The sequence below is a fragment of the Schistocerca nitens genome, chromosome 2 (assembly GCF_023898315.1).
Source record: "Schistocerca nitens isolate TAMUIC-IGC-003100 chromosome 2, iqSchNite1.1, whole genome shotgun sequence".
NCBI lineage: Eukaryota > Metazoa > Arthropoda > Insecta > Orthoptera > Acrididae > Schistocerca > Schistocerca nitens.
In genome coordinates, this window is record NC_064615.1 from 884,503,741 (window position 1) to 884,575,829 (window position 72,089).

Genomic DNA, 72,089 nt, shown 5'->3' on the forward strand with positions numbered 1-72,089 from the left:
GCCTATAGGCACACGATAATCCCCTTGCGATCATGGAAGCAAGATATCAGCTTCGCTTTAGTATCAATGTGTGTACAGTAATTGTGGGTAGTAGTCTTATAGGATCGTAAACTTCACAGACTAAATTCACAATTTCTGTTCGACAAATTACACATCTTGCCTTTGCAGAAAGAGAAGTTGCGAGGTATGTGCACGACTGGGTAGCACCTCAATTAATACGCCTCGTAGACGGTACCCACAATAAACAGTTAATGAATTACAGATAGGTCCATAATGTCCAGTAGCATGACTTTCCGACACATCCTACCTTAACCAGAATTAGGGCTAACGCTTTAATATCACTGACGTATTCCATTCTCAGCGATAACTTGTACACGTTACCGGAGAGTGGTGTTCCATGTGTGTTGGAGAGAATCTGAGAGCAGCCAGGATGTAAGCTTTGTATTTACTTTATGTATAATTGAAGTACTGAATATTCTTTTCCAAAAACTTTCTCCTCGTGTACCGCGTCCTTGAGATATCGTATTCAAATGCTGAGCAACAGTGACTGTTGTTTTTCCCTGTTCTGCGCTTGTGAACTGGCTCGTGAAACAAAACTTTAATTGTAATGACATGATGAATCTGAAATAATGAAAACGAATGTAATTAAGTGTCAAAAGAAACTATCTGTGTGCTCAGTGAAAACTATTTAACTGAAACTTAATACTGAAGTACATTATGGATAAAAGAAGTGCAGTGTCTAACTTGAAATATACTCAAAATAAAATACTGCTCAACTCTGAAGAAAATAACTCTTCAAGATCATCTTCGTTGTTCAGTGTAAATTAATCTGCTTACTTAGCACAACATCTGAAAATTCTGACTACGTACTGTTTCCTCACAAGAGTGCAAAGGGAGATCTACCCAGAAAAAAAAGTGACATGCCTCATGTTCAGTTTGCTGTTTTGTATCTGGTGTACTGACGTTCTCGAAAGCAAACTGAAATCAGAATATGCAGCAGGTAAAGAAAAATAATCTACTCATTAGTAAAAGTTTCTTTGCTTGACAGAAACAACCTATGCTGCGTGTAAAGCAAGGTGCAAAGCACACACTACAAGATATTGAAAGCTTTACTGAGAATGAGAAGTAGGGTTTTCCTTTAAAGGAAGCGTCGTGAAAAATAAAACACTGATTATTGTCAGAAATGTCTGCGGAACATAAGAAGACTAACAATTACGAAAGTAACTCATTACAAAAATTACAGACAATCAAACAGTTCACACGTTTCTCCCTTATTCACAGATCTCAGATATTTTTTTCTAAAACTCAGCTTCTTGGCACTATGCCTCTAATACGTTAGGTCTAACGCTGTACAACTGACTTACGACCAAGTGCACCACAGAGTACATCAAACGCAGAGACAAGGATCTTATCCACTACCCGTGCAGCGCGCTCATGCATGTTTGTCCCAGTACCGTAAAGGGGAAATATTTACAATGGCAGAAAACATATGAAAGCCTCAAAAGGTGTTTTCATGCGAATTCGAGGTTCTTAGTAGCACTTGCAACCAAAGTCATCAATTCCTTTCTTCCCAATTTTTCTTTTGACAGAGAAATTTCCGACATTTGACTATTAGTTGTTCACTTATTTTACGCAGTCATGATTTGTAGACATTCTCAAATGCATATTGAACAGTTAAAATATGTCTGCTCTGTTTGTTGGATGTATTCCAATTGCTATCTTCCATTATAGTTTTTCCACTTTACAGCCTCCTGTACTACCTTGAAAGGTATCCCCTCATGTTTTAACACATGTTCTACAATACTGACCCATTTTCTTCTTACCAGTATTTACGATATGTTCCTTTCTTCACCGAATCTGCGGAGAATCTCCTCATCCCATTTCTCATCAGTCCACCTAATTTTCAATATTGTTGTGTAGCACCCCTTCTGAAACGCATCGGTTCTCTTCTTTTGCGGTGTCCCCGCCAGGATAGTTTAGAATGTGGCCACCTGAAGGGAGTTTTTTTTTTTCAATAAAAAGAAACCAGATCAAAAAATTCTCCGATTCGGAATAATACATTTGGGTGCACCATCGTCAACGTGAGAGGTCGTTAGCTCCGAGGTGGTGATAGAAAGACGTAATTTTGCTGTCGTAATCAAGTCAGCACAAACATGGGGGAGAGGAGACGGTTCAAGTCATAGCCAGCTGAAAGATGGAAGCAGAGAGAGCGTCCAGTCACTCTCCGGCGCTGCGGCAACGGCTGGCAGACGACACGGCCTGCCCTCTCCGTCGCTCCCTGTTGGCAGCTGACAGCGGTGCAGAGTAGCCTGCTGATCAGCACGTTCCACGGGAGCAAACAGCCTCTGCTGGAGCGGCACTCCTGTTCGTCGTATTGACCACAACGAATTATATTCGAACATTACATTAAGTGAGAAAACGTTTAGAAAGAACAACAAAGCTCGTAACACCCCCTAGATTGGTTAGGCAACCTCCACACTACCATACAATCCTGCACTCAAATAGTAAACGCACACTTTCAGACATTTCTTCCTCAAATTAAGGCCTATCTTTGATACTGGCAGACTTATTTAGACATGAATGCCCCCTTTTCCTGTGCCAGTCTGCTTTTCTCCTCGATTAGTCCTTCATGTGTTTCTTATAAGGTACGAGAATATCCTCAGTCTCTCACAGCGTAGTCCACAATTTTGATGTTTATAGCTTACCTCACTTCTACTACACCTCACTACTTCCGCCATTCTTACTATCGTGTATCAGATACAGGATGAAACCGAACTCAGCTGAAAAAACGTTAGAGGTTGTTCAGGAATATTTATCTTGAGAAACGATGGCCTCTGGCGGTTCCTTACAGAGTAACCGCAATTCGTTTGATTTCTTGTAGTCGTCTATTTATATTGTACTGAAAGTACACTTCTGGCAATTAAAATTGCTACACCACGAAGATGACGTGTTACAGACGCGAAATTTAACCGACAGGAAGAAGATGCTGTGATATGCAAATGATAAGCTTTTCTGAGCATTCAAACAAGGTTGGCGCCGGTGGCGACACCTACAACGTGCTGACATGAGGAAAGTTTCCAACCGATTTCTCATACACAAACAGCAGTTGACCGGCGTTGTCTGGTGAAATGTTGTTGTGATGCCTCGTGTAAGGAGGAGAAATGCGTACCATCACGTTTCCGCCTTTGATAAAGGTCGGATTGTAGCCTATCGCGATTGCGGTTGTAAGGTGTCAGGCAAATCCAACACCTTCCATGAAAACCCTGACATGATAAGCAAATCCAATAGTATGTCACATAGCTCCGAATAAATCGTGACATTAAATTAACCAAAGTAATACGAGTAACGAGTGAGCAAATGGAATACCACAGACTAACACAAGAATGCCTAAATGCACGTCATACCTTCCCACCGTGAGACAGATGCAGTTCCGAGGGGAGAAACGAGAAGCCGAGAGCAGAACCATGTTAAGTTAGAAGGCCCTACGATAAGAGACGGACACCCACGTCGCCAGCTAACCGTTAGGACCACCCCCCAGCCCATGTTAAAAGCTAGAGCCTTAGCGTGAGACTTTTTCGCGTCTCTGTTACATCAGGACCACCCCCCAGCCCATGTTAAAAGCTAGAGCCCTCTAGAAGAACAGTATAGATCTTAACGATAACACAAAAAGGGCCACCCCAGCCGCATGTTTTAGCGTGAGACTTTTTCGCGTCTCTGTTACGTTGCAAACTTTAAAAACATTGCCCCACCACGAAAAGTATAACGTTTCTCATTGGATGGAGAGAATTTTTGTAGGCGGAGCTTAAGGTTAACATTGAGACCCTGATTGGTCAGATGAAAACACAGCCAGATAGTTTTTTTAAACCAACTTCGGTAAATTATAGTAGGGAGAAGTTAGGAGAGAGTTGCTTCCGACACGGCGAGGTGAGCGGAGCTGTGCTGCCCACCGCCCCCTGACGAACACCGACAAGGTAATGAACGCACGCGATGCCGCATAACAGCGCATAAAGCTTCTCTCAGAACTGCAGAAGTCTCATCTGTTAACCCCCTTTTTGCGTAATACTAGTGTCGATCGTCAATTAAAGCTCATGGTGTTCAAATTTGTCACTTGAGCTAAAAATCTGAAACGCAATGATTTTTCTGTTACATAGTTAATGAGAAGCCACATCAGCCACTGTAATTTACGACAAGTTAGATAAGTAATTAAAGATAATTGAGGGTCACTGTAGACCATTTTGATAGTTTTCTCTTTTGTGAAACTTAATTAAAACCTAGATTATAGATGTGATATGGCATAGGTCATCCTTCGAACCATTGTAGAACTTGGAAACCCATTCAGGGAATATTCGTTCACATTTTTGTTGAACGCAGTTGGTTTTTACCATCCTGTATTAAAACATTTCCTTCTTTCAATAGTGCAATTTATAAACAATGTTTTGTGAGTAGAATAAAATTTCCAATGGTAAACTTAACTGCTTTTTCGACGTTATTTTACCAGCTAACTAAAAATAGGAAAGCCTTGAACCCCTTCCACTAAATTTAGTTAGTATTAAGATTCTTTTACAGGGAGTGCAGTGGAGCTGACGCTGAAATCATTAAGTTTTTGATTATATCATCGCTAGTCTCACTGACCTCTTCTGAATTCTACATATCATGTGTGGTCTGACGTCTCCTTACCAGCAACAGGTCCCAGGTTCAAACTAGTCAATCCCCTAAAAAACACGCACAGAGCGTCGTTGCGCGAAAGTGGTAGGGAGACACGACTTAGAACAAACAGACACCACGCAGAATGTTAGACGGTTTATCGTATCGCGACATTGCTGCTCGCGTTGGTCGAAATCCAATGACTTAACAGAATATAGAATCGCTGGGTGCAGGAGGGTAATACGGAACGCCGTGCTGGATCACAACGGCCTCGTATCGCTAGCAGTCGAGGTGACAGGCATCTTATCCGCATGGCTGTAGCGGATCGTGCAGCCACGTCTCGATCCCTCAGTCACCAGATGGGAACGTCTGCAAGACAACAACCATCTGTACTAACAGTTCGACGGCGTTTGCACCAGCATGGACTATCAGCTCGGAGACCATGGCTGCGGTTACCCTTGACGCTGCATCACAGACAGGAGCGCCCGCGATGGTGTACTCAACGACGAACCTGGGTGCACGATTGGCAAAACGTCATTTTTTTCGGATGAATCCAAGTTCTGTTTAAACCATCATGATGGTCGCATCCGTGTTTGGCGACATCGCGGTTAACGCACATTGGAAGCGTATATTCGTCATCGCCACACTGGCGTATCACCCGGCGTGATGGTATGGGGTGCCATTGGTTACACGTCTCGATCACGGCACTTTGAACAGTGGACGTTACATATCAGATGTGTTACGACCCGTGGCTCTACCCTTCATTCGATCCCTGCGAAACCCCACATTTCAGCAGGATAATGCACGACCGCATGTTGCAGGTCCTGTACGGGCCTTTCTGGATACAGAAAATGTTTGACTGCTGCACTGGCCAGGACATTCTCCAGATCTCTCACCAATTGAGAACGTCTGGTCAATAGTGGCAGAGCAACTCGCTCGTCACAATACGCCAGTCACCACTCTTGATGAACTGTGGTATCGTGTTGAAGCTGCATGGGCAGCTGTACCTGTACACGCCATCCAAGCTCTGCTCGACTCAATGACCAGGCGTACGAAGGCCGTTATTACGGCCAGAGGTGGTGGTTCTGGGTACTGATTTCTCAGGATCTATGCACTCAAATTCCGTGAAAATGTAATCACTTGTCAGTTCTAGTATAATATATTTGTCCAATGAATACTCGTTTATCATCTGCATTTCTTCTTGGTGTAGCAATTTTAATGGCCAGTAGCGTATATTCTAACATTACAAACGTTTAGAAATAACAAGAAAAATTCGTACATTCGTGAAGCGACCTGCGCACTACCATACCATCCTGCACTCAAATAGTAATCGCAAAGTCTCAGAAATTTCTTCCTCGAATTAAGGCCTGTCTTTGGTACTAGTAGACTTACTTAGGCATGAATGCCCCGTTTTCTTGTGCCAGTCTGCTTTTATGTCCTCCTCGATTAGTGCTTCATGTGTTTCTTCCAAGGAACGAGAATAGCCTCAGTCTTTCACGGCGTAGTCCACAATTTTGATGTTTACAGCTTACCCCACTTCTACTACTACTCACTACTTCCGTCTTTCTTTTCCTAGGAGCAACGTACGAGATACAGGATGAAACCGAACTCAGCTGACAAAATGTTAGAGGTTGTTCAGGAATATTTATCTTGAGAAAAGGTGGCCTCTGGCGATTCGTTACAGAGGAACCACAATTCGTTTGATTTCTTGTCGTCCCCTATCTGTTCAAATGGCTCTAGCCACTATGGGACTTAACATCTGAGGTCATCAGTTCCCCAGACTTAGAACTACTTGAACTTAACTCACCTAAGGACATCACACGCATCCATGCCCGAGGCAGGATTCGAACCTGCAACCGTAGCAGCAGCGCTGTTCCGGACTGAAGCACCTAAAACCTCTCGGCCACAGAGGTCGGCGTCTATCTGTATTGTACTGAAAGTATGTGCGTAACACTGGAAGTGCCTTATAGATATATCCAACACGTACGACAGAACGGACACAGTTCGTGTCCATAACTCTATTGGTGCGACGGCTGTTTGATGAAAAAGCTTGAGTTGGGATGCACAACCAACGTCCGAACGTCTACGGAAGTGAGAAATCTGTGAGTGGAGGTGGGGGGGGAGGGATGTTAATGGGCGGGGTCGATGCGGTGCGGCGAGCGGGAAACTGGGAATTTGGGTGTGACGGATGGCCGAGGCATTTAAGACAGTGATTCAAGAGAATCAGAGCATCCGGTTTCGAGTCCCGGTCGGGCACAAACGTCATTCTCGCTGTTGCATTGCCCTGATGCCCTGTGCGGCTAGAAATCATTATTTCCTTCCTATCTCTTGACCAGCCCGTCTTCTTTCCATTCATTTCACCATAATTATTCAAGTGCACATGTCGGCGGCATGCACTGTGTGTCTTTCCTAGGTACAAACTTGTACCATTCACTCGTCGTATTTGCTCTTGATAACCGTAATTCGCTTTTTACTCTTCGCTCTCAAGCGTGCGTTCAGTACGGTTTTGTCTCGTGTTTGTTTTTCCGATATGTTAGCTACATGTTAACAGTTATGCACAGATGTATGGATAGGGTTACTGATGAGGAGTTACCGTATAAACACTTCGTGTAGGAATTAACTAACTGCAGTGGAAGAGCGGCACAACGGATATGCTATTAACCGCAGCGACGACAACCACATCATATTTCTTTTTCATCTGAGAGCTTTTACAATACTCTTGTGTTGTACGTTAGGTGATGGTGTTTTTCAGGCATTTTCACGCTAAATATAATTTCACACAAACGAAGGCAGTTTCGCTAACAATTCAAACAAATCATGACAACGTTAGGCCGACCGGTGCGGCCGTGCGTTTCTAGCGGCTTCAGTGTGGAACCGCGTGACCGCTACGGTCGCAGGTTCGAATCCTGCCTTGGGCATGGATGTGTGTGATGTCCTTAGGTTAGTTAGGTTTAAGTAGTTCTAACTTCTAGGGGACTGAAGACCCTAGATGTCAAGTCCCATAGTGCTCAGAGCCATTTGAACCATAACAACGTTACCTCTCTGTAATGTGCCACAGGAGACTATGGCATCGCATGCACCAAATTACTAAAAAAATTTGGTGATTTGGAAATGAGAGGATGATTATCTGTCGAAATATCGGAAGTTGTCCAAGACGTCACATGGCTGTATCCCCGTAAGTTGACATTTTATACGCCGGGACGAATCATATTTGACAGTAGGCACTTACGCTTTTGTTAGAACGGAAGGGTTCCTCTTACGACTATAGTCAGTAACATTGGTGCTCCGACATCTCATACAGCAAAACATCTTGCTACTCTGTTGAGCACATTAGTAGCTCAGCGTTTACGTTTCATCAGTAACTCAACGGATTTCGTACCTCGATTACAGGGCTGCGTCCTGAATCCTTTTTAGTAGTTGACAGATGAAGGGATGGTAACTGGATAGTTTACTGGCCGATGTACAGTAGGTACGCTCGTTCGATGGGCAGGCATCGTCCACGAGCGTGCCGCTATCGTCATCCGGTATGGTGGTTGGGAAAGGGGGGGGGGGGGGGGGCTGTTCCATTCGGTCGCGCATGTTGTCAGCCATGAAAATAGTCATGGCGGAAAGGGGTCCCTGACTTAAACCCCATCGAGCACGTCTGGGATGCGTTGGGGAGACGTATTTTGCAGCACGTCCACACACTCAAACGACCGTCTAGCAGTTGTTCACCGCGCTCGTAGAAGAATAGAACGACCAACCACAAGAAAGGCGTAACAGCCTTGTGCCCAGTATGGGAGACTTTGCAGAGCGTGCGTTGCCTTCCCTGGTGATCACGCGTGCCTTTAAGAACCATGTCCTGCCTTCTGTAATGCCCAGGGGGCCATAATAAATTGAGGTGGATGCAGCTCATTAGTGTCTCACTCAAAGTTCCATCCAGCTATGTTAGTTGGTGGTAACATGTCATGGGAAAGCCACTTCCGTCCTTAAGTTTTTCACACCACTGTACTTGGAAACTAAACATGTTGAAGGTCTGATGAAAAATAATAACTCATTGCAGAGTAATCTATAAATATTATAAAAATGCATGCATGTATGTTTGTCTATGCGTGTGTTATGTTCTACATTACCTGCTAAACCACTGGACCGATTTGAACCAAACTTGGTACAAGTACCACTTACTGTCAGGTAACAATTGCTGTGGAGTTGAGAACCGCCTACCTAATGTAGTTCATAAGATATGATATACAAAATGAGATACGTCAGAAGCTACCGCATTGTGCATCACGTTTAACATTATTACTTATTTGCTGCTTGCAATGTTCACAACATATCTGGCAGACAGTATCCACATATGCCGTTCAACGTTATAAAAACTGAGTTGTGCGATAGAAATGGAGCAGCCTGCATGAAGTCCTAACAAATTTATTCTCTACTTTTAAAGACGCTGCTACAGTCGATCCAACTTAACGAAATGCTAGACACATGGCAGCGGTTTTGACAACTTTCAACTACGGAGCGCAACGGTTGTAGGCGACAACCATAGCTGCGTATAGAGCTATGAAGAGATGTTGCTATAGAGACGTTTACAAAATCGCATTGAAGACACGCGAAGTTGCTGTGCACAAGGGACAGAAAGTGTCCGGGATCATCCCACGCCGAGTCCACCGCACAATTTCAAAGATGTTTTCACGAATACATGGAAATGGAATTTTTTCGATACTACACTACAAACACTGTTCATTTCTTGTTTTCGTTTCTAATATAAAATTGGCAAAATCAATACTAGAGCAATGTCGGGTTTGTCAGTTTGTGTGATACGTAGATTTAGCACAGATTTAATTTATGAAGTAACTATTCATCCCACGCAAGTAGCTTGCTGACTTGTGCAACTAAGTAAACATCGTAACACGTTTAGTTCTAGAGAGCAATTACTTTTTCGATAAACAGAGTGACGCATAACAGAAATCATTAAGTTCAGCTCTTCTGTCAGGCAGCGGTATGAATGGATTTCGCGCTTGTCTTATCTAACGACGTTCTCACGTGCCGCTGGCTGCGTAGTCTGCTGTAGTGTAGCCGTAGTATTGCGTAACGTCTGCGGCCCGCCGTCGGCACTACAAATATCTGGCGGAGAGTTTGAGCAGTAGGCAGTAGCAGCAGCAGCAGCAGCAACAGCAACAGTCATGGGAATCGAGAAGTACGCGGGACGCGTGGCCGCGATCACTGGCGCCAGTTCCGGCATAGGCGCAGGTATCGCTCAGGAACTGCTCAAGCACGGCATCAACGTGGTCGGCCTCGCCAGGAGGGTGGAACAAGTCAAGGTCAGTTTGTGGAACATTCTTTACTACATTTAGGTAGTTCCTGAAGAATACAAGCGATACTTCAGCAATTCCTTTCGGAAGGCACTCTTACATATTTCTAAGCAAGAGGGGCTATTACTATATACATATATTTCCTTAGCCGGCCGGTGTGGCCGAGCGGTTCTAGGCGCTTCAGTCCGGAACCGCGCGGTCGCTACGGTCGCAGGTTCGAATCCTGCCTCCGGCATGGATGTGTGTGATGTCCTTAGGTTAGTTAAGTTTAAGTAGTTCTAGGTTCTAAGGGACTGATGACCTCAGATGTTAAGTCCCATAGTGCTCAGAGCCATTTGAACCATTTTTTGAACATATTTCCGTGTATTGTCACGACAATTCCATACATAACACATTAGCTATTCAGCAAGAGACGCAACAGTTCATCATTCCCGAAAAGTGTGTACCAAACTCTTCACACAGAGTCGGCGGTAATGGACGATCACCCGCCGCAAACTTTGTTATAGGTTTTGACATGCTGCATGTCGTAGTTTTCAAGATCCTCCAGAGAGGCCCAGTTAGTGTTTACCCGTGGTCTAGGGGACGCTAGCACAGCAGCTCAGCGTGTTCGGTCAGAGGGTTAGCTGCCCTCTGTAATAAAAAAAAAAAAAAAAAAAACTGAGTGAACGGATCAGCGATGCACCAGAACAGGTGTCATGGGACGTCCGCCCCGGACAAATGCAACAAATATTAACGAACAAAATGAGATCATCAAAAAAAGTGTAGCGTCTTGTCTTTGATTAGTAATAAAAATTTTGTCGGTCCAGGATTCCAATCCCGACACCTTTTAAAAATAGCTCTGAGCACTATGGGACTCAACTGCTGAGGTCATTAGTCCCGTAGAACTTAGAACTAGTTACACCTAACTAACCTAAGGACATCACACACATCCATGCCCGAGGCAGGATTCGAACCTGCGACCGTGGCGGTCTCGCGGTTCCAGACTGCAGCGCCTAGAACCGCACGGCCACTTCGGCCGGCCGACACCTTTTAAATTTTCATTTGTAACCAGCATTGGCGGCCGTACACTTCCAACCTAAAAAGTCATCATCATTCTGCCAACGGCCTTGTCAAAGGGGCGGAAGAGAGGACGAGGTTCAGGGCACTCTCTTGTCCTTGGAGTGGGAAACTGCCCCTAAAGGCGGAGGAATCAGCAGTGATCAACGACATGAGGATGCAGAAGGCAATGGAAACCACTGTATTAAAGACACATAATGTGTAACCACACGACATGTGGCCTGTAATTTTAAAGTGTCATGATGATCTCTCCATTGGCAAAAGATTCGTGAATAGTCCCCCATTCGGATCTGCGGGAGGGGACTGCCAAAGAGGAGGTGACCATGAGAAAAAGATTGAAAAACCAACGAAAGCATAACGTTCTACGAGTCTGGGCGTGGAATGTCACAAGCTTGAATGTGCTAGGGAAGCTAGAAAATCTGAAAAGGGAAATGAAAAGGCTCAATCAAATCTAGTAGTGTCCAGTAAACTGAAATGGAAAGAAGACAAGAATTTACTGTCAGACGAGTATAGGATAACATCAACGGCAGCAGAAAATGGTATGCCGGCAGTACGATTCGCTATGAATAGGAAGGTAGGGCAGAGAGTGTCTTACCATGAATAGTTCAGTGGTAGGGTTGTTCTTACCAAAATCGACAGCAAACCCACACCGACAACGATAGTTCAGGTATACATGCCGACTTGACACACTGAAGTTGAAGAGATACAGAAAGTATATGAGGATCTTGAAAGGGTAATACAGTACATAAAGCAAGATGAAAATCTAATAGTCACTGGGGAATGGAATGCAGTTGTAGGGGAAGGAGTAGATGAAACGGTTACCGGAGAATATGGGCTTGGGTCAAGAAATGAGAGAGGAGAAAGGCTAATTGAGTTCTGCCACGAATTTCAGCGAATACTCTATTCAAGATCCACAAGACGAGGAGATACTTGGAAAAGATCGGATGATACACCAAAATTTCATTTAGATTATGTAGTGGTCAGACAGAGATTCCCAAAATCAGATAGAGGATTGTAAGGATTAGCCAGGAACAGACCACAATTTAGTAGCGACGAAGAGTGTGCTGAAGTTTAAAAATAATCAATACGCAAAGAATTGGGATACGGAAATACTAAGGAATGACGAGATACGCTTGGAATTCGCTAAGGCTGTAGATACAGCAATAAGGAATACCTCAGTACGTAGTACAGTTGAAGAGCACTGGACATCTCTGAAAAGGGAATCGCAGAAGTTTGCAAGAAAAGCATAGGTGCAAAGAAGGTAACAGCGAAGAAACCATGGGTAACAGAAGAAATACTATAGTTGATCGATGAAAAGAGGAAGTACAAAAGTGTTCAGGGAAATTCAGGAATACAGAAACACAAGTCACTGAAGAATGAAATAAATAGGAAATTCTGAAAATGTAAGACGAAACGGCTGCATGAAAAATGTGAAGATATCGCAAAAGAAATGTTTGTTGGAAGAACTGACTCAGCACATAGGAAAGTCAAAACAACCTTTGGTGAAATTATGAAGGGAAAGATCTCTCTGATGTGTAGAAGAAGAAACAATAATTCATTTAGAAGAGATGGAGGATCCAGAATTAGACTCAGAAATTAACAGAGCTTTGAAGGACTTAAGATCAAGTAAGGCGGAAGGGATAGATAACATTCCTTCAGAATTTCTAAACTCATTGTGGGAAGTAGCAACAAAACGACTATTCACGTTGGAGCATAGAATGTGTGAGTCTAGTGACATATCATCTGACTATCGGAAAAATATCCTCCACATTGTTTCGAAGAATACAAGAGCTGAGAAGTGTGAGAATTATTGCACTATCAGCTTAACGATGCATGCATTAAATTGCTAACAAGAATAATATACAGAAGGGTGGAAAAGAAAATTGAGGCTGTGTTAGATGACGATCAGTTTGCCTTTAGGAAAGGTAAAGGCACCATAGAGGCAATTCTGACGTTGCGGTTGATAATGCAAGCAAGAATAAAGAAAAATCAAAAAACGTTTATAGAATCTGTCGACCTGGAAAAAGCGTTCGACAATGTAAAGTGGTGCAAGATGTTCGAAATTCTGAGGAAATTAATGGTGAGCAATAGGGAGAGACGTGTAATGTACAATATGTACAAGAGCCAAGAGAGAATAATAAGAATGGACGACCAAGAACGAAGAGCTCGCATTGAAAAGCGTGTAAAACAGGGATGTAGTCTTTCGCCTGTACTGTTCAATCTCTACATCGAAGAAGCAGTGATGGAAATAAAAGAAAGGTTCAAGAGTGGAATTAAAATTCAAGGTGAAACGATATGAGGGATACGATTCGTTGATGAGATTGCTAGCGTGAGTGAAAGAGAAGAAGAATTATATGATCTGCTGAACGGTACGAACAGTATTCTGAATACAGAATGTGAACTGAAAGTAAATCGAAGAAAGATGAAAGTAGTGAGGAGTAGCGGAAATAAGAATAGCGAGAAATTTACCATCAGGATTGATGGTCACGAAGTAGATGAAGTTTAGGAATCCTACTACCTAGGCAGCAAAATAACCAATGACGGACGGAGACAGAAGGACATCAAAAACAGACTAGCAATGGCAAAAGTGGTGTTCCTGGCCAAGAGAAATATACTAGTGTCAAACGAAGACCTTAATTTGAGAAAGAAGTTTCTGAGAATGTTCGCTTGGAGCACAACATTATATGGTAATTAAACATGGACTGTGTGAAAACTGGAACAGAAGAGAACTGATGCATTTGAGATGTCGTGCTACAGACGAATGTTCAATATTGGGTGGACTGATAAGGTAAGGAATGAGGAGGTTCTTCACAGAATAGCAGAGGGCAACACTGCCAAGGAGAAGGGGCAGAATGATAGGGAATCTGTTACGACATGAGGGAATGACTTCCATGGTACTGGAGGGAGATGTGGGGGGCAAAAACTGTAGAGTAAGACAGAGATTGGAATACATCCAACAAATAATTGAGGACGTAGGTTGCAAGTGATACTCTGAGGTGAAGAGGTTGGCGCAGGAGAGGAATCCGTGGCGGGCCGCATCAAACGGGTCAGAAGATTGATGACTCAAGAAAATAAAAAGATAGCTACCTCAAGTTACCAGGAGGAAGGCTTCACTTGTAGAATACACTCTCCCACAATTCCGTTATAGAAGATATTGTTATAGGTAACCCTGAGACATTCACATACGTTATGACCACAAATCGGTATTTATTCCTTTAGCTATTCAGCAAGAGACTCGACAACTCATCATTCCTGATTTTTGTGTGGTCAGTACGAACACATTGTCATCGGCACTGAACGATAGCCGTATATCGCCTGTGTTGTCATGTTGCATCTGTCTTTTGTTTTAGTTCCTCGAGAGATGCACATTTACCAAAATGTTTGTGTTAACATTACCTGACGTTGCTCCTAGGAAAAGAAATAAAATTTATCTATGCTGTGTGGTCAAAGAAATTAAACTAAAACTTTTGTAAAGTCACTGTAACATTAATTTAAGTTGCTTGTAAATAACTTTTTTAGTTTCCATCTAGAAGCAAGATTAAATAAGTGCTTGTATACACCCACCCTTGAACGAAAAACTTTACATTGGCTAAGATGGTAACATGGAGATCCCTAACGACTCTTTTTGGGCATCCAAAATGTACATCAAATACTAAAAAAATCATGCCACCAACTCTTGTAATCGATTTCGATTGTTTTTATGGGTACCATGTTCCTTCCCAAACCTGTCCTAGATGTTTTTCTTTAATCACAGTATTGTTTTCATATAGGAAGTCAGATGTGACGTGCCATAGTTTTATAGGAACACACACACACACACACACACACATACACTCACTGTAAAACTACAGCTCTCACACTCGCGTCCATTCATGTAAATTTGTACAAATTACATTATTATAACGATATTATTCTCCTTTTCACTGGATCATATTTTAGAGATTGAGTCTCTTGTCACCTTCCATAATCAGGACTGCTGAACTTCCTTCCCAGGCTATTCTCAATGTGCAGTTCACCGACTGCAGTATATGATTCCCCCTGGTCTAATGACTCATTTTTTGGGAAATTTTTTCGTGGCACAATTTTTTACTCGTCTCCGTATGCAAGGTGGTATTGAGTTGTAACTGTTTCATTAAGTTCCATAAATTTTATGTCGAAGTACTCTTGGAGGTCTCATTTCAGTGCCACATAAAAAAAAATATAGCTCCATTAAAAAAAGTAGCCGGTGTCATAATTCAGAAGCTGTAAACATTAAAAATTACTTTCGTCTGTTACAAATTCGGTCTATTTTTAGTGTGAAATCCAACATATTTTTCGAGCGCACTATTAAAATTTCTGTTTAAAAGGTCCCACTTCTAGAGCTCTGAGTGCATTAATTTTTTTTCTCAGTCCCACGCATTTCATTACCTGACCCAGTTAACAGGCTGATTGATATTTCTGATTTTTGACAGAGGGAAGCAAAAAAGTCAAATTTGCAGATATGTAAGACAATTAACCTTCTGATGTAGTATCATTGAGCAAGTACTGAGGAATTTCAGTCCAAGAAGAGTCATCCTTATTCAGTTCATGAATCATCGATTGAAAATTTTCAAAATTGTTTGCATCGTACACTGCCGCTTCCAACCATATCCCGCAAAGATTAACTATGGGTCTAGGCAAGTGGCTCCCAACCTGGGGGTAATTACCCAATGATTGGTAAAATGCAATTTTCTGAGCGTAAAAACTAAACGATTCGATTCTGTTTCAGTCACAAAATTAAATTATTTTCAAAAGATCATTACTATTATCATAATTTTGTAAGACTGTAGTATTGATTGTATAGGTCATCAGTAATTACTGTCTCTCAATTAGTAGCATTATTGCGGTGGAAGTCAAAGGCTCCTGACATAGTCTACCTACTACACACACATGTTGTGATTTGTCCTGTACGTCACTGATGATAAATGTGAGACACGTAACAACTGCTAAATATCTCAATAAAATGTCTTCTCCAAGTTGTAGATAGTCCCTTTGGTAGACCGGAAAATGCTTAATTAATCGCTTCGAAACAGATGAATGAATTACACAGCAGTAACTGTGTTGTGGATAGCATTTGTGATGCACCACGAATTCTTTCGTCATTCATTCTGAAACATACATACACACACACACACACACACACACACACACACACACACACACACACACACGAAGGAAACATCACAAACGTCAACAACACTTCAAATCCGCGTGCCACGTCTGAAACAAACACGCCACCGTCGTAACAGCACGCAATGGCGACGGACACTCTATGGTTGGAGAATAAATATTAACAAATGCATGTGTAGCGACCGTAGCGAAAGAAATAAATGTGTTACCTCGACACAAAGAAAGGGGAAACACCACAAAAGCAAAAGCTCTAAATAAAACGCTAAATAACACGATACATGGCGATTCTCGGTCGGAAATGCATCAAAAACGCAGAAATAAAAATGTATTGCTTTTTGCAGGTGACAAACTGTAGATTGAGTACTAGATCTAAGTCTCCCAAATTAATAACCGATAGCGTCACGTGAGGTATGCAAGGAAATGTATACGAGTACATCCACTTTATTTCCAAATTTGCTATAAAACCAGAACCTTCAGTCACATCGTAAATGAACAACATAGAGTACTTCAGCTTAGTGATAGACGTCTCAACTCTGTGCGGTATGGAATGTAATGTAAAATATTTGACAATAATCGCTCATTTTATGGATGTAAATACTTTGTACCAGAAGTCTCTTTAGAGGTTAACATGTAACAACTGCCGGCCGGTGTAGCCGAGCGGTTATAGGCGCTTCGGTCTGGAACCGCGCGACCGCTACGGTCGCAGGTTCGAATCCTGCCTCGGGCATGGATGTGTGGGATGTCCCTAGGTTAGTTAGGTTTAAGGAGTTCTAAGTTCTAGGGGACTGATGACCTCAGATGTTAAGTTGCATAGTACTCAGAGCCATTTGAGCCATGTAACAACTTTGTAGAAAGAAAATAAAGAAATGAACCCATTGAAGATAGCACAAAAAGTGCTGAAGCATATTTGGGTGAAAACAAAACTACAAAGTTGTCTTGCATAAGGCAGAATTCCTGTCCAAGATAAGAGAGATTAGGGTATGCCATTTTTTCTTCCATATGCGAATGAAAGGATAGAAAATCTATAGCTCTGGTACGATGCAGTCTTCGCTTTGAATGTATAATTGAGAGCTGTTCAGAGAGTAATAGAGAGAAGCATGGGGCTTACTAAGAGCGAGAAAGAGAGAGACAAAGCAAAGAGAGCGAGAGAGAGAGAGAGAGAGAGAGAGAGAGAGAGAGAGAAAGAGATAGGAAAACAACTAAATTGATCAGAGCACATCGAGGTAGAACTTGAAATTCCGAAGATAATGAAGATGAAAGCGATTTGGTGGAGCACTAGCGAGGCGAATGGCTGAATAATGGACAAAGGAAGTTTTGTTTCGGGTTACAAGGAATGAAAAAAAAGTGAAACCAAGTAGAAGGTATTAGAAAAAAGTTGGCCAGGTGCGAATAGCACTCGCGCACTGAGGGTTCGGTACAATGTTAATTATGCACGAGTGTATAGACAGACCATGAACTCCGGGAGTGGAGGATTTGGACCGTTTTTGCCTGTTACAGACATTGATACTAGCAAGATATCGGTCTCAGACATTCCCAGATTTTCGAGAATGTTTTAATTTCAATAATATAAACGTGATCTACAGTCAGGCAGGAGGCAGGTGACCATTATTAGTTCTCCATTGGGGCTGACTGGATCGGAAAGATAAAAGTCAGGCAACAGGCCAGGAATGACTTTATTGCCCATATGATGCATTTCGGAGTTTACCCATCATCAGATATCGAGGAGCTATTGCTGCACGTAGATATGACGTTTCAAGTTGTACGTGAAATAAACTTTCACATACGACTGGGGTTCAGTCAGTATGCAATCAGAACTACTGACTGTTTTACTTTCAGATAGTCCATGAACCATGGACCTTGCCGTTGGTGGGGAGGCTTGCGTGCCTCAGCGATACAGATGGCCATACCGTAGGTGCAACCACAACGGAGGGGCATCTGTTGAGAGGCCAGACAAACATGTGGTTCCTGAAGAGGGGCAGCAGCCTTTTCAGTAGTTGCAGGGGCAACAGTCTGGATGATTGACTGATCTGGCCTTGTAACATTAACCAAAACGGCCTTGCTGTGCTGGTACTGCGAACGGCTGAAAGCAAGGGGAAACTACAGCCGTAATTTTTCCCGAGAACATGCAGCTCTACTGTATGATTAAATGATGATGGCGTCCTCTTGGGTAAAATATTCCGGAGGTAAAATAGTCCCCCATTCGGATCTCCGGGCGGGGACTACTCAAGAGTACGTCGTTATCAGGAGAAAGAGAACTGGCGTTCTACGGATCGGAGCGTGGAATGTCAGATCACTTAATCGGGCAGGTAGGTTAGAAAATTTAAAAAGGGAAATGGATAGGTTAAAGTTAGATATAGTGGGAATTAGTGAATTTCGGTGGCAGGAGGAACAAGACTTTTGGTCAGGTGATTACAGGGTTATAAATACAAAATCAAATAGGGGTAATGCAGGAGTAGGTTTAATAATGAATAAAAGAATAGGAGTGCGGGTTAGCTACTACAAACAGCATAGTGAACGCATTATTGTGGCCAAGATAGACACAAAGCCCATGCCTACTACAGTAGTACAAGTTTATATGCCAACTAGCTCTGCAGATGATGAAGAAATAGATGAAATGTATGACGAGATAAAAGAAATTATTCAGGTAGTGAAGGGAGACGAAAATTTAATAGTCATGGGTGACTGGAATTCGTCAGTAGGAAAAGGGAGAGAAGGAAACATAGTAGGTGAATATGGATTGGGGGGAAGGAATGAAAGAGGAAGCCGCCTTGTAGAATTTTGCACAGAGCATAACTTAATCATAGCTAACACTTGGTTCAAGAATCATGAAAGGAGGCTGTATACATGGAAGAAGCCTGGAGATACTGACAGGTTTCAGATAGATTATATAATGGTAAGACAGAGATTTAGGAACCAGGTTTTAAATTGTAAGACATTTCCAGGGGCAGATGTGGATTCTGACCACAATCTATTGGTTATGAACTGCAGATTGAAACTGAAGAAACTGCAAAAAGGTGGGAATTTAAGGAGATGGGATCTGGATAAACTGAAAGAACCAGAGGTTGTAGAGAGTTTCAGGGAGAGCATAAGGGAACAATTGACAGGAATGGGGGAAAGAAATACAGTAGAAGAAGAATGGGTAGCTCTGAGTGATGAAGTGGTGAAGGCAGCAGACGATCAAGTAGGTAAAAAGACGAGGGCTAATAGAAATCCTTGGGTAACAGAAGAAATATTGAATTTAATTGATGAAAGGAGAAAATATAAAAATGCAGTAAATGAAGCAGGCAAAAAGGAATACAAACGTCTCAAAAATGAAATCGACAGGAAGTGCAAAATGGCTAAGCAGAGATGGCTAGAGGACAAATGTAAGGATGTAGAGGCTTGTCTCACTAGGGGTAAGATAGATACTGCCTACAGGAAAATTAAAGAGACCTTTGGAGAGAAGAGAACCACTTGTATGAATATCAAGAGCTCAGATGGAAACCCAGTTCTAAGCAAAGAAGGGAAGGCAGAAAGGTGGAAGGAGTATATAGAGTGTTTATACAAGGGAGATGTACTTGAGGAAAATATTATGGAAATGGAAGAGGATGTAGATGAAGATGAAATGGGAGATAAGCTACTGCGTGAAGAGTTTGACAGAGCACTGAAAGACCTGAGTCGAAACAAGGCCCCGGGAGTAGACAACATTCCATTAGAACTACTGACAGCCTTGGGAGAGCCAGTCCTGACAAAACTCTACCATCTGGTGAGCGAGATGTATGAGACAGGCGAAATACCCTCAGACTTCAAGAAGAATATAATAATTCCAATCCCAAAGAAAGCAGGTGTTGACAGATGTGAAAATTACCGAACTATCAGTTTAATAAGTCACAGCTGCAAAATATTAACGCGAATTCTTTACAGACGAATGGAAAAACTGGTAGAAGCTGACCTCGGGGAAGATCAGTTTGGATTCCGTAGAAATGTTGGAACACGCGAGGCAATACTGACCTTACGACTTATCTTGGAAGAAAGATTAAGAAAAGGCAAACCTACGTTTCTAGCATTTGTAGACTTAGAGAAAGCTTTTGACAACGTTGACTGGAATACTCTCTTTCAAATTCTGAAGGTGGCAGGGGTAAAATACAGGGAGCGAAAGGCTATTTACAATTTGTACAGAAACCAGATGGCAGTTATAAGAGTCGAGGGGCATGAAAGGGAAGCAGTGGTTGGGAAGGGAGTGAGACAGGGTTGTAGCCTCTCCCCGATGTTATTCAATCTGTATATTGAGCAAGCAGTAAAGGAAACAAAAGAAAAATTCGGAGTAGGTATTAAAATTCATGGAGAAGAAGTAAAAACTTTGAGGTTCGCCGATGACATTGTAATTCTGTCAGAGACAGCAAAGGACTTGGAAGAGCAGTTGAACGGAATGGACAGTGTCTTGAAAGGAGGATATAAGATGAACATCAACAAAAGCAAAACGAGGATAATGGAATGTAGTCAAATTAAGTCGGGTGATGCTGAGGGAATTAGATTAGGAAATGAGACACTTAAAGTAGTAAAGGAGTTTTGCTATTTAGGGAGTAAAATAACCGATGATGGTCGAAGTAGAGAGGATATAAAATGTAGACTGGCAATGGCAAGGAAAGCGTTTCTCAAGAAGAGAAATTTGTTAACATCGAGTATAGATTTAGGTGTCAGGAAGTCGTTTCTGAAAGTATTTGTATGGAGTGTAGCCATGTATGGAAGTGAAACATGGACGATAACCAGTTTGGACAAGAATCGAATAGAAGCTTTCGAAATGTGGTGCTACAGAAGAATGCTGAAGATAAGGTGGGTAGATCACATAACTAATGAGGAGGTATTGAATAGGATTGGGGAGAAGAGAAGTTTGTGGCACAACTTGACCAGAAGAAGGGATCGGTTGGTAGGACATGTTTTGCGGCATCAAGGGATCACAAATTTAGCATTGGAGGGCAGCGTGGAGTGTAAAAATCGTAGAGGGAGACCAAGAGACCAATACACTAAGCAGATTCAGAAGGATGTAGGTTGCAGTAGGTACTGGGAGATGAAGAAGCTTGCACAGGATAGAGTAGCATGGAGAGCTGCATCAAACCAGTCTCAGGACTGAAGACCACAACAACAACAACAGTCATCAGATAACAAATGACAAAGAAAATATATTTTTCGTGCGATGTAATTACAGACTGGCAATTTTAGGATTTTTCCTTTACCTTTACTGATAAACCTTTCTTCTTGTCATGTTTCATGACTCCATGACAACGGGAATTATCTTATAGGTTTTGATGTGTGAGTTTGCGAGTATTAACGTATGTAACCGATATGGTTGGGAGCAGGATATAGGGGCTGCTGGAGTGGAAGGCTGAGCAACAAATTGAGGATAGAATATAAAATTTAATTTATTACGCAAGAAAATTCATGTAAGGCACATGTTGACATATAACTTGTTCAATTTAAATGTACATCAGCTGATTTAACATGAATCATCAACAAGTTATCTAACATCAAACAATCTGCAAATATGAGATTTAAACTTTTCCCAAAATTTTAAATTTTAATGCTTGCAAATGTTATTACGAAACACAGAAAATTACCAAACTGGTCACTGTATTTAAGACTTACATAATCTAATTGGCACAATGGCTTATAGCAGATAATATCACAGACGTATAGCAATATATGCCCACTACAGCACTGTCTTACATGACCTTGTGTGTCACAATGATTCACAGAGCCAACTCATATAGTTAAATGGTAAATATAACCCACAATGGCGCTTGCGTTATAATCTTACGTAGCACACCGATTTACCAAGACAATGCAATTAATGCCAAGTACAGTCTGGTCCAGAATAACGAGTGCCCTACCACTGATTAAACTATTCAGAATCAGTAATGAACTGTTTTACAAGGCAAGCACATTCAGTTCAGACAAGTTAACAAGACAGTGCCTCCACTTGAATTTTACCACGGAAGTCCATCAATAGTCGTAGGCCAGACGATGATTCGAAAAGGATTGATAACAGCGGTGTACCGTAGGTCTCTAGAAGAGCGTAGCGTTCCAAAGGATTGGAAAAGGGCACAGGTCATCCCCGTTTTCAGGAAGGGACGTCGAACAGATGTGCAGAAATATAGACCTATATCTCTAACGTCGATCAGTTGTAGAATTTTGGAACACGTATTATGTTCGAGTATAATGACTTTTCTGGAGACTAGAAATCTACTCTGTAGGAATCAGCATGGGTTTCGAAAAAGACGGTCGTGTGAAACCCAGCTCGCGCTATTCGTCCACGAGACTCAGAGGGCCATAGACACGGGTTCACAGGTAGATGCCGTGTTTCTTGACTTCCGCAAGGCGTTCGATACAGTTCCCCACAGTCGTTTAATGAACAAAGTAAGAGCATAAGGACTATCAGAACAATTGTGTGATTGGATTGAAGAGTTCCTACATAACAGAACGCAGCATGTCATTCTCAATGGAGAGAAGTCTTCCGAAGTAAGAGTGATTTCAGTTGTGCCGCAGGGGAGTGTCATAGGACCGTTGCTATTCACAATATACATAAATGACCTTGTGGATGACATCGGAAGTTCACTGAGGCTTTTTGCGGATGATGCTGTGGTATATCGAGAGGTTTTAACAATGGAAAATTCTACTGAAATGCAGGAGGATCTGCAGCGAATTGACGCATGGTGCAGGGAATGGCATTTGAATCTCAATGTAGACAAGTGTAATGTGCTGCGAATACATAGAAAGAAAGATCCCATATCATTTAGCTACAAAATAGCAGGTCAGCAACTGGAAGCAGTTAATTCCATAAATTATCTGGGAGTACGCATTAGGAGTGATTTAAAATGGAATGATCATATAAAGTTGATCGTCGGTAAAGCAGATGCCAGACTGAGATTCATTGGAAGAATCCTAAGGAAATGCAATCCGAAAACAAAGGAAGTAGGTTACAGTACGCTTGTTCGCCCACTGCTTGAATACTGCTGAGCAGTGTGGGATCCGTGCCAGATAGGGTTGATAGAAGAGATAGAGAAGATCCAACGGAGAGCAGCGCGCTTCGTTACATGATCATTTAGTAATCGCGAAAGCGTTACGGAGATGATAGATAAACTCCAGAGGAAGACTCTGCAGGAGAGACGCTCAGTAGCTCGGTACGGGCTTTTGTTAAAGTTTCGCTAACATACCTTCACCGAAGAGTCAAGCAGTATATTGCTCCCTCCCACGTATATCTCGCGAAGAGAGCATGAGGATAAAATCAGAGAGATTGGAGCCCACACAGAAGCATACAGACAATCCTTCTTTCCACGAACAATACGAGACTGGAATAGAAGGGAGAACCGATAGAGGTACTCAGGGTACCCTCCGCCACACACCGTCAGGTGGCTTGCGGAGTATGGATGTAGCTGGAGATGTAGAAGTTACCTCACTGCTGGCGGTTGGCAATAAACCCTTGGCGTGCCATAGATGTGTGGGCCAGAAACTCCGTTGCAACAGGAGCTGTTAACATCAGTACGCACAGAACTCTTTCTAAAACCACACCTTGATATGACGTCAAAGGGGTTTCCAAAACAGTTTAACACTCAACAGTAGTGAGTAAGAGAAAAGGACGAAAAACAAACACACGCGGCACTTACAATTAGCCTTAAATTATTCCTAGCTGTGGTTAAGATAGAATTAATTTTAATCCAACAGGTAAACAGTGGTGTCACAGTAGACTTAAACTTTACTTGACTAGCGTGACAATTTGGGCGTCCCTTAACTGACATAAGTTCAGTAACAAACTGAAATGCAATTTAAAGACACTTAAGTAAGAGTATTGTGAAACACTTCGTCAACAATTTAAGAAAACACGCCCACATAGGCACTCCAGTTCATACGTAAATCAACCAGGACACAAGTCAGTATTTCGACACGCGACGTGGGAACACTCACTGCTCAGCAGCGCAAGCCAGAATACGACAGAAAGAAGTCTCGCTGTAACTCCACCAGATGAAGATGCACCAAACTAACAGCTCACCGTTAACACTATTAATCCAAATGCCGCTAATAAGGTAATGGTCAGAAGAACACCAGCCCGTAGCCACAGCGTGAGGATGGTTGAACTCGTAAACAGAACGAACGACAGTGAGCCACTGCAGCACCTCCAGTTCGGCTGCTCGGCCGGCCCCAATGCAACTGCCACACTCACACCACTTGCCGACGCGACTTCCGCGATCTTCTGGCGTCGCTCCGCCCAAGCCCGCTCGTCTCTCTCTGCCCGAGACTCCCTCTCGGCTTCCCGCACGGAATCCCAGAGGGCGCACCAACCCGCGCACCGCAAAGCGAATCGAAAGAGATCGAACACACTATACCGGAACAATCAAATCGCAGGAGCACACGGAACAGTAACATAAATAATGGTATCTTTTGATTGTACGCCGGCCGAAGTGGTCGTGCGGTTAAAGGCGCTGCAGTCTGGAACCGCAAGACCGCTACGGTCGCAGGTTCGAATCCTGCCTCGGGCATGGATGTTTGTGATGTCCTTAGGTTAGTTAGGTTTAACTAGTTCTAAGTTCTAGGGGACTAATGACCTCAGCAGTTGAGTCCCATAGTGCTCAGAGCCATTTGAACCATTTGAATCCTATGATGCATTTTTATTCTGTGAACTGCAACGCATAAGTTGCTTTGCGCTCGGTAATCCTGTCCACTGCTTTATGTTGTATAATTAAGATACCCTTCTTCAACTTTTTCTTCTTTTATCCTCAGTCTTTCCTTCTATTACCAACTGTAGCAGCATACATTTGCTGTTCCATAAAATACGTCGGAAGTATCATTGTGAAATGACTCTAACTGATGAGCATGTGCACTTGATTTACAGATCTTGTACTGATAAAGTGTAATGACTTGTAGCTTCCCGTTCGCCATCTTTTCAGAGCATACATTACTGCAAGTGATATATTATTAAAAATTCAAAGGACCTTTTGAAATGGTAGCGATACTGATATTGCCATCAATTACAAGTAAATGCGGGTTATTGAATGACTTCACGGCCGCGATCATAAGCCGACGGAGTCCGCAAGGCTTGTCAATAGCGTCAGGCGTTATACGAAAGAAAAACGAATTACTAGCCAGCATTGCTGGCCCACAGTTGGAACTTTGTATGTTTTAATCATCCATTTAGCGAAAACTCCAAATATGTACTTGGCGGCAACTGTTTAAACTGCACAATCACCTGCTATGGTCTTACTGCACCTCACATTTTACACTATAAAAGGCAAGCAATTTATTCTTCTCCATACTCTACAATTAAACGTAATGTATGTTTTGTATTTAAAACCAGAAGTGGAGCATATTCCGTGAATAAATTAATGTAAGATGATACTTCGCTACGCATGGGACATGATAAAAGTTTGTGACGTTCTGTTTAATTGCTTTCGATTTGGAGCTGAAAAACAACGACCATACAAGGTCGAGATAACACAGTTTCAGCCAAAACTTGTTTACCATCGTATAGTCTGAACCTCCTTACAGGACAATGACTTCATTGTTTTATTTGTATTATTTCGACAGCGTAGTTACTTAGCGAGTTTTGAAACGCAGAGAAAATAGGTTGTTACGGACCCATCCATGAAGATCGACTGAAATGAAAAGAACTCTCTTAGAGTTCTTATCCTTTCATGAACAATTAAAAAATTTCCCTGAAAACTTTCATTCGGACAACAGAATGAATGATAATGTTTCAGTGGTTACTAAGGAATACTAAATAACAAATTTCAAAACAGAACATTTTCGAAATGTGTTGACTTTAATGATAAGATAACGAATTAGTGCATAACCGCTGTTGTGAAGGAGACCTTTATACGAAACTCATCGTCCAAATTCATGAAAGACTGGGATGTATAGTGAGAATCTTATGGGAACCGCGCTACAGCTACGGTCGCACGTTCGAATCCTGCCTCGGGCATGGATGTGTGTGATGTCTTTAGGTTAGTTAGGTTTAAGTAGTTCTAAGTTCTAGGGAACTGATGACCTCAGAAGTTAAGTCCCATAGTGCTCAGCCATTTTTTGAGAATCTTACGGAAATGTAGCTCATCCACAAAGGAAGTGGCTTATAAGGCACTTCTTCGAACGATCCATACAGGTTCCTTACCAGGTAGGACTGGTAGAAGAGACAGAGATGACCCAACGAAGAGGTGCGCGTTTCGTCTTTGGATCGTTCAGTCGGCGTGAGAAGCTTACCGGGATGCTCAACAATTTTAATTACGACTATACCTATTTGTGGCACATCATGATCCGCATGTAAGTCGTAAAAAGTCTTCTGAAGACTTCTGAAACCTAGGTCAAGAGCTTTTGATCGCTACCTTCCGCAACTGGTGGCTGTTTTTGTTCCCTGCATTACGTGGGCACAGTTGCTGCTGCAGCCACGCTTGAGATTCCATTGGAAAACGTTGCAAGAGAGGCGTTGTGCATCACGGAGAGGTTTACGATCGAAATTTCGAGAAAGCATCATCCAGGAAGAGTCGGACGACAAATATATCTCACGTGATGACCACGACGGGAAAATTCGAGAAATTAGAGCCAATGCAGAGGCGTACCTGTAACCATCCTTCCTTCGCGCCATTCGCGGTAGCAGTATGTGAGTTGGTCAACGGACAGCCACAGCAGTATGACGATTCGAACAACCCAACGATTTTCCCTATCTTCTTTCCGAGGCCGCTCCTATCTCGTCTATTTGATTCTCAGATGAAACCGGTTGAAACCGGTACGCCACCTGAAACAGTGTCCACACAAAGGGCCGAAGCTGCAGACTGTCTACAGTGGTACTCATTCCCACACAACAGCGTGCGTGAAACAACCTGTCTAACCATTCCATGGTAGAGGAACGTACCAGTGCCGTGTTGCACATAGCTGTTGACATCATCATCTTATGAAGCACTTAAAAGCATTCTTTCTGTTTTTCCTTAGGCTCTTGAAGTGAAGGGGTTGCCGGGCAAACTGTACGCTCTTCAGTGTGACGTGGGAAAAGAAGAAAGCATCCTGTCAGCTTTCAAATGGATTAGGGAGAACCTCAAAGGAGTCGACATCCTGATCAACAGCGCCGGTGTCGATCACGAAACTGATTTCATATGTACGTATGCAAACGGAAAATCAGATATTTCAAATTTTAATGTATTTATGTTGAATTAATATATATTTGACTTGATATGTGAAGGAATGCATTATCAAACTTCCTGGCAAATTAAAATCGTGTGCTGGACCGACACTCGAACTCGAGGCCTTTGCCTTTTGTGGGCAAGTACGCTACCAGCTGAGCTACCGAAGTGCGACCAGCAACCTGCGACTCGTTGGGTAGCGCAGTTGGAAGAGATATTGCTCACGCGAGGAAAAGGTCTGGATTTCGAGTCTCGGTCTGTCATACAGTTTTAATGCGCTAGGTTGTTTCATATCAGAGCACACACCGCTGAAAATTCATTCTGATTGCATTATCACCTAGAGTAAAAATTTACTAATATTGCAGCATATCTGTACATTTTGATGACAACAAAAAAATACAACGAGACACGTCAAGACAAGGAGACGAATCAGACCTGTGTCAGTACTGCGAACAGAATTAACGCCTACTGGTCCGGCACTCTGGCAACCTCAAGGTCTCTCGTCCACACTCGTGTGGCAAATGGCTTCCTGAGCTGTTGTTCCACAGAAACACGATAAATGTTTAATACAAATTGCGCGATTCACAGAAAGATTATGGTGGGTGAAAACTGTGGTAATTAAAGGATTCAGATATATAATATCCTTAATGATGCCTGCCGAAAGTAGCAAAAAAAAAAAAAAAGTGCAAATAGCACTTAAAAGTGTGTTAGTGTGTTGATTGAAGTAGAGTTAATAATTGAAGCACATACAGTATTTTATCATGTTTTTTGAAAAGAGATACTAGCGTTGACGATTTTATGAAAACTTTTCCCATGTTCAAATCATGACCAACTTTTGAAACCATTATGTAGGCCTATTCTCATGTCGTTATCGAAAATTTTTTTTTCCTCTTTACATATTCCATCTAGAACCAACATAAATCGGTGTTTTGGTAGCTGTATTCAGCTCCTGATATCAGCGTCCTCTATGCTTCGTTTGGTTCTATACTTCTTCTCACAAACCACTATCAAAGTTTTTCAATACAAAAATACACAGTCCAGTCACATTAATGTGACCAACTGTCAAAAGCGTGAATAGCCACCTTCTGCAGCGCAGACGTGCAGGAAGAGAGTCAATGAAGTTCTGGAAATCACTGACAGGGACGTGGAGTCATGCCGGCCCCAGTGCAGTGGCCACGTGCTCTAGGTTTGTCGGCAGAGGATCCTTGGCGCGGCCAACCCAATTAGGTCAAACACACTCTCTATCAGCCTTAAATGAGTGGAGTTTGGTGGCCAGTGGAGTACGGTAAACTCTTCGTGGAGCTCTTCGAGGCACGCACACACACTTGTGAGCTGTGTGATACGTTGAATTGTCCCGTTAAGGAGATCGTGCCGAGGCGAAACAGACTGCATTTAGCGGTGGACATGGCCACTTTGCTTTCCAGTATGACAAGATCGCGTAGGAATGTCACTAGAACATTCTCCAGACAATAACACTCCGTGCTCCGGTCTGGATCCTTCCGGCGATTGTTGCAGGTGTTTGCTTTCAGACGTTTCGCGTCGTACTCTCAAAACGCCATTTCTCCGATGGAGCATAAAACTGATTATGTCAAAAGGCTACCTGTCATCGTTCAGTGGAGGTACAGTTGCGGCACTGGCGTGGCAGTTCTAGCCTTCGTCGCATGAACAGCAGTCGGCATCGGTGCATAAACCAGGCGCCTGTCGCAGAGGCCCACACACAGCAACGTTCGCTGAACGGTCGTTCAGGTTCATCTGGACCCTCAGTTGGTCAACAGCTCCACGTCCGTTCGTTCCTACTCACCGCCGAAGCCGTCGTTTACCACTGCCATCTATACATGAAATGTATTCGCAACTGTGAATATGGACAACCATCATCTGTATAATGGAATGACGACAATCAAACGTTGTGCCAGACCGGAAGTCGAACGTAATTTCCCGCTATCATCCATGTATGTCTAAAGGAACGTTGCATCGTAATACGGAATAAAACAGGAACTTCATTATCGTATTGTCATCTGTGGCCTTGGTGCACAACTGTCGCCACTGTGCAGGTTTTGGGTAGCGCCATTTTGCCATACACGGTATACCTTAACCATGACGGCTAACAAGCAGTTTACAGACTTAACCCTTTGGGAAATTCTTATACGCTTGGCCCAGAAGGCAATGTTCAAATGGTTCAAATGGCTCTGAGCACTATGGGACTTAACATCTGAGGTCATCAGTTCCCTAGAACCCTGAACTACTTGAACCTAACTAACCTAAGGACATCACACACATCCATGCCCGAGGCAGGATTCGAACCCGCGACGGTAGCGGTCGTGCGGTTCCAGACTGAAGCGCCTAGAACCGCTCGGGCACACCGGCCGGCGAAGCCAATGTTCATGTCCCTTTTGGACATCAGATAAATCACTCCATTTCCAAATTACGACAATGACTGTACTGTTCCCCGCTTCCCCTGACAGGCTTTGTACAGGAAGTTACAAAAAGGTACGGCCAAACTTTCAGGAAACATTCTTCACACACAAAGAAAGAAAATATGTTATGTGGACACGTGTCCGGAAACGCTTACTTTCCATGTTAGAGCTCATTTTATTACTTCTCTTCAAATCACATTAATCATGGAATGGAAACACACAGCAACAGAACGTACCAGCGTGACTTCAAACACTTTGTTACAGGAAATGTTCAAAATGTCCTCCGTTAGCGAGGATATATGCATCCACCCTCCGTCGCATGGAATCCCTGATGCGCTGATACAGCCCTGGAGAATGACGCATTGTATCACAGCCATCCACAATACGAGCACGAATAGTCTCTACATATGGTACCGGGATTGCGTAGACAAGAGCTTTCAAATGCCCCCATAAATGAAAGTCAAGAGGGTTGAGGTCAGGAGAGCGTGGAGGCCACGGAATTCGTCCGCCTCTACCAATCCATCAGTCACCGAATCTGTTGTTGAGAAGCGTACGAACACTTCGACTGAAATGTGCAGGAGCTGCATCGTGCATGAACCACATGTTGTACTTGTAAAGGCACATGTTCTAGCAGCAAAGGTAGAGTATCCCGTATGAAATCATGATAACGTGCTCCATTGAGCGTAGGTGGAAGAAACTAAAATGAGCTCTAACATGGAAATTAAGCGCTTCCGGACACATGTCCACATAACATCTTTTCTTTATTTGTGTGTGAGGAATGTTTCCTGAAAGTTTGGCCGTACCTTTTTGTAACACCCTTTATAGTCTCTACTGCCAGTGGTGCTACAGGTCGTCTGTGAGCGGTTACTCCACGTTGACATCGAACATGAAAGGTAACCACATTAATGTGACGGGACCGTATATATACGTTAAGTGTTTACCTTGTTTACAGTGTCATTTATTTTATGAATTCGTCATAAAATAGAAATGTCGTAAGCTGTTAAATATCCTTTTGTAAAGCCTATTTATTCTTCAATAACGATTATTCACCTATAGAGTCTCTTGTCTACAGCCGTAGTGTACAATATTTGGGGTGAATCAATTAGCATTTTCCCATGTAGTTTTCTTATAAATGAATATTACTTTTGCTTTCTTCCAGTTTTGAGCATATTCGGTGCGTCCAGCACAGCTCAAAAATATGAAGTAACCTTACCCCATAATTAACTCTGCATTAACTCCATCTGTAAAAATTTATTTCTACTTCATCATCATCATCATCATCATCATCATCATTACGCGAAATATATCCACTGTAAATTCTCTTTTATTAATTTTATTGAGCCATTTTTATTCCCCATCCAAATACATTTTTCCTTCAATCACTTTTACTTTTTCATCATACCGTAAAGAAACACACTGATGAGCCAAAATATTATGACCTCTGGCCGCAGCGAGATTGGACGCAGCCCCGTGACGATGCGGGGATGAATGAAAGTATATAAGCGGAGTAGCGACGATAGCAGAATCGTTCTAGCGACGAGGTATGCCGCAAATGTAGAAACACACAGACATAATCGACTGTGAGGTGGGGTAGGTTGCTAAGGCGAGGCGCCCAGCTGTGAAAGAGCTTCTCGGAAACCGCGGGACTGGTCGGCTGCTAGTGTGCTGCTGTCGTCAGCACCTGTGGAAGGTGGCTGGGGAACGGCGAAACCACGACCTGGAGACGAGGCTTCATCACAGAATGTACACGTCGGAGGCTTGCTCGCTCCGAATAGGAAGGCGGCGTCTGCAGACCATCTGACAACAGAGTACAGTGCTGGTCTGGAACAAGCAACGTCAGACGTCCCACATATGTTCCCATTTACTTAAAGACACTGTCATTTAGGATCACAGTGGGCATGGGGCCACGAGACTGGACCGTGGATTTTTGCAAACGTGTCGTCTGGCCAGACAATTCACATTTCTTGTTACACCAGATCGATGATCGTCTCCAGATGCGTCGTCATCTGGGTGTACATCTACTCAAAACAAGTATCTCATCACACCATGGGCACAAGCCATTTGGGAGAGCAATGTATGACATTCAGTTGGGCTTTTATGGGACCTGTGAAGGTAATCTAAGACTCAATGGCAGCTGGACAAGGTGAAACAGTATTGTGTATCATATGCATCCGTCCATGCTTGATGTCTTCTCTTACGACGATGCCATCTTCCATCAGGATAACAGTCCACATCGTAAGAGCTGAATCATGCTACAGTGCCACAATAAGATTTTCACTCTGCAGCGGAATGTGCGCTCATATGAAACTTCCTGGCAGATTAAAACTGTGTGCCGGACCGAGACTCGATTCGGAACCTTTGCCTTTCACGGGCAAGTGCTCTACCATCTGAGCTACGCAAGCACGACTCACGACCCGTCCCCACAGCTTCAACTCTGCCAGTACCTCGTCCCCTACCTTCCAAACTTCACAGCTCTTCTGCGAACCTTGCAGAACTTCTGCCAGGAAGTTTCATATCAGCGCACACTCCGCTGCAGAGTGAAAATCTCATTCTGGAAACATCCCCCAGGCTGTGGCTATGTCTCTTCAATATTCTTTCTTCCCCGAGTGCTAGTTCTGCAAGGTTTGCAGAAGAGCTTCTGTGAAGTCTGGAAGGTAGAAGACGAGGTACTAGTAGAATTACGGGTCGTGAGTCGTGTTTGGGTACCTCAGATGGTAGAGGGCTTTCCCGCGAAAGGCAAAGGTCCAGAGTTCGAATCTCGATCCAGCACACAGTTGTAATCTCCCAGGAAGTTTCATGCTACAGTGGTTCGAGGAACCACTCACGTTGATGTCTTGGGCACCAAATTAGTCTCATCCAAGCCCACTTTGGGGTACTCTGGGGTGCAAGCTCCCGGCCAAGAAACCAATGGCCTGTAATTTAAATGATCTGTGCGACCTGTGTGTAGGTATCTGGTGCTACGTTCTTCCAGAGACTTATCGAGGACTTGCAGAATGCATTGTATGTGGAATAGCTGCGATATTGTGTGCAAGACGTGGACCGACATGATATTAAGTCGATCGTCATAACATTTTGATTCATCTGTGTATAACGTGTGAGCCAGTAGGCCAACCGGAGTGTCCAAGCGGTTCTAGGCGCTACAGTCTGGCTGGAACCGCACGACCGCTACGGTCACAGGTTCGAATTCTGTCTCGGGCATGGATGTGTGTGACGTCCTTAGGTTAGTTAGGTTTAAGTAGTTCTAAGTTCTAGGGGAATGATGACCTTAGCAGTTAAGTCCCATAGTGCTCAGAGCCATTTGAACCATTTTTTGAGCCAGTAGTCTTCTGTGGTATTGCTTTACTGGGGTGTTTCCCTTTTCTGCTTCTCTAGTGTATTAAGAGCTGCTATTTGGCTTCCATTTTCTATGTTATTAATACTACCAAGCCTCCTTATAGACTCTTTTAAGGAGAGACACTGAGCAGAAAATAAACTTACGAGCAATTCGTTTGTTTCACCTTACTTACTAGGTTGGCCACACAAGCCGCAGTCGGTCCTTGGCCTCGTCGGTCAGGCGCCTCCATCTTCCCCATTCCATGTATTCTTCTCCGGCTAGACCCATCATACTTATGTCCCCTCTGATTCCGTCAGTCCACCTCAGCCGCGGTCTTTCCCTCGGTCTGCTGTCTCTGCTGTCCTCTTCCACCACCTGCCTTGTGATCTGTCCCTCTTAACGCATTACGTGCCAGTAACACTTCAGTCTCCACTCTGTAATCACAGCCACAATGTCCCACGATTTGTGCAGCCCCTGCAATTCGCGATTTATCCTTATCCTCCTGTCGTCTCCATCTTTCACTGGTACAAAAATCTGTCTCAGAATAGTGTTTTTAAACATCAGGAGTTTTATTTCTATCTTTTATGCCAGAGTCCAGTTCTCTGTTCCGTGTAAGAAGACCGGTTGTATTACCGTTCTGTGGATCCGAATGTTCGTGGACGTTGACAGAAGCCTTGGATCCCAAGTGCAAACCTTGACCTGCTTCCTGCTTGAATTCTTGTCTTTATTTCCTGGTCTGTCTTATTCATTTTCCTGAGTAGTGCCCCAAGATATTTCAGTTCTCTTCAGAGACATTACTTCCACATCTAAAGGTCTGTCATCGTTCTCACTGCTCACTGCGAGGTATATGGTCTTATCCACATCTTAAAACCTAGTCTCATTGCCTCTGCCATTAACACTCTTGTCACCTGAACCAGATCGTGTTCATTCTGTGCAATTAAAACATCATCTTCATAGGCCAAGGTGTTGACCCTTCTGCCCAGTGCGGTGGTAAGGGGGGTGGGGGGAGGGTGGGAGAGGCAATCTCCCTGTCGCATTCCATTTCTCACCTTGAGTGTCTCTGACATCTTTCCATTCACTTTCACCATACTTGTTCTTACTTGTATACATGCTTTTATAAATTTTATTAGGTTTCTAGGAACCATCTCCCTTCCCAGTTCTTGCCAAACACTAAGGTGATAAAAGTCATGGGGACTTTCTAATATCATGTCGGACCACATTTTGCTCAGTGTAGTGCGGCAACTCGACGTGACATGGACTCACAAGTTGGAAGTCCCCTGCAGAAATATTGAGTCATTCTCACTCTATACCCATCCATAATTGCGGAAGTGTTTCCGATGCAGGATTTTGTGTAGAACTGTCCTGTCGATTATGTCCCATAAATACTCGATGGGATTCATGTCGGGCGATCTGGGTGCCCAGATTATTCGCTCGAAGTGTCCAAAATGTTCTTGAAACCAGTCGCAAACAGCTGCGGTCCGGCGACATAATAGCCCATTACTGTTTGGGAAAATGAAGTCCATGAATGGGTGCAAATGGTCTGCAAGAATCCGAACATAACAATTTCCAATTAATAATCGTTACAGTTGGACCAGAGGACCAAGTCTGTTCCATGTAAATACAGTCCACACCTTTGGGAAACTAGGGAAGATTTTCGGTATTAGTACTGTCATCTGACTGCACGATGAATGTCGGGCTATCATGAAGACTTGGTAGCAATTAATTTTTCATGTAGGAGGCGACCACGGTATCATCTGAGAGTGGTACCGACTTCAGACTCTCACCAAACCTTTCTCCATGTATTTTGACGGCTGCGGGAAGAACTAATTCCTCAGTCATAATGCTTGGTGATTTGAATTTTTCAATCAAGTATGCTACATCTTGAAAGTTCGTAGGGCCTACTTAGGAACAGATACCTGTTTCTTGAGGAACCAGTCGTTTCCTTTTAGTTTCCTTTTAGTTTTTGCTCTCGGTGCTAAAAAAATTCAGTGAATTTACTCGCATGTTCTGGATATTTTGTCTCAGGGATCTCCCTATTTTGTATTCGTGAAGCCGTCGTTGGCTGAAATCAAGAACTCACTGTGGCCTTCCTTGTTATTCAAAAGAATGCTGGTAAAGCCTAATGTCAGATAACTGCTGTTTACGCACTCTGGTTTTGCGTTTAGAACTCACGGTGATGATAAGAACGCAGCGCGGGATCAGCCTCGGGCATGGGCGTGTGTGTTCGTCCTTAGGATAATTTAGGTTAAGTAGTGTGTAAGCTTAGGGACGGATGACCTTAGCAGTTAAGTCCCATAAGATATCACACACTCTTGAGCTGTTAAGAACAGAGGAAGACACGCAAGAAGAATCTACTTTGATTTAACTCGAATCTTTTACTTATTAGAAATGCATTTATTCGGAGGAGACGAACACTCAGTGAATCACTACCGTGGGCTCCCTTGTTACCACTGCGATTCTGCCACTCATCCATTAGTGTCATTGATTGTGGTTTAATGCTTGGTAAGTAGCTAATACTGGGGGTGATCGTTGACTGTTTCTCATCTTTCCTACTGACAGGACCTACTGGTCAGTTCTTGAGAGATAAGACAGCATATTAACGGTGGAGGAGCAGCCTAACTTGGTTCATGGGAATGAGAAACAGACGCTAGCTACCACCAACTTGCACAGTGCGTTGTTGACTACTTGGGTCCATGGCGTCTTGGGGTTTGGACCACAGTCGTACTTTACCAGTAGCTGTTACCGTCTGAAATCGGGACGCATCTAACCAGCCAACTGTTTTCCAATCGTCTAGTGCAGCCTTCCTCGAAGTTGGTAGCACATGTCACTGGGGGAAGGTAGGGTAGGGGGGGGGGGGCGCAGAATAATAGAGGGAGGCGCCGGCTTTCGTTGGAATATTTGCATTTTATATTGTGCAGTAAGAAGATTTCCGGTAAACGAATACAGCTAGCCGGAGGATTATTTAAGAAGCATGCAAATAAAGGTAACAACAGGTTTTACCAAAAAATGTATATTTGATATTGAGAAACACGTTCTGGAATGTAACGCAAGAAACTGTGAATCATAACTGTGTAAAGACAAGTGCAGTGAGAACACTATCTAGTACTTTGTTTAAGAGTTTTGAGAAATGAATACAGAAAGTGAAATGTATCACAGCATAATAGAGGGTTTCGGCATTTTGCCTCGAGCTGTGATTGTGCAGGAACACTGAAGATGTATCAGCATGGAAAGGAGTTCCTTGATAGCTACATGTTGTATTTTCATCTGTTGGGATGAGCGCAGCTAAATTAGGGATCTATGATGTTGTAGCTACATTTAATAGTAGGAGTGATGAACTGAGAATGCTTGTGGAACTAGAAGTGAGTTTGGGGAACTGTACGGCGAAAGAACTTCATGAGACGGATACACAAGGTGTAAAGGAAGCTGCGGCTTCATTTTTTAAAAAAAGGAAAAAAAAAGAAAAAGTCCACTGTAATGAAGAGAAGGTAGTTACTCCATAACAGGGGAGTTAACGATGACTCGCAATATGGTCACTGTTGCTTCTGTTTCACACTGTGTAACAATAAAGATAAAAATTTCGTATGCAATTTTAAAATGTGCCTGAGTTTTTCAACCTGTTGGTTTTAAACATTCGAAAAGCCATGGACCAGCAATTGTGCATGTAAGTTTATTTGGTTTAACCCCTAACTCACAAGGCTAGGTCACTCAGATCGCGTGAGATTTTTTAACTCTTTCTCTACGGTCATTTCTGTCAGAATGCTTATACACCCTCCCTACCCTCTTGACATCGCTAACCCTACAATGTTTCTCCGTTGGTTGCGTTATCGATACCTGTATTTGTTGTTGACACGTGTTGCTGGGACGTGTCGACGTCTCCTAGACCGCGACTCGTGAACTTCCTCCCTGTTTTCTTCAACATAGTACAAAATATGTTCACGGGAATGCGTAAATTTTAACGATCCTAAATGTAATGAATTTATTTTTCGGTGGATGGAGAAGATGTCAGGGGCGTAGATGAAGAAATAGGCGAAAAAGACGACCATTTTTCAAAAGGCACTGATCATAGTTCTACTAGCGGAGAACCATTCAAAGGAAGAACTTCAGGACAAGATGTTGACCTTTCCATTTCTCCAATAAAACACATAACATGTAAGTTAGAATAAAATGTGTCCTGAGTGACGATAAAGAAAAACGTAGATCCCAGTAGTGAATGTCAATTTTGTAGACTTTCTTTTTGTATCTATAGAGCGTAATTTTCATGTGAAAGTTTAAACTCTTGAATTTAGTTTTATGTGAAAATTTGCTTTATACAGAGACATATAATTTTTTATAATGTAAAATTCACTTCTGTAACTGTTCGTTTATGTGTACTAGTTTAAAAAAATGCAAAAAGCTAAGTGGTTTCGTGTGACAAAATTTAAAATACTGCAGGAGCTTTTTAGTGTTATTAAATTAGAATGAGTATTTAAACAACACTTAAATAATTGTAAAAATAGATGTTATTTGACTTAAATGGACAATATCAGAAGAACTACTTCTTTGATCTCGATTTAAACGTAGGGACCCCAGAGCCACCACCCTGTGACATACGTTAAGAAAAGTCACGTAGTGAGTTAAAGGTTAATTTTACTACATTTACGTTGTAGAAAAGTCTATCAACAGTACAGATATCGAGTAAAAACTGTGGGAGCATTCGTATTAACGAAAACGTTCAAAAATGGCTCTGAGCACTATGGGACTCAACAGCTGTGGTCATCAGTCCCCTAGAACTTAGAACTACTTAAACCTAACTAACCTAAGGACGTCACACACATCCATGCCCGAGGCAGGATTCGAACCTGCGACCGTAGCAGTCGCACGGTTCCTGACTGCGCGCTTAGAACCGCGAGACCACCGCGGCCGGCTAACGGAAAGCTACAAAACGAAGCTACAGTTAATGTAAGGTAGAAATTGCATATCTCTGTTCTAAACAGCCTTTCAGGTAACGAGTATTGATCAATGTAACTTCAACGCGAGCACAACACGTAGCAGGTCTCCTTTTAACTTATTTTCTTGATAGGTTTCTTTTTAACCATAAATTCCCATATTATCATCTGTTAAAGGTGAAATGTATTTTTTTACCTGTCTCTTTCTCTGAAACTGATGCGTCAAAATTGCGCTTTAAGTTATCTGACTATATTTAGAAAATTGACTGATGCTCATCCGTGTTGACTTACACAGCCGGTAAAACAGAACACTGGAGACAGATGTTTGAGGTGAACGAGCTTGGCCTGGCCATCTGCAGCAGGGAGGCGGTCCAGGACATGATGAGGAGGGGCGTCGACGACGGCTTCATCATCCACATCAGCAGGTAGGAGCAAGCGCTTACATGATGAGGCTCGTAACACACACACACACACATATCAGTATATATGGGATGGCGCTTAGATAATGAGGCTCCTATAGGCGGCCACACATACACACCACACACACACACACACACACACACACACACACACACACACACACACGTGTACAAATAATTCCGTAAGTAGATACTGCAGTAGTGACTGTAGTGGAATTAACTCTAATAGTGATACATCTGTCACTCCATCAGTCCTTTACGCCCTTCTTGACATTTAGAAATATACTATTTCTCTTATTTACGTTTCCCTAAATTCTTGTTAGTCACAAATCAAATGTTTACTGACGTAATAAGTTCGCAGTCTCGGTAACGATTATGAACGTTGCTACACTCTTTGTTCTCAGATGACTTTCGAATGCGTGGCATTATACATTCGGACATAGTGTATGGTTGTCAATTATATGGTATGATATTTCATACAGGCAAAAATTTCTGTTTTCGAGTTAGCTCTATTTATTGATGCCAAATTTAATTGCTTTCGATTTCACTCCCAAGTGGTTAGAATTTCAGGCTTTTTACTCAGATGCAAGAACTGTTCTAAAACTTCAAAATATGTCGTCTCTTAATAATAAGCATGAAAAAAATTTATTAACGTGTCAACAGGGAGTCCGAAGACTCCTTAACCACACTCATCGAGACACCCAAACTGTTGTGGATTTAGACCGAGAATTTCATCCTTGTCAAGTGCTTGAAATCCACAACATGTAAGTCTAACAAATATATATACAGCTGAGTGCAAAAACAGAAACAAAAACATGGGGAACATGCTTCTTGGTTTTTAAAACGTAGCCATTTGCAAAACACGATGTTTTTCCTTTTCTATCCTTAAAACAAAGATATTTTGACACCTATGCGTTATCTCGATTTTTTTTCTGTAAAATGTTATTAAGCGCTGTTATTTGGTCTTCTCTGCCAGAGCTAAAAACTACAGCAGGGGAATTTTTTATCTTCTTGTGAATACTCACGTGAACTGCATTAATTTTACATACAGACTGCACAGCTCATCCTGATTCTACGGGTTTTATGGCTTGACTCCTTGTCATCTCCAAAGCAATCGTAGGAATATCTTTGGCTGAAGAGTAATTATATTTGTGTACTTTTTCCGAGGTTAACGCTAATAGATATGTCGTTCTAATGCTGCACGTCACACACCAAGGGTGCACAGTACAGTGGAAGACTTAGTTATAAATACATTAGGTGGCAAAACGTATGCAGAAGCCCGCTAATTAGTTTCAAACAGTGTTAGTCGATCTAATTAATACTAACTTTCAAATCTTTTTGAATATTGCTGTTGATTAGTGTCTGAGCTTCCTCAGTGGTCGTGGGAATTTTCCATTCTGTAGTGGAAACTCTAGTGACAACATGTGTTCTCCATTATTTTGGAACCACGAAAGGTACCTGACATCAAATTTTATTCCGTAATTCTCTTGAACGCCTGCTGAATGATGCTAACACTAATAAAAAAAAGTCTCAAAATATCTACTAGCAAGCGTACGATTCCGAACATTAACTTTTGATCCATGGGTATAGAATGTTAGAGTCAACGATTAACCCTCTAAAACTATTAATTGATGAAATTAATAACGCAGTTTAAACATAATGCATCGGCATCTTCAACAAAACTTACAGGCAGTGTGACTTGCAATATTAAACCATGGTTGCTAAAAATTTACCCCTGAACAGTGTTTTACGACATTTCTCGACAATGCTGAGTTCGTATGGGAACGATCTAGTAAAGGCCGGGCACGTACGAGAGCTGCAGAGAGAATAATAAGGAAGTATTCATAACTATTTTGTCAATAACCAGCTTATCGCCCGCTGTTTCGCTCGCGTATACTGTATGGTCTGCACATATGGTTTTTGTTTTCTTTTATCGCGGTTTTATTTTGCTGACAGACTGCAAAACGTTCGACACTTTTCACACTAATTAAGGTCATAGAAGCATGGTATTTTCCGAATGTACTTTCGGCCAAAAAACGATTCTGGCAGCTGAAGCCCTAGGTTTTTGTTGATCATGATTTTTACGTTATTGCGTTCATATTTCAATAGAAACGTTCATCCTCTAACACATATTTCTTTATATGTAACCGAGAAGTGAAATACGAGTTTTCATAGAATCAGCTTTAAAAATTTTTTAATGTGACGAAATAGTTTCTTAAAAATTTTCATCTCCTGTCACACACTAAGGGGTCGTATTTGCAAAAGTGGTGACACATATTTTTTTTATTTGTAAAACAGAACCCAAATACAATTTTTCATAGGTTTAGCTAAAAAATACTTTCATATTGGAATATTTTCATAAGACATTTCACCCCCTGTTTCACCCTCTTAGGGACTGAATTTCTAAAGAAACACATATGTTTTTATTTGTAACCGAGAGGTAAAACACCAATTTTCGTAGAAGTAGCTTTAAAAATACTTTAGTAGTTCTTTAATAATGATTTATTTTCAAAAAGTACTTCGAACCACTAGTCACTCCCATAGGGGCTAACTATCCAAAAATGCTTAAGCATGTATTTTTTTTTTCTGACCGAGAAACCAAATAGCAATTTTAGTAAGTCTAACTTCAAAATTTCCTTAATAGTACCATCTTTTCAATGAAACATTTCATCGTCTGTTTCACCCCCTTAGGGGTAAGATTTCGAAAAATCCCTTCTTAAACGACGCCTTCACTACAAGTTTAGCACCGTCAGCAAATTTCAAGTTTCTATACTTAGTGGTTTGGTCTGGGTGATGATCAGTCACTGAGCCAGTGAGTCACTGAGTCGAGACATTGCCTTGTATATATTGTAGAGGGGTAGTCTGTCCAAATGACGCCGGCCGGTGTGGCTGAGCGGTTCTAGGCGCGTCAGTCTGGAACCGCGCGACCGCTACGGTCGCAGGTTCGAGTCCTGCCTCGGGCATGGATGTGTGTGATGTCCTTAGGTTCGTTGGGTTTAATTAGTTCTATGTTCTAGGGGACTGATGACCTCAGATGTTAAGTCCCATAGTGTTCAGAGCCATTTGAACCATTTGTCCAAATGACACATGTAGTGGGAATGCCGTTTCCACTGTTCAGAGTTGCTCCCCTCGAATCTTCCTCGTGGAACGATTAATGCCCAATGCCGTATCGCCCTGTGTTAAATGTGTAGATGTCGGAGGCGCAAGATGTGGGCTGTACAGTGAGTGGGGTGGGGGGAGAGGGGTTGCAAAGTAGTTCGTTTCCTTTACGCCAGATTGTTCTGAAGCAGACATATGCATTCGTGTAGTATAAAGACGAATCTGCATCAGTGCATGCGCCCTTTCATCCTGATGGTGCCTCCAAGCTTCTTAAGTGTCTCAGTATGTCACTGACTGGCGACGATATAGCGGATTCCACAATATCTTCGAGAATGACGACGATTGCATTAGGAAAGTTAGTTATCACGACTTTGTGTGCGGATCGCTAGAATAACATTTCAAGTCGAGTAGATCTGTTGTCTTTTTCTGGATTTATTCTTAGTTTCCAGGAAATAAAAATATGCTGTTTGACAGTTGCTAAGGAACAACTGACAGCTGCTACGGAACAACCGACCAATGATAGCAAAAGGAAATGTGGACGTGTTAATTCCAGCGAAGACTGTGTACGAACGCTCTGAGTGCATTCGACAGTTCATGCAGTACGGTGTGTGGTGAAGGTTTTTGTGGAAACGATTAGTGCGACATTCCGTGGTACGGCAATACATCTGAATGAAATCATCTGAGTGTTTATGATCGTGAACGAACAGTTGGAGGGCTTCAGGCCGGTCAAAGTTTCGCTACTGTAGACACAGTAATAGGTGTTTCCAAATGTGTCACTTCGCGGTTAAACAACTGGCCAAGTGCGATAAGGTTTCGCATACTGAGGGTTCCGTACAAACTTAATTATATAGACAATCCATCAATTCCGTGAATCCAGAATCTCGACCATTTCTGCCTGTTATCGACACTGATGTCGGCTAGGTATCGGTCGCAATGATTCCAAGATTTTCGATAATATTTTAATTTCAATAATACAAATAGTTACGCAGCAGGCAGGCGACCATCCATTCAGGATGACGGTGTTGCTATGCTACAAGTCAGATATCAGGCAAGGAATGCCTTTCTTGTCCGTATGATGCCTTTCGGACTTCATCCATCAGATATCCAGGACCGATTACTGTCTCTAGATATAGTGTTTTAAGTTACGTGTGAAAGAAATATTCGCAGACTAGTCAAACATCGTCAGACTAGTCAAAAATCGTCAAAAGTGGACAAGGCCCCAGGGACCGATAGCATCCTAGTCAGTTTATATACACATTTTGCAGCTGTGTCAGGCCCTTTTTTAAGCATGATATATGGTAAATCTCTCGAACCAATAATTCTGACCCGTGACTGGTCAAAGCAGAGGTGACACACAAAACTAGCGTCCAATATTAGTGACATCCATGTGTTGTAGAATCTGAGAATATATTTAACACATCTTTGTGTTTCAACGACAGTATTTATATTTCAGAGTATGAACTTTATTCCGATGTCTCAATTATCTATGAAATTTTCGATCATTTTTTCTTATAAAAATAAGAGACGTGACAGTCAGTTTTCCTTCTTCTTCTTCTTCTTCTTCTTCTTCTTCGAGACTCACAGTTAAATTGTATCATTCCGGTTTCATTAATTCTGTTGTGAAATAACATCTTTTAAGTAATTTACGACTTTATTTTGGTAACTGATTGCATTACCCTATCGTTCCCGTAAAATGAAATACTTCGTATATTTTTTTGGCCTTTTAAACTGCTTGAGAGTAGTCAGTTTTGTGACGCAGTGATCGATCGTCATAACCGCGATATCGCTTTCACATTTCGACATTTATAGGACGAACATGCAGTATACACTTTTACCGATGTCTGGCTGTAATAATAATAATAATTATTATTATTATCATTACTGTGCAGACTGTTTCTTTACATTAACAACAATGACACGTTCTTGTAATACCAACGACGACTAGTGGGCCTGAAGCAAAACTCACATCAACAAACAAATAATCTCTTACAAATTCATTTCATAAAATGGTTCAAATGGCTCTGAGCACTATGGGACTCAACTGCTGTGGTCATCAGTCCCCTAGAACTTAGAACTACTTAAACCTAACTAACCTAAGAACATCACACACATCCATGCCCGAGGCAGGATTCGAACCTGCGACCGTAGCAGTCGCACTTCATTTCATACCATAAAAAATGTTTTCTTTTCTTGCTGGCAATGTGATTTGTCTTGCTTCGTTAACATTTTACTTCCTTACTTAAATATAAAATCACAGAAATCCACACTGGAGGGAAGGGATACATTACAGTTCTCAGAGTAAATGTTGCGAGATGTCTAGAACGGAATGGAGAAACCAATTCCCGACTTGTCACATGACATCGTGAAAACCATGGATGGAAGTAACGAGACAGATGCTATTTTTACCGCTGGAAAGCATTTTACTTTGCACCACACCAACGCTTATGACGGTCGTTAATATGGTGTATAAAACGATGCCTGTGAATGGATTAAGAATTTTTTAGTATGGAGGTTCCAACATGTTGCGTAGAGAGTCATCGACAGATGCAGAAGTATCTTCAGGTCTGTCCAGAGAAATGTATTAGGAGCCTTGCCATTCGTGTTATTTATTTATGATATGGCAGACATTATCATAAATTCAGATTTTCTGCAGATGAGGCAGTTATCCGCAGTGAAGTATTGCCTGAAAACAAACTGCAGAAATGTCCATACAGATATTGATAAGGTTTCAAAGTCGTGCCAAGATCGGTTACTTGCTTTAAACATTCAAAAATATAAAACTGTGCACTTCACAAAGCGCACAAACAAAGTGTCCTAAGAGTACAACTACTATGAGTCACAACTGGAAATAGTTAATTCTTCAAAATGCTTTGACATAGCAATTTATCGCTATATGAAAAGGAATGATGGCATAGGCTCAGCATCAGATAAAGCATGTGGCAGACCTCGATTTCTCGGTGGGACGCTGAAACAGCTGAATTGTCGGGCACGTGAAAACAGACACAAACTACCCCACGAAAGCCTAGCTACAAATTTTCAAGAGTTTAGGAATACACTAGCACCTCTGACGTATCGTTCTCTTAGGTACTTCGAAGACAAGGTTCGATTAATTGCAGCTCGCGTAGGGGCAGATTGGTAGTCAATCTTGCCGCCCTCCTTTGCTCTGCCATTAATTTCACAGCAGTTTATAGAATGGGAACTTGATACGGAGCAACCTGAGCTTCGGTAAAGCTTTATGAGTGACTTTCCTTTGCAGTACTGCGGCCCATATACCGATTTTCAATGATGGCCTCGGGATGCACTCAGCCAACAAAACAGCTGTGAGGATTATGGCTGAAGGACTCAGGAAGGACCTCGTCGCCAAAAAGAGCAAGATTCGTGTTGGGGTAAGGCAACATTTCTCGTCCTGTCTGTAACATATACTTATGAAGAAATCCTTTGATTGATGTGTTGTTATTGCGGTTTTCAGTCCGAAGACTGGTTCTGTGCAGTTATCCAAGCTAAGCTACATGAACACTTCTCTGAATAACTACTGCAACCAACATCCTTTTGAGGACTATTGTTGCAGTCAAACTTTTTTCTCCCTCTACAATTTTTACCAACACACACTTTCCTCCATAATGTGTCCCAGGATATTTCCGATCAATCATTCCGTTCTTTTAGTCAACCTATGTCATACATTACGTATTTCCCCAAGTAGACCGACTTGTTACTTCCTTATAAATTATCCGATCCACCCATCTTCAACATTCTACTTTATCACCACATTTAAAAAGTGTCTGTTCTTACTGTTTAATATACATGTATCGCTTTCATAAAGAGCCATAATCCAGATTAGCACCCTCAGAAAATACTTATCTGCTTTTCAGAAATGCCTTCCTTACTTTTGCCAATCCTCATTTTGCATTCTCTCTACTACGGCAATCGTCAGTCATTTTGGTGCTCAAATAACAAAACTCATCTATTGCTCATCCGTACTGTTTCTGACAGAATTACGATGTCATGGCCAAACATCAATGTTTTTATTCTTTCACTTTAAAGTTTGGCTTCATTTCTTTCACAGGCCCTTTTTAACTTCTACTTCTCTTTCATGTCCTTCGATTCTTATAACTGCAATCTGGCTTCTGCATAAGTTGTAAATAACCTTTTGCTACTTTTATTTTATCCCTACTACTCTTAGAGTCTCAGGTAGTGGATTCTAGTAAATGTTGTCAAAATATTTGTCTAATTCTATGAATACTATATGAGTACACTTGTCTTTTTTCAGGCCGTCTTGTAGGATATGTCGTAAGGTCAATACTGCCACGCGTGTTACTCCACCTTCCCTAAACTAAAACTGACCTTCCACGGGAGTGGCGTCTACCAGAATTTCCATTCTCCCGTAAATAATTTGGACCCGCATTTTTAAAAGATGACTTATTGAAATGACGGTTCGGTAATATTTGCTACTTTCAGTTACTGCCTCCTTTGGCATTGGAATCATTGCATTCTTTTGGAAGGGTGAGAGTATTCCGCCTTCCTCATGTGTCTACCATACTAGGTGGAACAGTTTTGTTATATTCTCCAGAAGATCTCATTAATTATTATGAGAGAGTGTTGTCTTCTCGAGGTACCTTGTTTTGACTTCGGTTTTTCAGTGCTCTGTTAAATTATTCTCACAATGTGGCATTCCCCGCGTCATCTTCACCTACTTCCATTTCCTTTTCTAAAATATTGTCTTCAAGTTCCTTTCCCTTAGACAACCCAGCTATACATTACTTCCGTCTTACAGCCTTCCCTTCTTTGCTTAGTAAGGGCTTGCCATCTTAATTCTTGATACTCATACAGCTGCTTCTCTTTGCTCCAAAGGTCTCTCTGATTTTCCAACAAGCGACATCTATAATTCCCATAGTCATGCATGATACTACAGCATTGCATTTCTCCTCCAGCCATTCTTGCTTTGCCATATTGCATTTTCTTTCACATTTTTTTATTTTTTAAGACTTCTGTATTCCCTTTGTCTGCTACAGTTGCTTCATTTTTATATTTTCTCCTCTAAGTTAAATCCCGTGTCTCGTGTGTTATACAAGAACTTCACACTGAGACTTACCCTTTGGCTCTATAATTTTCTGCTGCCGTCGCTATTTCATTTCGCAATGATGTTAATCCATCTTCCTTTCGCCTGTTTCAGTCTATTGTTGCCGAATGCTACCTTTGAAACTCTCAACAACCTCTGGTTCTTTTCATTATGAAGATCCCTTATCCTTATATTCCTACCTTTGTATAATTTATTAAGTTTTATTCTAGATTTCATAAACAATAAATTAAGGTTGTAAGCCACATACGCGCCTAGTTCCGAAACCTCTGTCTTATCACTACATAGACTGTAATCTATAATTAAGTAATATATCGGGTGTAAAATAAGTTTCACCTTCACAATAAACAAACAACGTAGTTTTTGTAATTGTAACTTTTACAAACAATGTTGCATAGGAACGGGGAAAAAATATGTTTACAGTAGCAGAGAAGTAGTGGAGAAGTATGTATGTAACAAAACTGTCTGCTATATTGAGATTCTAAATCACATATTTGACTTTCCCTTGGGAAAGGCGGCTTCGAGTCTCCGTCTCAGACATAATTTTTCAATATCACTAAGCGTCGATGTTACTCTGGTTTAGAAGGACAGATTTCAGCTCAAATATAGGTTTGGTAAGAAGGTATGTTTCCAATGGTAGCTATAATAAGAAACCATACTGTTGTTCTGTGACTGAAATAGGTTGGCTTTAATTTAAAAAGAATCAAGAATACCGTTTATCGAAAAATTGAAATGTTTATGACGATACATTACAAAATTCCTTCATTTCCAAGACAGAATTACAGACATCATCTTGTACCACTGTATATGTATTAAACACTAACAATTAATGTCTCTCTTTGCAGCAAATTTCTCCAGGGGTCGTAAAAACCCCTGTGCTTACCCAGTCTGATAAGTTTGCAAAGACCTTCGCGGATATGCCCTGCTTGCAAGTGGAAGATTTAGCAAACGCTGTTGTCTACATGCTTTCCCAACCCCCAAGGGTTCAGGTGAGTTTTCATCTGATTTTGCAAGTTGCCTTATTCCAGAAATGTTCGAAATTTCCATTTCAATTTTATTAATAATCAAGTAACCATAGTAATTACTACTAAAACAGGTAATTACGGAGATGGTAATCGTCCAAAACTGCATAAATATGTCCCTAAGTAGGAAACGAATTCCACTGACAGCCAAGGGAAATCAACAGCAATTCACTGACAACAGTTTGAGAAGGCGGGACCCATTCTGATGGTTGTCATTCGCTATTGCAATAGGGATATGGCTGCGTACCCTGGTCGCCGATTTGTGAGCGCGCAATTTTGAGGCACGTGAAAGAAAATAGTAAGGGCAGAAGGAAGAGGGACGAGGGAAGATGACATTGAAGGGGGAATAAGGTAAAGTCGCGGGTTCAGAAGAAGAAGAAGAATGGAAAGGAATGGGTTTGAAGGCACTAAAATGGAGATGGAACAAAAATGTATGAAAGGGAATACTCGAGAAATTTGGATAGGATTGTGTTGGGCAATAGTTGCCTAAGACCTAACTTTCTACTTTATGTAGACACCTGTATACAGACTTGCTTTGATCAATAATGAAGCAAAGAAAAATGAATCAAGCTATTGTTGCAAACATTGCGACGGGCTGCGTTTTGTTCTATGCTTTGAACACTTCTGCGCAAAAGATGAATGTGTACCTCCTGCTTCACTGAAAAATTCTGTTGATCTCAATAAACAAATTTACAGGTGGAGCAGCGATGAGATTTAAACAAAGAACGGGATAAGGTCGATAGGTTGAGGGAGCGGGAATAACGTCGAAGTTTGCTCTGGGTGCTAGTTACATCAATGGTCCTTGTCGGGAAGTTCATAATGAGATATAAAAGATACAGTTCGCTTGCTCAACCATGTCGACACAACCCCTTGTGCTAGCAAATAAATTAAAACAAGTGAAGTTCAGACAAACATGTTATAAACCTCTTTCCGAAATTCAAGGAGGGAGTATGGTTTCAGAACTCAATCATCATTTAAAAGTGGTAATAACTTGTGAGGTAGCGTAGTGGCAATTCAAATTGAATGCCTACTGAGTATAAACTCAGTTGTGCGACTGGATTCGTGATTACCTGTCACAAAGATAAAAGTACATAATGGCGGAAAATCAACGAGTAAACAGATGTAATAATCCGACGTTCTCCAAGATAGTGTTATACGCCCTTCACTGTTCCCAATCTATTTAAACGATTTAGGAAACAATCTGTGTAGCCCGCTTAGAATATTTGCAGATGAGCTGTGATTTACCGTCTAGTAAAATCATCAGAAGATCAAAACCAATTTCAAAATGACTTAGAGACATTATGCATATGGTATGAAAAGTGTCTCTGAACAATGAAACGTGTGAGGTCATTCACATGAGCACAAAAAGAAATCCGTTGAATTTAGGTAAAAAAAATATATCACAAAAATTCACAAAAAATTTCACAAAGAAAATCACAATATATAAAGGGTGTCAGGTCGACTAAATAGCCAGGAAATTACTGTTCCGAACACCGTAAAGTGGAACGATCACTTAGATGATATTGTGGAGAAGGCGAACCAAAGACGGCATTTTAATGGTAGAACACTTAGAAGATGCAACAGGTCTACTAAAGAGACAGCCAACAGCCACGTGTTCATCCTCTGCTAGAAAAAATGGTTCAAATGGCTCTGAGCACTATGGGACTCAACTGCTGTGGTCATTAGTCCCCTAGAACTTAGAACTACTTAAACTTAACCTAATGACATCACACACATCCATGCCCGAGGCAGGATTCGAACCTGCGACCGTAGCAGTCGCACGGTTCCGGACTGCGCGCCTGGAACCGCGAGACCACCGCGGTCGGCCCCTCTGCTAGAATAGTCCTGTGCGATTACAGATCCTTACTAGGTCGGGTTGACGGAGGAAGTCGAAAAAATTCAAAGACGGGCATATCGTTTTGTATCGTCGCAAAAGAGGAGAGAGAATGTCTCGCGTATGATACGCGAATTGAGGTGACAATAATTAAAATAGAGGAATTTTCGTTGCGGCAGGATCATCTCGTCAAATCTCAGTCACCAGCTTTCTCATCGGAGTGTGACAAGAGAAATGAGAGCTCCCACAGAAAGATTTTATCGTTAACTTTTCCCAAGCTGTTTTAGAGAGTAGACTGGAAGAGAGATAATCTGAAGGTGGTTCGAAGAACCGTCTGCCAGGCACTTAACTGTGAATTGCAGAGCAGACATGACGAGGCACCACGAAAGAATTATCAGAATGGGACGGAAATCGGTAGCTGTGCTATACATGTACGGGCAAATAGAAGATTACAATTCGATGATTTAGTCAAGAGAACGAGGTACACAAATTGAGCAAATCAATAACGCGTTGATCCATCCCTAGCCCTTATGAAAACAGTTATTCGGCTTGCATTGATTGAAAGAGTTGTTGGATGTACTTCTGAAGGATATCGTGCCAAATTCTGTCCAACTGGCGCGTTGGATCGTGAAAATCCCGATGTTGTTGTAAGGCCCACCCGTAGCGTTCTAAACGTTCAAAATGGCTCTGAGCAATATGGGACTTAACTTCTGAGGTCATCAGTCCCCTAGAACTACTTAAACCTAACTAACATCACACACATCCGTGCTCGAGGCAGGATTCGAACCTGCGACCGTAGCGGTCGCGCGGTTCCAGACTGTAGTGCCTAGAACCGCTCGGCCACCCGGCCGGCTCTAAACGCTCTCAATTGGGGAGAGATCCGGTGACCTTACTGGCCAACGTACCCTTAGGCAAGCAGGAATACAAGGAGTAGGAGCTCTCACCCAGTGCGGGCTGCCATTATCTTTCTGAAATTTAAGTCCAGGATGGCTTGACAGGAAGAGCAACAAAACGAGGCTTAGGATCGAGTAGACGTCCTGCCGTGCTGTAAAGTTACCGCAGATGACAATCAGAGGGGTCATGCTATGATGTGAAATGGGACCTGAGACAATCACTCCTGGTTGTCAAGCTGTGTGGTGGGTGACAGCCAGGTTGGTATCCCACTGTTGTCCGAGTCGTCTCCATGTATGTCTTTGCTGGTAGTCGGGGATCATATCGTAGCGGCTCTCTTCACGGAAGGTGATTCTACTTCAGTCATTGAGAGATCAGGCCGAAGATGCGTCCAGTGACGCCCCAGGAGCGATCGGCTTGGGGTGCCGTTTTTTTTTTTTCATAGCAGGACCCTTTTAGTTGTCATCCGCGGTACCCTTACAGCACAGTGATACGTCGACGATTTTCTATGGTCCATTTTGTCGCCATCAATGGAAAGCCATCCTGGGCTTACATTTCAGCAAGATAATGCACAGCCACATACAGCGAGAGTCTCCACTGCTTGTCTTCGTGCTTGTCAAACCTTACCGCGGCCAAGATCGACGGATAACTCGCCAGTTGGAATGTTGGTGAGTTATTGGTAGGACCCTCCAACCATCTCTGCTTTTTCACGATCTAATGCGCCGTTTGGACAGGAGGAAATCGACAGCTCTATCCATCAGTACTAAGCTGATTAACTGCTTTCATAATCTCCAGAGGTGGACCAACGCGTTATTGACTTGGTTAATTTGTGAAGTTTCTTAGTTTCTTCTGTTCAATAAGTCATCCAATTTTTCTGAAATTTTAATGATTTGATTGTCCCATTCGGATAATTCCTTTGTGAAAGTATACGTACTAGGGCAGTTTGTGAATAATGTAGCCCTTGTTTGCTACTTGAGAAGCAAAAAGTGCTGATGTCTCACTGATTGCTTTTCTCGTAGTTTACTTATTTTGCTCTACTTTATGCACGTATATCTACATCTGGATGTACACTCCATATGGCGGAGTGTACACGTACGTTGCCATCATTACAAGTGCACAGTTCACGTTTGGCGCCTGCTTCGCTCACTACCAGCACAACCACCGCCGACATTCCAGCAACGCGACCCGCTCTCTGTCGAATCATTCGCACTTCGTGAAAGTTCTTGTCTACTATTACGTCTGTTCAGTGACGTGCCATGACGAACATGCTTGGTATCGGACTTGACCTGTACTATTTTTACACACTGTTTCAGTCCACATGTGAGCGTTGTCTCTGGTGCTCAGTCACTGCAATTCTACATACTGTGTACTTTGTTGTTTCCAATACAGTAGTAGATCACCTCCACAAATCACTTTATGGTGCGTAATTGAGGGCAATTTTGGAACCAATGTCCATACTCCCTTCAATGTTCCATTCGCGAATGCTCCGTTGGGACAATGACCGTCGATAAATCTCCTCATCAGCTTTATTTTCTCAAATTTTTTTCGTCCTGGTGAGTTGGGAGAAGTACAGAGATGTAATCTGCTGCCCGACGCTGCTTGGAACGTACGATCTCGGAATCTGAACAGTCATATACAAATCCTCTCTCTTAGAGACTGCCTCTGGAGTTCGTTCAGTACTTGTAACACTTACTAAGCGATCCCTTGATAAAACGAACACTTGTTTCTTGTTTTTTCTCTATCTGCTCCATTAATCTAACATGGTAAGGCTCTCAGATTGATGAAAAATACCAATGAATCGGTCTTACGACTGTTTTGTAATCCACCTCCGTGGATGGATCTTATTTTATTTACCTACTAAAGAACTTCCAAATCTTTAGATTCTATTCATCATATAGAAATACACAAAAGACAGTTCTGAGTAGTTAATAAATTAAAAACTGCAGTAATTCTATTCATCATATAGAAATACATAGAAACACTTCTGTATAATGACTAAAGAGAAAACTGCAGGGTTACATTCCACAGATGTGTAGTAAGTCTTGCGTGGCACCAACCTACGAAGAATTCACGGCGCTTCGTGCAATGTTTCTGCTTTGGCACTCGATCACTGTACAGATCAAACAAGCGCCGAGGTACCCTAGTACTGTCCAGGCTCGCCTTTGGGGCACATTCGCACATGATAGCCCACATGAAGCCACGACACATTGGTATTTCGTGGTTCGCAATTGACAAATATTGTGATGTTTTACTTGCTTTACGGACTACAGTAGAAACAAATTTATAAGTGATAACAATCTTTTGCACAAGCTGTCGTAATTTGGATTAGCATATCGGTACTGTGTAGCTATTTTCAGGTGTATAGCATAGCCCATCACTTGGACATGATAGCTTTAAAGTCAGGGCTTACGCTGGTCACACATTTTAGTTTCAAAATAAACAAGACACCAAATGTCACGGGTTTATGTCCTACAACAAATGTTCCAAAATTAAAACTTTCAAGTGAAAAATGTTTAGTATGTAAAAACGTATGACCATTTTCCTTAAAAATATTTCCAAAGCAAGAGTAGAAACTTTGCTCCGTACTTCGCCACTGAAATGTTATCAGTGTCGCAGATTAAATGTAAAGAAGTTGTGTTGCTCCTATTATGGACAGAAAAAAACAACACAATTATATTTAATATTCTTTCTCATGTACTTACGTGAGGCCGATATATAACTAAATACTAAAAAATTCCTTGTAGTTACAAAGAAATAATTTATACTTACGAAGAAAAACATTTGCATCTTCTTGGCATACAAGGTGAGTCACTAACTATTGCCACCTAGAATATCTCAGAAAGTATGATAGTAGCTGAAAAGCTTGTGGAACAAATATTGCGTGGGACAACGGTGGCCATAATATGACGTTGGTTTTTTGTTGCTAGCTGGGGTCTCATTAGAGATATGAAGGTCAACTTTTTTTTTTTTTAAATGGGATACTATAGTTCGGTACTTATTTTCTGATAGCTCTTATCGAGACGAATCCAACGATGTGTAACAGTAAGGTCTTTGAAGGTCAGCGTAGGTGAAAAAGGTGGCATGAACGTCCATTTACAGAAGGTGTTCGAAGTAATGACCATTGGTATCAGTGCAGTGCTGGAATCGTCTTATCATGGATTGAGTAGTATTCCTTATCACTTCGGCACTTATTGAAGCACATGCTCTGACAATTCTCTCTCGTATATTGTGCAAATAGTAAATATTCGCCGAATACAGCGTATCCATCTAACGTGCCATTGACATCTAAACATCATTCGACGGTTTCGCAGTACAACAGTAATAGGAAAGGTAAGACTAGTATCGTTGAATCAAGGAATGTGAATGATATACTCCTTCGAAGAACAAGTCGATATGCTTCTCATTTACGGAGAATGCCAACGAAATTCAGTGAGAGCTAGAGACTTATACAATGAAAGATAACTTCAACGTACTCACCCTACACGTCGTACGTTTAAATATATGTATGATAAATTGAGAATAACTGAATCTTAAACGCATCGGAAACGTATCCAGATAAGGAAAGTTACTAACGAGGAAATGGAAACTGGTACTGTTGCCACTGTGGTTCGAGATCCATGTGTTAGTTCGCGTCAAATCGCAAGGAATTCTGGCATGAGCCAGAGTAGTGTTGTTCGTGTTCTGCATCGCCATAAATATCATCCTTACCATATCTGTCTCCACCAAGAATTAACTGGTACGGATTGTATGTGTCGCATTGAATTTTGCCGATTGGCTCATCTTCAGATTCAGAAGGCTGACACGTTTATTAATTTGATTTTATTTACTGATGAGGCTACATTCACGAACGATTGAAATGTTAATTTGCGTATCATGCATTATTGGGCAACTGAAAATCTACGTTGGATGCCGTAAGTAGCACACCAAAAATCGTGGTCGGTGAATGTATGGTGTGGGATTCTGGAGGACAGAATTATAGCCTCCTATTGCATCGAAGGAAATGTTAGTGGTAGGAACTTCACCACATTGCTGCAAGAAACGTTAGGTCTGTTATTGGAAAAAATACCTTTAGGAGCAAGGAACAGGAAGTGGTACCTACACTATGGGTGTCCGGCACATTTTTCGCTGATGGCTAGAAATGAGTTGCAGAGACAATTCCCAAATCGTTGGATTGGACGCGGAGGAGACGTGTCGTGGCCGGCTTGTTCGCCAGACTTAACGCCTCTAGATTTTTTCTTGTGGGGATTCGTAAAATACATTGTTTGTAAAGTCGTTCCGACTACACCTGAAGATTTGCGAGAAAGAATTGTCAGAGCAGGTGCTTCTATATGTGCCGATGTGGTAAGGAATACCACTAAATCCATGATAAGAAGATTGCAGCACTGCATTGATACCAATGGTCATCACTTCGAACACCTTCTGTAAATGGACGTTCATGCTACATTTGTGACCGTTGACCTTCAAAGACCTTACTGTTTCACATCACTGGATTCGTCTCGATAACCGCTATCAGAAAAGAAGTACCAGACTATAGTATCCCATTTAAAAAAACGAAGTTTACCCTCCTAGCAACCAAAAAGCACCGTCATGTTATGGCCTCCGTTGTCCCATGCAAAATTTGTCCCACAAACTTTTCAGCTCCTATCATACTTTCGGAGTTATTCTTGGTGGCAATAGCTAGTGACTCACCCTTTAGCCGGCTGCTGTGGCCGAGCGGTTCTAGGCGCATCAGTCCAGAACCGCGTTGCTGCTCCGGTCGCAGGTTCGAATCCTGCCTCGGACATGGATGTGTGTGATGTCCTAGGTTAGTCAGGTTTAAGTAGTTATAAGTCTAGGGGACTGATGACCCCAGATGTTAAGTCCCATAGTGCTTAGAGACATTTTTCACCCTGTAGATATCATTTTGTGACAGTAGCGGCTCCCCATTGCCTATTCTGGTGATGACATTAAGCGTTCAGCTAATTATTGCATGCATTTTAAATAAAATAAACTAATAAATTCACCACCAAGGTCTTAATCAGTGATACAAATTACTGATAGGTTTGTTGTGTCTGTCTTGGTACACAACGGTAAGGAGAGGTGGGTTACAGAGTGGTGTGGTAACTGCCTTTGTAGGGAAACCGGACAGGAGCAGAAATGGTTGTGAACAAATTAACAGTAAACAGCGGGTTGACTTAAACTGTATTTCTCCAAGCACAGGAGGACTCATTACAAATACTGCAGCAAGAAATAGAGTCCAGCTTATACAAGAGCAACAAGGATGAGGTTCTCTGAACTTAAGCAGAAATGATGGTGTTAGAGCAGTGACTAGGAGGTATCTGCGTATCGTCATGTAGTAAAAGGGCTCCAAGTGCGGAAAAACTGTGCGGCTGCCGCAGGCAGTCCTTCATCTCGGTGGCAGAGGACGCCCGTAGTACGGTTCCGCTGGAGGCGTGGTTCAATGGGCGTGCTCCATTAGCTCGCCGGATGCTGCGCAACCAGTATCAGCGTCTGACGGAAACAAGCAGTTCCGTTGCCAACATTATGCCACCTGTGGGGCCGTATTCATACGTGACACAAGGTAGAACGGAGGTGCAACGAACGTTAAATAATGTACCTCCACTGCAATGATTACATTTTGACTAGTAAACGTTATTGTCTGTAAAATTCATACATGAATTCATAGGCTGGCAAAAGTGTCTAAATACTTGATTTCTAAAAAGCTCGAGCTCCAGTACAGTGGTTGGTGAATATATTGTACAAAAATAAGAAAGACAGTAGTTGAAATAGAAAAACCAGTGTCCACAGCTAGAAATTAACAGAAACGAAACACACTAACTTCCATATAATAAGAATCTAACCGACACACAATGCACTGAATATAAGTGACGATCAGTTGAAGAAATTATTCGAAGTCTCACAGTGGCAAACTGGGTTCCAGACTCAGTGCAAAAATTTAGAGTCCAAATCAATTTGAGACGCAAAAATGAAACTTCTGCTGAACTTGTTGTGTCTAATTCATACAGCATAGACACAATGAGGTAGCTAGGTGCACGCTAAACTAACGCAGACGGGCTTGAAGTTCTGGAACATGAGACTTATTAATGAATAAGAGGAAAAGTACGTAGATGCGTTTAATACTTATCTTTATTCTCTTGTTGGAATACATCTCTCTTGAATATTAGTACGCTATTAGCACTGATACAATTGGCGCCTTGCTAGGTAGTAGCTATGGACTAAGCTGAAGGCTATTCTATCTGTCTCTCGGCAAATGAGAGGAAGACTTGGTAGGTCTAGTCGCAAGCAATGTCGTCCGTACAACTGGCGAGGTCTAGTCCGTGTCTTGTGACCTGCCATGTAGTGGCGCTAGGATTGCGATCACCCAGTGGCGACACGCGGGTCCGACATGTACTACAGGACCGCGGCCGATTTAAGTTACCACCTAGCAAGTGTGGTGTCTAGCGGTGACACCACAGAACTACAGGCAAAAATAAGTCAGAACCCTGGCTATTTTAGTCAACCGTTAAGTCCCAACAAACTTGTGCGAAATATTACGAAGTGTCGCGACTGACGATACAGAATGTCTCTACCACCGAAAATGTCTGCGACTGCTCTACCACTCAGCCCGAGATAGCTTTTGCCTCTTCAGTTTTATACCAAACTGTGATCGACTGCGAGATGGTCGTCGCCTTTTAAGGCCCCAGACCTCCCCTTAATGTGTTGTACATTCAGCAGCCTGATTGACAACTTTTAAGACATGTATGATATCCAAAATCTAATTGCGGCGTTAGCTGTGAGCTAAAATCCTAAGCAAGACTGAAACCTCACAAGTAATTTTACGAGCATTAGTTCGTCCAAAATTTAAGGTGAAATAAATGCAAAGTTTGATAGCAGTGCTGAAAATCAGTTCATAACCTCTGTGGTTTAACTTATTACAGTAAATATGTATATGGCGTCATCTTCTTATGAGATTTTTCCTCCTCTTTTCATTGCACTACTCAGAATTAGGCTAAGTGTACTAGTATTTAACCTACAGGCGAAACTACGCAAATTAATAAAGAGTAAATTAAAAAATTAAAATCTTGCGGACTAAACGTTGAACGTGGTTTACCACTATGTTCGTCAACACTTACTGCGGTATTAATGGTGTGTCTATTGAATTCCAAATTTTAACTAAAGTTCAATTAAAAAGTGTCTCACAACTTAATCAATTATGGTATGTTACATGTGAGTAGTTCAATGAGAGCCATTACTAAGAACCACGCCGGCCAGTGTGGCCGAGCGGTTCTAGGCGCTTCAGTCTGGAAACGCGTGACCGCTGCGGTCGCAGGTTCGAATCCTGCCTCGCGCATGGATGTGTGTGATGTCCTTAGGTTAGTTAGGATTAAGTAGTTCTAAGTTCTAGGGGACTGATCACCTCAGATATTAAGTCCCATAGTGCTCAGAGCCATTTTGAACTAAGAACCACAATTAGTGCTTGATCTCCTTTACAAACAAGTATTAGAAAAATTATTAATGATTTGATGAAGTTCAGGTACATACATATTCTCGGACTTGTATTTTCTCATATAGATTTATCACAAATCTCGGCTGCCTGCTCGGCTTGCCTGTCCCTGTCGTGGTTTGCAACGTAAAGTGAGCAAACTTGAACGATAGAAATGAACCCCCTGTGCATGACAGCGGCGGGAATGACGTCGCGCTCGCTGGTTTGAGTCTGACATGTCCACGTGGCACGGCCGGCCACTTTCGGTGGTCAGCCACGTGGCGCAGGGATCCGCCGTGCAGAAGCAAACGACACGCCCACCACGGCCCTCCCTGGAGCCCACAATAAAGAAAACTTAAGTTTTACTCCATAAGCATCCTGCAGCACATACCCACCCACCAGCAGAACGAGCTTCTGGTGTCATCCTCTGTCACCGTTCCAACGCTGTGTCATAGATTAAATCAGTGGTAGTCAGCCTGGTCCCTGCTGCCCACTACTGGGCGTTCCAGCATTCAAGGTGGGCAGTAGGCGGTTTGGGTGTTAGAAGCATTTTCATTAGATTTTCATAAATATTTGACATAAAATAATGTCAGTAATAATAAATATACTCTGTAACTTTCTGTAAGTATGGTATATAATTTTTACCAAGTAACGTTACTTCCCAACTTTATAAATCACCATTATTGTGCGGCCGGTGGGCAGTTAAAACGTTTTGCTGTTACCACAGATACAGAAGTAGGAGATAACTAAAAAGAAGGTTGACTACTCCTTCTGTAGGCCAATAAAGAAAAGGGCAGCTATGGAAACCGAATTTTCTTCCCTACTTCTCCTCCTAATTAATGTGTTTAATCTGTTTCAGGTTCACGAAATGATTATCCGGCCAACAGGCGAATACTACGAGTGAACTTGCACTGAATGTTTCTTTCAGTGTACTGTAATTTCTGATTTTAAGATTAATAAAACATCTGTTTTTAAACTGCATATGTGTTAATTGCTTAGTGCATATACGCCGTCAAAGTAGCTAAATATGACCTCCACACTGCCAAGCCTGTTACACAATACGAAATCTTTTCCTAGTTCTATGTGTTCAAATGCCTTCCCCACGCAATAAGTACTACAGTCATGCTGATGGACAATGTGTAGTGCTTTAATAGTTTATGGAGGGGCACGAAGGCCGTCTCTCTCCACGAAAGCTGGTCATGTGTGTCCTAGTCACTTTCCTACACAGTGCCCAACACCACGACGAGCTGCAGTCTCAGAAATCTAAGCATGAGGTACCTGACAGCTGACGAATGTCACTCAAAGGAAATAAACGAACTAATGTGTAATGGCCTGAACCTCTCAAACGGCATCCCCTACTGAAGTAGTAACCCCATAAATATTTTAGATATTATATCAGCTAATGAAACGTCTAACCACCGTCGAGACATTATCAGGCAAACATATTCAATCATGAACATCCACCACAGTGCCAAACAAACAGCCTTAGCAAAGTGAAACACGTAGAGAGTAAGTTCAGTGTATATTTTCTGATGTAAATAAGCTTGATAATACATAGAAAAAATAACCAATGAAACAGGATTCAAAAGAATATTTGACTGCATTATGTTAATGAAATACTTGAAATGTACAGAATCCTCAGCTTCAGCTCATGGTTGCAGACGGCTGCGGGAAGTAATTCTGAGTACTTGGCATTTCAAAAACTTCTGCAGCTGATCACTCATGATTTTGTTTTATTGCATGTTTTATTACAAGTGGTACATTCCCTCAAACTTTTACGTTTTTACCCCTTGACTCTGCTTCTACTTTAGTAGTTGTAAAGTTCATTAATTTTAATGTATCCGGTTAGCATCACATTCACCACTAAGTTTCACAAATACTGACCTAGCTTGGGACATAGCCTCCCTGACACTGCAATAAAATCTCTGATGCCAACATAAAACAGACGATCTACCAACAAAGTTTTAAACAATCGATAAAATTCAGCGTGTTGGCGTTTTATGCTGCCAATACGCCATTCGGCGTTCTGAAAGTCTGAACAATTTAGTGCACATGTAAATAATTATGCGCTACAAGCAACTGCATCACAGCACTCACATGTGGAAAGTGTTATTGACTGATTTCTAAGCGACAATATCTCTGGCCTTTGACTCAGGGAAGTGAATCTTTTAACTTCGCTGATGAAATGTTTGTCAGATGAAAGATAGTATTAAACGACTTCATTTTGCGTTATGAAGGAGATATCATTTTTCAATATTACGACGGAGACATCCAGGATAACTGACCACACTGCCAACGCAATTTGTTATTCTCTTGTCATGGTAACATTATGTTAGCATGATGGAGACGCCTGCAAGGAAAAGATAGCTCGTTGACGAGATAGCGAAACTGACTGTGACGTGTGTCCCTACACACATCACTTTGTTTGTAAGGGGTTGCTACCGTATGCTAATGAAATGTTTTAACAAAGAAAAATAAAGATAGCTGACGAAATTAGTTGCCACACTTGTACTGACCATGACGTGGGCTACCTGAAAATGGTATTCTGTTTCGTGAAACCAGAAAATAAGCTGTTGCATTTCGTAATGATCTGATTGCTGACGGCATTTCCAGCAGCGTAAAAATATTCCGATCGCAGATTACTTGAACAATTATTAGTATTTCACAGAAAGCTCTGGTTATTTGCTGTTGACTGGGCCTGGATGAATCTGTTTCACGCTTTTCACGTTTTCCCCCTCTACAGTATCTTCTAGTACCATGGAAGTTTTTCCTGATGCCTTAAAAGATGTCCTATCATCCTGTCCCTTCTGCTTATCAGCGTTTGCAACATATTCCTTTCCTCTCCGATTCCACAAAGAGCCTCCTTATTCCTTACCACATCTATCTACTTACATTTCAACATTCGTCTCTAAAACCATATCTCAAATGCTACGATAGTTTTCTGTTCTAGTTTTCCCACAGTCCATGTTTCTCTACTATACAGTGATGTGCTCCAAGCGTACATTCTCAGAAAATTCCTCCTCAAATTAAGGCCTACGTTTGATATTAGTAAACTTCTCTTGGCCAGGAATGCCCTTTTGGCCAGTGCTAGTCTTCTTTTGATGTCAGTCATTGGTTATTTTGCTGCCTAGATAGTAGAATTCCTTAACTTCATGAACTTCTTGACCATCAGATCTGATGTTAAGGTTCTCTTTGTTCTAATTTCTGTTACTTCTCATTACTTTCGTCTTTCTTTGATTCACTCTCAGTGCGTATACTGTGCTCATTAGACATTTCATTCCCTTCAAAAGATCCTGTTATTCTTCTTCGTTTTCATTCGGGATAGCGATGTTACCAGTGAATCGTATCGTTGATATCCGTTGACCTTCAATTTTAATCCCACTCCCGAACCTTTCTTTTATTTCTGTCATTGCTTCTTCGAAATACAGATTGAACAGTAGGGGCAAAAGACTACATCCCTGTCTTACACCATATTTAATCCGAGCACTTCGTTCTTGGTCGTCCACTTTTATTATTCTCTCTTTGCTGTTGTACATATTGTACTTCACTCGTCTCTCGCTATTGCTTACCCTTACTTTCCTCAGAATTTCGAACATTTTGCACCATTTTACATTGTCGAACGGTTTTTCCAGGTCGACAGATCCTATAAACATTTCTTGATTTTTCTTTAGTCTTGCTTTCATTATCAACTGCAACGTCAGAATTGCCTCTGTGGTGAATATACCTTTCCTAAAACCAAACTCGTCGTCGTCAAACACAGCCTCAATTTTCTTTTCCAGCCTTCTGTATATCATTCTTATTAGCAATTTGATGGATGAGCCGTTTAGCTGATAGTACAATAATTCTCACAATTGTCATCTCCTGCATTCTTCGAAATTGTGTGGATGATACTTTTCGACTGTTAGATGATATGTCGCCAGACTCATACATTCTATGCACCAACGTGAATAGTCGTTTTGTTGCTACTTCTCCCACTGATTTTAGAAATTGTGATGGAATGTTATCTATTACTTCTGCCTTATTTGATCTTAAGACCTCCAAAGTTCTACTAAATTCTGATTCTAATTCTGGATCCCCCGTGTCTTTTAAATTGATTACTGTTTCTTCTATCACATCAGACAAATTTACCCCCTCATAAAAGCCTTCAATGTACTCTTTTGACCTATCCGCTCTCTCCTCTGCATCTAACAGTAGAATTGCCGTTGCACTCTTAATGTTAACACCCTTGCTTTTAATTTCACCGAAGGTTGTTTTTACTTTCCTATATGCTGAGTCAGCCCTTCCAACAACCATTTTTTTCGATATCTTCACATTTTTCATACAGCCTTTCGTCTTAGTTTCCCAGCATTTCCTATTTATTTCATTCTTCAGTGGCTTGTGTTTCTGTATTCCTGAATTTCCATGATCTGTTTTGTACTTCCTCCTTTCATCGATCAACTGAAGTATTTATTCTGTTACTCATGGTTCTTTCATAGTTACCTTCCTTGTACCTACGTTTTTATTTCCAACTTCTGTGATTTCCCTTTTTAGAGATTTCCATTACGCTTCAACTGCACTGCCTACGAACCTATCTCAAGAGTATCTTGTCAATCCTTAGTACTTCTGTATCCACTTCTTTGCAAATTGATTTTTCTTGATTAATCTCTCAACTTAGCCTACTGTTCATCACTACTACATTGTGATCTGAGTCTATATCTGCTCTATATCTGATCCTGGGTACGTCTTACAATCCAGTATCTGATTTCAGAACCGCTGTCTGAGCGTGATGTAATCTAACTGAAGTCTTCCCGCCGGTCTTTTCCAGGCCTACTTCCTCCTCTTGTGGTTCCTGAACAGAGCCTTTCCCTATTACTGGCTGAAATTTATTACAGAATTCAATTAGTCTTTATCCTTTCTCTTTCCTTGTCCCAAGCCCATATTCTCCTGTAGCCATTTCTTCTGCTCCTTCCCCCTACAACTGCATTCCAGTCCCCCATGACTATCAGATTTTCACCTTCCTTTACATACTGTATTACTCTTTGAATATCTTCATATACTTTTTCTATCTCTTCATCTTCAGCTAGCGACGGTGGCACGTGTACCTGGACTATATTTGTGGTGTTGGCTATATATATATATATATATATATATATATATATATATATATATATATATATATACTACCTCAGTACTTGGCATTGCCTGTCTACGTATTTATTCCAATCTCCTATTAATCCATCTCTTCCTTCCCCCACACTCTGTCTGTCTCCTCCTCCCCTTCTCTCTGTCCATCTCCTCCTTTTCCCTCCTCATCCTGTCCATCTCCTCTTTCTTCTCCGACTCTCTTCTCTCATCTCTGTCCATTTCCCTCTTCCCATTTCTGTGGCATCTTCTCCCCCCATTTCCACCGTATCTATGTCCATGTCCTCTTTCCCTCTCCCTCTGTCTGTCCATCCCCTCTTCCCGCCTCCTCTCTCCACGTTAACACCCTCACCGTACAGGAAGCTGGTTGTCCTAACAGTCAAAGTATTTCTTTCCAGATGGTAAATAATATTTGTACCAAATCTGGTTGAAATCCTTCCAGGAGTTTAGGACGAGCTTTTTACGAGTGACTTTGCCCGAGTACGTTCATGTCAATACATTTAACATATATTTCACGTATTTGTACATACATTTCACCTGTATCTCTAAAGAATTCACCCTGTAGTTTCACTTTTACGCAGCTCAATGTTTATGACGTCGTACCTCCAGAGCCATGTTAGTACAATGATATAATAATAAGCGTGCCACATCCAAACTACAAATACACCGCGTATCATAAAATCATTTCTTCCGTACTTCACTGTTGGTACTACCCGAGATGACATGTAACGTTTCCCCAGACTGGTGCCAAGCCCAAACCCTTGCATCGCTTTGCCGCGGGGTACAGCGTGGTCCACCACACTACATCCTTCGTTTCCAACCATTCTCTGCCCAGTGGCGTCGCCAGTAACACTGCCACAAGCATCTCTTAGCACTGAATACAGAGATGAGTGGCTTACGAGGAACTGCTCAACCATTGTATCCCGTTCCTTCTAATTGCCTACTGACTAGTATTGGGATACATGGACTGCTCGTACCACTTTGGAATTCTCGAGTATTCAAACAGCTGATTCCACGCGAATTTTTGCAGTAACCATTCGCAACCGTCGTCATTTTCTGTACGTCAGTACATCAGTTCTGTTGGGTCTTGTTTTAAATGTGGTTGTATCTTTGCGCTTCCACTTCACAATCACAATATTCGACTTCGGCAGCTCTGCAAGGTTGAAATGGATTTGTTACTCGAGTGACATCGAATAACTGGTCTATGTTCGAGGTCACTGACCTCTGCCGGAATGATCGATTCTGCTGTCGCTGCTTCTCTGTTGACAACACAGTACTCCCCGCCTCATTTTATACTGGTAGCCCCGCCTCTCGAGGCATGTAGTGGTGAATTCCGCAGTTACATACGCGTGTTTTGATACTGATCAGCTAGTGTAAGTGGTACTTACACCATTATACATTACATCATGCATGAATTCTCACGCATGCCACATATTCTCACGGAATACCTGTGTGTAAGTCTGTGCACAATTTGAAATGATCATGCAAGTCTCAGGGATATGAATGCTCAAGGAAAAACACGTGCTGGAGAAGTTAATACAAAATTCAAACCGAGCATTCAACAGATTAAAACGAAATTTGAGTTATTGGATGGAGTTAATATGCCAGCTGCGTGGGTTAATACACTGACAGATATAGCTAGGAAAATGTAAACATACAAGAAGAAAAAAAACTAGTCTGAGAGTACAGAGTTGCATTCTACCTAAAGTTCTGTTTAGTATACAACAAGTAAAGCACATTACCAAAATGTAAAGTCTTCGATGCACGTACTTCAGTTGAAAAGAAATTACGACTACTAAGATAAGAACAGTTGCACAGGTACTAACCTAGAGTGAAGACGTCAATGTAATTAAGAGTCGGGCTGCTAGATTTGTTACTAAAAATGTCGAACAACACCCAGTTACTACTGAAGTGCTTCGGGAACTGAAATGGGTATCCCTGAAGGGAAGGCGACGTTGTTTTCGGGGAAGGCTATTGAGAGAATTTGAAGCTGACTGCATAAGGAATCTACTGGCGCCAACGAACATTTCGCGTAAGGACCATGAAGATAAGAGAACTTAGGGCTCCTACGGGCTCATTTAGGCAGACGTTTTCTCTCGCTCTGCTTGCGAGTGGAACAGGAAAGGAAATATCTAGGAATGGTACAGGGTGCCCTCCGTCATTCACCGTACGGTGGCTTGCGGAGTGTGTGTGTAGATGTAGATGCACTGGAACTCCGGGAGGACTCTTGCGCACTAGAAATACAAATGGTGAAAAAGAAGAGTTTTATGTCAGCAGAGTGAAACGTGATACGTATTTAGACTAAAACTTAAAAATGTTCGCAGAAATATTGCGCGTGACGAATGTACATAAGAAAAACAGTACACCAAGTACGAACAGAAAGCCCTCAGAGTAATAAGTAAAGAACATTATGAAACCACCTTTTGAGCAACATGGATTAAAGAGGACAAAGATCTCAGCAGTATATACACTACTGGCCCTTAAAATTGCTACACCACGAAGATGACGTGCTACAGACGCAAAATTTAACCGACAGGATGAAGATGCTGTGATACGCAAATGATCAGCTTTTCGGAGCATTCACACAAGGTTGGTGACGGTGGCGACACCTACAACGTGCTGACATGAGGAAAGTTTCCAACCGATTTCTCATACACAAACAGCAGTTGACCGGCGTTGCCTGGTGAAATGTTGTTGTGATGCCTCGTGTACGGAGGAGAAATGCGTACCACCATGTTTCCGACTTTGATAAAGATCGGATTGCAGCCTATCGCGATTGCGGTTTATCGTATCCCGACATTGCTGCTCGCGTTGGTCGAGATCCAATGACTGTTAGCAGAATATGGAATCGGTGGGTTCAGGAGGGTAATACGCAACGCCGTGCTGGATCCCAACGGCCTCGTATCACAAACAGTCGAGATGAAAGGCATCTTATCCGAATGGCTGTAACGGATCGTGCACCCAAGTCTCGATCCCTGAGTCAACAGATGGGGACGTTTGCAAGACAACAACCATCTGCACGAACAGTTCGACGATGTTGGCAGCAGCAGGGACTATCAGCTCGGAGACCATGGCTGCGGTTACCCTTGACGCTGCATCTCAGACAGGTGCGCCTGCGATGTTGTACTCAACGACGAACCTGGGTGCACGAATGGCAAAACGTCATTTTTTCGGATTAATCCAGGTTTTGTTTAGAGCATCACGATGGTCGCATCCGTGTTTGGCGACATCGCGGTGAATGCACATCGGCAGCGCATTGACGGCATTTTGAACAGTGGACGTTACATTTCAGATGTGTTACGACCCGTGGCTCTACCCTTCATTCGATCCCTGCGAAACCGTACATTTCAGCAGGATAATGCACGACCGCATGTTGCAGGTCCTGTACGGGCCTTTCTGGACACAGATAATGTTGGACTGATACCCTGGCCAGCTCATTCTCCAGATCTCTCACCAATTGAAAACGTCTGGTCAGTGGTGGCCGAGCAACTGGCTCGTCACAATACTACTCTTGGTGAACTGTGGTATCGTGTTCAAGCTGCGTTGGCAGCTGTACCTGTACACGCCATCCAAGCTCTGTTTGACTCAATGCGCAGGCCGTTATTACGGCCAGTCGTGGTTGTTCTGGGTACTGATTTCTCAGGATCTATGCACCCAAATTGCATGAAAATGTAATCACATTTCAGTTCTAGTATAATATATTTGTCCAATGAATACCCGTTTATCATCTGCATTTCTTCTTGGTGTAGCAATTTGAATGGCCAGTAGAATAATGTAATCTTCTCACAGCATCGACCTCTACCGGAAATATCCTTCATACGAACGAAATCATGTCAATCATTTAGCAGAACGTACACTGATGTTTTATTGAATTACACTGACGAGCCAAAACAGTACGATCACTTGCTTAAAAGCATGTTGGTCCATCTTTGGAACGCAATACAGTAGTGATTTTATATGCCATGTATTCGACATGTACCTGGTAGGTTCACAGAGTTTTTAGCAGCAGATGCGTACGCACACAGTTACCGTAATTTGCGGGCGGGTTGTTTGTGGACGAGAAGCTGGCGGCCGATAGCGTCCCAGTTGTGTTTCATCGGATTTTGATGAGGTAAATTTGTTTGTCAAGACACCTCGTGAGTTCACTATCGTGCTCCTCACACTAGAACGATTCGGACCTTTTCACACAGACAGTTGTGGTTTTGGAAGATAGCATCGATGTTGAAGACTTAAAACATAAGGAGTGACAGGTGATCCCTAATAGTCCACAGCTGTCATCTTACCTTCGATTACTACCGCAGGTACCATGGAAACCCAGGTAAATGCCCACCAGGACATAATACTGCTCCCACTAGTCTGCGTTCGAGGCGTGATGCAAGTTTCGATGACGACGTATCTAAACACTACCATCGACCTGATTTAGCAAGAATCGTGATTCATCCGACTAGGAGACACGATTCCATTCATCCACGGCCCTAAACACTTTTGCCTGCGCCAACACTGCTCTGTGTTGTCAGATCTGCCACAGATCTCGTGCTTTAGAGAATGGGCAAGCCTCCAATCCCTATGTACTGTGTTGAGCTATGGACTTCCAATTTCTTGTCGCCTACTCGTGGTTCCAGCATTCTTCAACCACTTTCCGTAGATGCTCACGACAGTAGCACGCGGACAACCGACCAGCTTCGACGTTTCCTAGATGCTCGCTCCCAAGCACCGGACCACAACGTACTGGCTTTTGTCAAAGTCGCTTAAGTAGGCGGATTTCCGCGTTTGCATCACTTAGCAGCGCTAGAATGATTCCCCAATGATCTCTCCTCCGCCCATATACTTCTCTTACCGCGTTACGTGCACTCAGCACTATTAGGCAGCACACAACCCCACGGTGGGCAGTGGTGATAATGTTTTGGCTCATCAGCGTTTAATCTATGGCGATGGTGGATCAAGAATTCCACATACCAGCCTACAATACATACCTGTGTAAACATGTCATAATACGAAACTTGGTTGCCTTATGGCAGGCAGGTGCTATACTCATAGATTTGAAGCAATATTCACAGGAGAACAATGTATTTAAATGTATTTTAGGAGTTGTAGTTGCATACAAAAAATCTGTATGGACTTCAACAGCGATGATGAATCAGTTACTACAGATAGGGACGAATCGCTGCCCAGTAAACCCGGAAATCAATGGTGGAGATGACTTTTACAACAAATATTTAAAGACGGTACTGGCGTTGTATGGTGTATACCACAACTCAAAGTTCATACAAGTGAACAGACATACTCACACAAACAACTCAGCAGTAGAACAGGACTGTATTTTGGACAATAAAAATCAGGCCAGTTGACATTCATATAATGGGTTTCTAAACTTGGTATGCAGTCATACTGGAATACTGGGGTATCGCAAACAGAAATTTAATGTAGGTGATTGCCTCCACATTTCCAACTGCATGACTGCATTCGAGAAATACCAAGGAAACTGGTCCGCTGAGTTTTATTGGTATCCGAGGTGCAGTAGACGAATCCGAAAACGTACGTTTTAAAGAATACCAAGTACTGATGAGCAGCGAATGCAAGGTAGGATGCTTTATACAAGGAGCTGATATTGGAAGTTAAATAAAAAGTCAGAGAAGAGGCTGTCCTCGGCATGTTCTTACGATGGATTCTGCAAGAATGATCAAAAAGAATTTTGGATGAAGATCAGTTCGTAGAAGACAGAGTGGAAGGCAGCAAAAGGGATGGATAGACGATGTGAAAGAAGATGCAAAATCTCTCAGAGAGTTTCAGAAATCGTTCTCGAGAGGCCAGAATAGAGGTACATTTTTGAAGAGACTAAAGCCCACGCTACAGTTCTAACGCAAGGAGAAGAAGAAGAGGCAACGAGATAGCTGGCAGTTTCTACACTTAACTTACAGACGAGCTGTATATTGGGTGCGTTTCTCGTAGTGAGTGGCATGAGACATCAAGGTAATAAGGCAACTGTTCGATGGTTTGGATTTCCATTCCCACACAACACCTAGCTGGATATAGAAGACTTGCTATGTGACAATGCTTGTAAGTAATCAGACTATGCGGTATCATAGTATGCCTTGTGGGAAGCGCATCATGCATCGTGGTGGTAGTCTTCTAGACAATCTGTCAGTAGAATTGCATGGTCTGGGAATATCACAAGCAAGTGGTGATAAAAGATGAAGCCTGGAAGGGCCACAAAATTACATACGCGATAAGTAAAGATGAAACTGAACGGTGCACTGTAAATCGAACTTTAGCTGATGAAACTGTGTGTATACGTGGAAGAAGAGACATTGATACAGGGCAGTTCATTACAACATTCATCGTTGATTGAACAGTGCATTCCAAACTTGTGTGCTATGATAAAGCTTTTGTGATTTATCTGTATGGTGCGAAAAGTGGCAGTTGATTATGAATAATGAAACATCCCAAATCTTCCACATGAGTACTAAAAAAAATATGTTAAATTTCAGTTGCGCTATAATCCACAAATTTAAAGGCTGTCAATTCAGTTAAATGCTTAGGAATTACAACTACGTATGAATCACTTAAATTGGAAAGATCGCGTAGATAACTTTGTAGGGAAAGCCAACCAAAGACTGCGTTTTGTTGTCAGAAAAATTAGAGGATGCAACAGGTCTATTCAAGAGCTGCCTACACTATGCTTGTCCGTCGTCTTGTGGAGTAATACTGACCGGTATGGGATCCACATCAGATAGAATTGACAGACGACGTGAAAACAGTTCTAAGAAAGACAGCTCGTTTATCTTGAAGTAGGGGAGAGAATGTTTGGGGGGGGGGGGGGGGAGGAGGATGTGGTATGCTAGATAGGGAGGCAGTCATTAAAGAACGGGCGTTTTTCGCTGCAGCGAGATGTATTCACGTAATTTCAGTCCCAATCATTCTCTTCGAAGCGGGAAAATATTTTGTTAGTGCCCATCTACATCGGTAGAAATGGTCATCATAATAAAATAAGAGAAATCAAAGCACGCACGGGAAGATTTAAGTGTTCGCTTTTCCCGGACGCTTCTCGAGATTGGAACGGTAGGGAAACAGCATGAAGAGGTCTGCGATGACTGTTCTGCGAGGCACATAATGTTGAGATGTAGAGTAGCCATGTAGATGTAAAACAATGAAAAATGCTGAATAATCACAAGAACAATATCATGAAGCGAACAGACACAACCATAAAGCTTGCAGTTATTGGGAAAGAACTATATCTAATACCATACAGATTCTAAATATATCTGCCTCTGTAGCCGACTTAGCTAACTCGTAGCTATGCAGTGGTGCTTGAACAGATGTAAGCAGGTTCGAATCCTCGTGGTGGAAAACTGTCACTGCCACTGTGTGAAGTTCCTGATCACCAGTCCTCGCGCAATTGTGCTGGGTTAAATTCCAAATGTCTCCACAGTGTGCCATGGATTGAGGGCGTGTGACACTGTTTGTGATGATCCGTCCGCTGGATGGGGACGTTAGGGTGATGGGGACTTTAAGCTGAGCGGTCCTCTTGGTGCTGTGTAGGCTGCAGATTCCTCGACTTGTGCCAAAGGGTGGTTAGGTTTCGGGTTCCGCTGAACAGGTCAGGTGTCCACTACACACAGGAGGAGGCTACACGGGCAGCAGGGGCTGTGTGGCGTGGACTGGGAGTTTTTTTTTTAGGTTAGTGGGTCTCGGGAAAACACAAGAAGCGCTTCAGTCACAAAGGGGCAGGCTGAACACAGGAAGAACGTAGATACAGGAACCATTGGTATAACAGTTGTAAATTGTCGTAGCTGTGTTGGGAAAGTACCAGAGCTCAAAGCGCTAATAGAAAGCACCGATGCTCAAATCGTTATAGACACTGAAAGCTGGCTAAAGCCACATATAAGCTCTACCGAAATTTTGCGAAGAAGCTAACGGTGTTTCGAAATGATAGTCTTAACACGGTTGGCGGTGGCGTGTTTGTTGCTGTCAGAAGTAGTTTAACTTGTCGCGAAATTGAAGTAGATACTTCTTGTGAGTTAGTATGGGTAGAGGTCACTGTTGGCCACCGGAATAAAATAGGACCCTTTTACCGACCTCCCAATTCAGATGATACAGTTGCTGAAAGGTTCAAAGACAACTTGAGTTTCATTTCAAACACGTACCCGACTCATACGACAATAGTTGGTGGTGACTTTAATTTACCCTCAATATGTTGGTGAAAATACATGTTTAATTCCAGAGGTACGCATAAAATATCATCCGAAATTGTGCTAAACGCATTCTCTGAAAATTATTTCGAGCAGTTAGTTCATCAGCCCACGCGAATAGTAAACGGTTGTGAAAACACACTTGACCTCTCAGCAACAAATAATCCTGAGATAATAACGAGCAGCAAAACCGATTCAGGGATTAGTGAGCACAGAGTTGTCGTAGCGAGATTGAATATGGTAATCCCCAAATCCTCGAAAAATAAGCGAATAATGTACTTATTCAGACAAGCAGATAAAAATTCACTTGACGTCTTCCTGAGAGACAATCTCCACTCATTCCAAATTAACAATATAAGTGTAGATCAGATGTGGCTTAAATTCAAAGAAATAGTATCGGCAGCAATTGAGAGGTTTATACCAAATAAATTAACAAACGACGGAGCTGATCCTCCTGGGTACACAAAACGGGTTAGAACACTGTGGCAGAAACAACGAAACAAACATGTCAAATTTAAACAAACGCAAAATCCCCAAGATTGGCGACCTTTTACAGAAGCTCGAAATTTAGCGCGGACTTCAATGCGAGATGCTTATAACAGTTTACACAACGAAACTTTGTCTCGAAACCTGACAGAAAATCCAAAGAGATTCTTCTCGTATGTGAAGTACGTTAGCGGCTAGAAACAATCAATGCCTTCTCTGAGCGATAGCAATGGATATACTAGCGAAGACAGTGCTGCCAAAGCAGAGTTACTAAACACAGCCTTCCGAAATGCCTTCACAAAAGAAGACGAATTAAATATTCCGGAATTCGAATCGAGAACAGCTGCCAACATGAGTAACGTAGAAGTAAATATCTTCGGAGTAGTGAAGCAACTTAAACCACTTAATAAAAGCATGTCTTCTGGTCCACACTGTATACCAGTTAGGTTCCTTCCGGAGTATGCTGATGCATTAGCTCCATACCTAACAATGATATACAACCGTTCGCTCGACGAAAGATCCGTACCCAAAGACTGGAAAGTTGCACAGGTCACACCAAT

The 72,089-nt window shown here is 42.1% G+C and overlaps 1 protein-coding gene across 1 annotated transcript; it reads left to right on the top strand.

The window, feature by feature from the left end:
- The first annotated feature begins 9,758 nt into the window (after positions 1-9,758).
- Positions 9,759-58,712, top strand: LOC126234694 (dehydrogenase/reductase SDR family member 11-like). Its single transcript, XM_049943433.1, has 6 exons — positions 9,759-9,947; positions 27,093-27,255; positions 38,228-38,357; positions 44,707-44,836; positions 47,370-47,513; positions 58,593-58,712. Exons 1-6 carry the CDS (start codon positions 9,810-9,812, stop codon positions 58,635-58,637), a joined length of 750 nt encoding a protein of 249 aa, XP_049799390.1. The 5' UTR covers positions 9,759-9,809; the 3' UTR covers positions 58,638-58,712.
- The last annotated feature ends 13,377 nt before the right edge of the window (positions 58,713-72,089 follow it).

Bases quoted from the DNA above. Each gene is read 5' to 3' on its own strand.
- LOC126234694 (XM_049943433.1), top strand. From the start codon at position 9,810: ATGGGAATCGAGAAGTACGCGGGACGCGTGGCCGCGATCACTGGCGCC. The intron at 38,358-44,706 runs GTAGGAGCAAGC...TTTCCTTTGCAG, and splicing joins TTCATCATCCACATCAGCAG to TACTGCGGCCCATATACCGA. The intron at 47,514-58,592 runs GTGAGTTTTCAT...AATCTGTTTCAG, and splicing joins CCCAACCCCCAAGGGTTCAG to GTTCACGAAATGATTATCCG.